The 72,089-nt window shown below is 39.6% G+C and overlaps 1 protein-coding gene across 2 annotated transcripts; it reads left to right on the forward strand.

Moving 5' to 3' along the window:
- The first annotated feature begins 11,557 nt into the window (after positions 1–11,557).
- On the forward strand, positions 11,558–46,264 carry IL13RA2 (interleukin 13 receptor subunit alpha 2). Of its 2 annotated transcripts, none has more exons than XM_040999913.1 (10): positions 11,558–11,742; positions 29,996–30,115; positions 34,318–34,469; positions 35,518–35,671; positions 36,190–36,310; positions 39,168–39,352; positions 40,014–40,159; positions 41,711–41,855; positions 45,335–45,450; positions 46,144–46,264. In XM_040999913.1, exons 2-10 carry the CDS (start codon positions 30,025–30,027, stop codon positions 46,192–46,194), a joined length of 1,161 nt encoding a protein of 386 aa, XP_040855847.1. In that variant the 5' UTR covers positions 11,558–11,742; positions 29,996–30,024; the 3' UTR covers positions 46,195–46,264. The 2 variants fall into 2 exon arrangements, with proteins under 2 accessions (XP_040855847.1, XP_040855848.1); XM_040999914.1 differs by lacking the exon at positions 11,558–11,742 and adding an exon at positions 28,886–28,960 and having other exon boundaries at positions 46,144–46,258.
- The last annotated feature ends 25,825 nt before the right edge of the window (positions 46,265–72,089 follow it).

Here is a 72,089-nt window from a genome sequence, read left to right on the forward strand (position 1 = left end):
TTGAATTCCTGGTTCCTGGCTTTGGACTGGCCCAGTCTAGTTATTGTTGGCATTTTTAGGAGTAAAATTTTTGGGAGATATCTTGCAGTCTTTCTCTTCTGCTTTTCAAATATATAAAAAATTTGAAAATGATTAAAACCAAGAGTATTACCTTAGATTATCTAGTTAAGTCAGATAATTCTGTTCATCAATAAATACTTCTCTTTCTTTAAGAGTATTTATTTTTTTTATAACCCAACATTTCTAACTTTAAATCTACTCATGTCTATACCTCTACACAGTCCAAACAAACAAGTGATCACTAGGCAATCTCACTCATTATCAGGGCTTTAAGTAATACATTTGTGTATTACTGACTTTCAAATTTTTAATCTTTAGTCATGAATTCTTTCCTACTGTCCAGACTCATGTATCCACTTTCTGTTCTGTATCTCTACTGGAAAGTTCATTGAACAGTTTTAAGTTTCTGTTGTTCCAAACTGAAGTAAGTCTTTCTTTCTTTCTTTCTTTCTTTCTTTCTTTCTTTCTTTCTTTCTTTCTTTCTTTCTTTCTTTCTTTCTTTCTGTCTGTCTTTCTCTCCTTCCTTCCTTCCTTCCTTCCTTCCTTCCTTCTTTCCTTCTCTCCTTCCTTCTTTCTCTCCTCCCTTCCTTCCAGATTTATCACGTTTATTTGAAAGGCAGAGTTAAGACAGGGAGAGGCAGAGGTCTTCCATCTGCTGGTTCACTCCCCACATGACTACAACAATCACGACTGGGCTGGGCTCAGGCTGAAGCCAGAAGCCAGGAGCTTCATTTGATCTCTCATGTGGGCACAGGGGGCTCAAACACTTGGGCAATCCTCCACCACTTTTCCAAGTCATTAACAGGAGGCAGAGTTGGACATAGAACAGCCAGGACACAAACCAGTGCCCAAATGGAAGCCTGGTATTGCAGGTGGTAGTATCACTCATTACACCATAATGTTGGACCCTAAAACTGAACTCTTCATTCCCACACCAGGCTTGCTTCTCTCTTGGTGTTCCAATAAATGTCATCACTGTTTACCTAGCTACTTAGGTTAGACTTCTTGATAATTTGGAGGCGGAAGTCAGGGGTCTCTCTTATATAACCTATATCTCATCCTTTAGAAAATTGTATCAGTCCTGCCTTCATAATGTATTCAGGAATAGGCATTTGGCTTAGTGATTACAATACTGGTTAGGACACCTGCATCCCAGATATGAGTACCTGGTTCAAGTCCTGGTTCCAATTCTGATTCCAGTTTCTTCGTAATGGACGCCTTCGGAGATAGTGATGGCTCAGCTACTTGGGTCCCTGCCCCTCCCTGCGCCCTGAAGACCCTGATTGAGTTCTGGTCTCCTGACTTTGGCCTGGCCTGTTGTAGGCATTTAGGGGAAGAGAGTGGTGCACTAGCGGATGGGAATCTTTGTCTCTTTATTTTTCTTTCAATTGTAAAATAAAATAAATATATTCAGCACATGGTACTTCTCACCATTATACCAAATCTACAATCATCCCTAGCGTAGACAGCTTCAGGAGCTTATGTCATTCCTCTCATTACATTGGTGCAGCCATCCAGTTTACTGTGTGTTCTGCAAACAATAAAGTATGACTAATATTCACTTCCCTGATCAACCCTTTCTAATTGCTCCCCATTTCACACAAAGCTAAAGTCAAATCTTCTTTTAAAAAGGGTTATCTTAAATACAAGAGACAGGGAGAGACAGAGATTTTCTGTGTGCTGATTCATTCTTCAAATTGCCAATATGACTATTTGGGCCAATCTAAAATCAAGGACCTGGAACTCTGTTCAGGCTTCCACATGCATGGCAGGGCTCCCAGTACCTGGATTATCTCTGCTGCTTTCCTAAGCACATTAAGAGGGGGCTGGATCATGAGTAGGACAGCTGGAATGCAGACAGGCACCCAAATGTGGGATGCTGGTAGATGTCACAAGTCGTGGCTAAGCCTCCTGAGCCACAACACTGGCCCCAAAGCCGTCTTTTCATTGGTCTATGACACACCTTAAAAATTGCCTGCTCTACCTATCTTTGTTCTTCCTGTTCTCCTCCTTACCTGCTGTGCCTTGACAGTAGAGGCTTTGACTACCACAAAGCACTAGTTGTAGTTCCTTTTCAGGGCCATTGTGCTTATCCTTGCTTCTCCCTGGAGCATTCCATACTCAGCTATCATCTTGAACCCTTCCTCAAGATGGCATCCTTGATCCTCCATTCTAAAAGGGTCTCTTTCTCACACTGCACTACCAACATTCTAGCATCTTATCTAGATTTTTAAAATGCCATTATATGATCAAACATAATTTTACGTCTTTGTTTATGGTCTGTGCAGTTATTGGAGTGTACACCCAATGAGTCTAGGAATTTGTCGGTTCGTTCTTATATCCCAGTCACCCAATACAGAACTGATCAATGCTTATTGAGTAGGTGAATGACTGAATAAATGAATCCCTAAATGACATTAATGTAGAGATAAAATTTAGTCTTAGTCTGAGTAAAGAACAGAAACTTGTTTCAAAGGTATACTGCTCACAAGATAATCAAGATAATCACAATATTACTGTTTAATACTGTTTAATTAGAGTTTAAATTGTTCTCTTTCTTGGTAACACTGTTACTTAAATTCAAGGTGAATATGATCTGTAAAATCTGTAGGGTTTTTCTCAATTAAATGAAGAGGTTCGTGGATGTACTCAGTGACTTTGAATAACAAGCCATTGACAAAACAACTTCAAAAAACTTAATATGCACCTGTTAAGAATTTTCTGCTAAAAAAATGGAAAAAGAAAAAAAAGTAAAAAAATAAAAACTAAAAAAAAAAAAAAAGAATTTTCTGCCTGCCGGTTGGCCTCCAGCTGAGATTTAACTTCCTAATTTTATTAAGACTTAATCCAAACACTCCTAAGTGTACACTCTTGGATTCTGTTAATAATTCATCTTTAATGACTTCTTTATGCATCTATTCCTTTCTGAATGTTATCAAGGATGAACTGAGAAAAAAAATCACAATGCTATGGAAAAATTTGAATTGTTTACTTCTCTGAATGCTTTTAATGTTTCATTTAATAACACACTTTAGAAAGTAAAGGGACTAAATGAGAGTCATTTTGTAGTTTCTATTTTGGAAAAATACTTAGAAAAGTGTCATATTCAATAAAATTGAATAATGAGCTGGTTTATTTTACTGATTTTATGGAGAGAAGGTTTTTGCCATACCCCACAAATATTTTCAAAGAATTCAAACAAAGAGTATTTAATACTAAATGACAGTGTGGTATTGTAAATTGGCTCTTTTGTAAACTTTGTTACTAGTTAACTAAACAAGTTTGATTAAGATCTCTCCTTTTGGGACCTTGCTTTCTTGGTATGCGGAAGAGGGAGTTAGACTGGAGACTCGAGATTTATTACAGTTTTACCTTCCAATATTATCAGTTTTAGAGTCTGTGAATGTGACACTTCCTAACTTTTGAGAATAAGAATATCAATTCTCATGATGCATATTAATGTCTTTTGTTTTCTTGATAACTATTAAATCTAAATAATAGATAAAATGATTTTATTGTACTAATTCTAACTTTTCATGTGTTTAAATATTCTTACAACACCAAATTTGGAAATACAATTGATCAATTGCTTGATAGATGATTGATTACTTTCAATTGTATTTGTTGCTGTAAAGTCTATTTTATGTCTTTAATACTTTCATGAAAAATTATGCAAATAGCAGTCTGTCTTATGATCATTCCAGTGAGGTTTTCATCAGTTTTTTTTTTTTAATTCTGCTAAGGTTGAATCTAGTTTTAGATTTTTTCCTTGTTTGTAAATTTTTAAGTTGAAAGTATTCATTGACCAGGAGAGTATATCAAAGCTTTTTGATAGCATTATATAATTTGCATTGGCTTCATAACTCAAATGTGAAGTTTAGATGGACTTAATTATTTGAAGCTAATTCCTAAATTATTCTTGCCACCCTACGTGTTGACAGGCTGTTTCTGGAAGTTAATGTGCCACACCATATGCTAGCTAAGAAAATGTTTTTTGATGTTAAGCTGGTCTCGTTCAAATCCCATTTTGATTTTGTTTCCTAAATGTGAGAACTTGAAAAACATATCCAGCTTATCTGCATTGCAGTTTCAGGCATCCATCAAGTGTCTTGCAATGGTTGTCTCATGGATGAGGGAGGATGAGGGATACTGACTGCTGCAGTGACGTTTACCTCCCACATCTATCTAGGACTGAGGGACATGAATAATCATTGAACGTGTGCTTGACATACAGGTTAAATTAACGGAGCCAACCTCCTATCATGATTAATCTTATTGTTTAGTTGTTTGTCTAATCAGAAGAGAAGCCATGTGTGGATTTTTTCCAAGTGTGGAAGTATGTCTGAATTTGATGTTTCTTGAAGATATGCTATATTCTAGGAAGTGAATTCGTAGAGCCAAATAATGCCCAGTTCCTGTAACAAAGGAAATGACATGCTAAGAAACTCAAAATGACATGTGAAAGCTTAGTTAGGCCAAACTTAAAGGAATAGCAGAGTTGGCAACTGCTGTTGTTAGGGTTTAATACGAGGTAAAAACAAACATGAAAACCCAGAAATCTCTGGGTTTTGACACTAAGTTACCGTAGTTTCCCTTTGGCTTTAATGCATTTCTTGTATTTCTTATTATTTGTATCTCACCTGCAAATATTTTTTAGAAGAACAACACTTTAAAGTAATAGCAATTAATACTTTAATGAAGATTTGTTTATATGCTGGTGAGGGCACAGGGTAACGTGCTATTATCAAGAGACCTTGAAATATGGTGGATCAAGTGGTAGATCAAGAAGTGGGCTGGGGTGGGAGTTTGAAGCAAGAGTTTAGATGCCATTAGGAAAACGTGCTTAGAGTTTCAGGTACTCCACTTCTGATCCAAGTTTGCACAAATTGGCACCCTGGGAAGCAGCTGGAGATTGCTCAATAAAGGTTCCTAACACCCAGTTCCAACCTTCTGGCTTTGGCCTGGCCCAGTCCTGGATGTTGTAGATGTCTGGAGAGCATACTGGAAGGTAGAAGATCTTTCTTTTTTTTTTGTTTATGATTTTAAAAAATTTTATTGGAGAGGCAGATATACAGAGAGAAGGAGAGACAGAGAGAAAGATCTTCCATCTCCTGGTTCACTCCCCAAGTGGTTGCAATGGCCGGCGCTCAGCCGATCCGAAGCCAGGAGCCTGGAGCTTCTTCCAGGTTTCCCATGTGGGTGCAGGATCCTAAGGCTTTGGGCTATGCTCTATTGCTTTCCTAGGTTACCAGCAGGGACCTGGAAGGGAAGTGGAGCAGCTAGGACAGGAATCAATGCCTACATGGGATCCTGGCACATGCAAGGTGAGAATTTAGTAACTAGTCTTGTGCTGGGCCCAGATCTTTCTAATTATTGAGTGAAAACAAAAATAAACAAATAAAAGAAACAATTATGGACTGGTAGTGCAGCTACAGGAGTCACACATGGCCCAGTGTCCTCCATTGTGCTTTGCTATAACCTCTGTGTTCCAATCTCCTGGTTGGGTGAAAGGAAGAAGAGAAGAGGACAAGTGATTTTCCTATTAAAACCATTTTCCTATTAAACCATTGCATGCAGCACTTCTTGCAGTACATCAGTTAAATTTCATTCATATCTCCATACTAAGCTGAAAAGGAGTCTGTAAATTATAATCTCTAGCTCAGAGATAGTGAACAAAGCTAAAACTCATGTGTTTTATTACCAAGAAGAAAAATCAGGGAAGGGCTAGCTAACCGTAATTTATCACACAGAGCATGATTAACTTCCTAAAACACCAAGATGTTTGGCAAAATTGTTAGTTACAGGAAGGGTGAAATGTTATAAAGAAGGTTAACTTGACCTAGGTATTTTCTGACATCAAGTAATCCACCAGATGTCAGCTGGGTACCAACTGGACATGCAAGAATTCAGGTTTAATGGTAGCTATCAAATGCAGAGTACGCACATTAGAGGTTTAGTCACAGAAGACTGTTTACACTTTGAATACCAGTACCAAGCCCCAAGAATTTGGACAGACCAATTGAATGTATTTTGGGGGCTCTCTTGACCCTGCTCCAAGTACAATAATCAGAGAAATAAGTCACAGACTGCTTGGCAAAATGTTGCAATTATCCATTCATTATAAAGGATATAACTCAGAAACAGCCAAATGGAAGAGCTGCACGTCCTGGTGCTTCCATGCCCCCTTGGCACATGCTGCCTTCTCATCACCTCCACATCTTCGGCAACCCAGATGCTCACTTATCCATTTTATTTAGGGATTTTTATGGTGGCTTCATGATGTAGGACTATCTGATCAGTTCATTGGCCATTGATTTGAATTCGTGTGTCTATACCCTGGAGTTCAGCAGTGGGGCTAAAAAGTTTCAACGTTTTCAGAGTCAACTATTTTGCATAAATTCTGGAATGGGTGAAAAAGGCTCAATATGGGATTACAAAAAAGACAGACTTATCACTCAAGAAATTTTAGAGGTTTTAGAAGCGCTGTGTATGGAACTGTCCAACCAGTTGTTATTATCAGGAGTAAGGGTGGCCATCTCTGAACCAAACCATCGATGTCTAAGGATGCTAGCTTATTTCACAGCTGAGATAAAATGAATTGAGCCCTCATTGTGCCAGCGGTTCTCCCTATCCTAGTGCACCATTCCCACACTGTCCTGTGAATATCAGTAGGTTTTAGCTCACCTTTTTTCCCCCCAACGTCTAGCACAGTGCTTGATACATCATTACTCTGTCAACTGTTGAATGAGTGTGAGCGACGAGAAAACAGAGTCAGGGGATGATGACGTTGTGATCTGTGCTCAAGCCAGTTTGGTGATAATTCTTAATTCCAACAAATATCTGGGGTCTAACTTCTGTCATTGCCATCTGTATTTCCCAGTCACGAGTGTTTCCTGAGAATCTCAGCTCTGATTTTCTGCTGCTGAATATGTAGTGTTGAGAGGGAAGTCAGAAGTCATAGATCTGTTTCAGTCAAAAAATAAAGTTGTGTTTGGGAAAAAGCAGGCATCTTTAATGCCATCTGCCTCCCAGGAACAAGTCCCAGGACAATGCTGTTTTGTATAATATGCCAACTTGACCAAATAAGTTTTTAAGTCAGTTTTCTGAGTGTGCTATGATTTATAAAGAAGCTTTCAGGACCTTGACATTTGGCATTTGCACAAACATTTTGAAATTGTTAACAAACTCAGAATTTTGTTAAAAACCATGTGTACACATTTATATGTAAGTATATGCTAGATAGTCAATAACTGTGTATTTTTCTTGTTTTCAAGAAATGCCTTTTAATCTTACAAAATAAATAACACATTTGGATATTAAGTACAGATGAGCATATGGCAGTAAATAAATCACTGTTTGGGATGTCAGCATCCCTTATGGGAGTTTTTAGGTTCAAGTCCTGCCTGCTCTGCTTCTGGTGCAGCTTCCTGCTTATATACCTCCTGGGAGGCAGTGGGTAGTGGTTTGAGTACGTGGGTCCCTGTCATCTGTGTGGGAGACTCAAATTGAGTTCTTGACTTCTGGCCTTTGTTTGGACCAGCCCTAGCTATTGTGGTCTTTTGAAGAGTGAACTAATGCAAGGAGGATTGGTGTATTGGGGTGTGTGTGTGTGTGTGTGTGTGTGTGTGTGTGCTTTTCAAATAAATATAAGGGTAAGTAAGTAAATAATTTATTTTTTTGTTTTCATGGGTTCCATATCTAAGCATTTATTTTTTAAAGAACTTTTATTTCTTTTTTATTGGAAAGACACCTTTACAGAGAGAAGAAGAGACAGAGAAAGACCCTCCAGTGGCTGGTTCACTGGCTGTAAACAGCCAGAGCTGAGCTGATCCAAACCCAGGAGCCAGGTGCTTCTTCTGGGTCTCCCACATGGATGCAGGCTTTGGGCCATCCTCTACTGCTTTCCCAGGGCATAACATGGAGCTGAATGGGAAGTGGAGCAGCTGGGACATGAACAGGCACCCATATGGGGTACTGACACCACAGGTGCCATTGCACTGGCCCCATATCCATAAGTTTCTGTGAATTCAGCTAACCACAGATATTTTTCAAAAATTGCTGCTATAATGGACATGGTACATTTTTTCCTTGTTACTGTTCCCTAAAAATACAAAACAGCTAGTACATATAATCTGAAGATGCATTAAGGTATATGGTACTACTTGCCAAACTTGTTCTGTGACTTGATTTGATCCTTTAAAAAAGTATATGGTAGGTTATGTGCAGATTTTATGTAAACACTATGCCATTCGATAAAAGGGACTTAAGCACCTGCAGATATTGCTGTCTGCTGAGGTCCTGGAACCAATCCTCCACGGATACTCATGGATGCTCCATTTGAATTTCAGTTCAGGAAAATTCATTTGCTGGTTTGATGGTTAAGAGAGTACTTTAAGTTACAGATTGACATAACGAAAGGGTTATCATAATCTCTACTAGCCCACCATTTTAGCTCTTGGATATCAAGAAAATCTCTCAGCAGTGGACTGACTACAGGCAAAGCGCAAAACTAGATGCCTAATCTAGGTAACCTAGAGTATATATTTTCCTGAATTTTTGAGTTCTGGGAAGGAGAAATGTGAGTTATATACATTTTTAAAACTGAAGCAATATACACTTGGCTAATTGATGGGTGATGGGTGAGGGTGGTCAGTAAAATGAAGTAGTATAGCTGTTCCTGTTGGAGTGCCCACGGAAATACTTGTTTATCTATCCTTGTCCTAGCTATACTTATCGGTGTCAGCCTAGGGATTCTTGGTTCTGACAGAGACCTGGCCTAATGAGAACCTTTTCTGTTAGCAGGTGCAAGCCTGGAAATCACCTACTGTATGCTATACCTTTGGGATTAATTTGGGCTTATTAGAAAGCTCCATAAGCACAAGTCTTTAGCTCCTATCTCGTTCCCCATCGCTGCTGTTTGTCTCTAATGTAGAAACTCAATTTTTCCTCTGTCTGATAAAAGTGGAAGACGAATCTAAATGTTCTTACCCAGTTTCCACTGGCCCCTTTCCACAGTGGAATCATTTGTGTCAGCTTGCCCTATTCTCACAAAAGAGGAACTTAATCTCAACTGTCCTGAAGAATTTTCCCATCCTGAGGTTTTGATTTAGTTGTCATGCTGTTTCCCTTTTGGTTATGCTGACCCTGATATGCATCAGATTTGAATTTATACTCTGGGTGTTCGAGCTAGCACCACCTGGCCTTGTTTCTCTTCACCATTAAAGTTAACTTCAAAAATTTTTTCTTAGAGTTGCAACATGCCTATACCAAGGGCACAGATTAATGAGTGCTAGGGTACACATATCATCGGTAACTTCCAAAGCTAAAAGTATATTTCTTTTTACTGATGCTATCAGAATGCATTCAATAGGATTTACAGTGGATTAAAGTGAATTGTTTCCTTCCTGTTTTTCTCTTTATACCAAGAAGCAAAGCTTAGTTCAAGAAGCCATTGCTTCAGCTCTCAAATCAAGAAGGAAAGGAATCTCAAATGGTACACTGTTGTTTTCAGCTGTGTTGTATGAACTAACTTAACTTTCAGTTTGTACACCTAAAATAGTGACATATGTCACTCTAAGATATTATGGTTGTATTTATTTTAATTATAGCTCTCCAACTTAAAATTTATCAATGGCATTGAATAATAAGTGATAGGATAATGAGATATTTGTAAGGGTCAGAATACTGTGGGAGTAACAGGAAGATTGAAGGAACTCCCTGGAGGTTTTTCTTCTAAATAGAAGGAGATACGTGAGTTAATTGAAATTGCAATCTCAGAAAAAGAGAAAAATGTATCTAGGGCTCCTTTTTCTTTATATTTATGTCAGAAAATTATGATTATAAAATTCCTCCAAAAGACCTGATAAATAATTTTAAGCAAAAAAAAAAAAGGAAAGAAAAAGAAAATTGTGAAAGAGCCAAACCAGCTGGTATCACAAAACAAAACAAAACAAAACAAAACAAAACAAAACAAAACAAAACCCAAATAAATGCTGAACTTCCAAACAATTTTCAGTTTCTTGCCAGCTTCACAAATTTAATTTAAGGAGAATCATTGACTATGGATATGAATTTTTTAAAAAGGCTTTTAGGGATAGAATCTGTCTTGACGTAGTAAAGACTGTATATATGGTGCACTCTTCATTCATACTTATTGACTTTTATTTGTTTATTCAAAATTTAGTGTAAAATTTACTTTAAGAACCTGAGAGATGTTGTTGAATCTGAATTTATGGAGGTCCATATGGTGGCTCAACAGACTAATCCTCTGCTTTGCTGCACCCACATCCTATATGAAGTCCCCTTCTTGTCCTGGCTGCTCTACTTCTGATCCAACTGCCTGCTAAGTGCTTGGCAGAGCAGCAGAGGAGGTCCAGGTCCTTAGGCCCTTTGTAGTCACATGGGAAACCCAGGAGAAGCTCCTAGCTCCTGGCTTCAGAACAATTCTGCACTGGCCATTGCAGCCATTTGGGGAGTGAACCAGGAGATGGAAGTTTTTTCTGTGTCTCACCTTCTTTCTATAAGTTTGCCTTTGAAATAAGAATAAATAAATCTTTTTTTTAATCTGAATTTTTGTTGCAAAACAAAGAAGATAATTTTTATCCATTGTAATTTACTTGCTGTAAAGACTGAGTTGAACCTCAGTTCATTCCCATTTTGGAATAAATCATCCACTACATCCCATCTAGTCTAGGAAAACATTCTGCTTCTAATGACTGTGCGGTTTCTGGATGTGAAAATTAAGTCAGGAGTGGATAAGAACTGCAGACATGAATGTGGGACAATTTAATGGTGGCCTGAGTTTCTTTAATTTTATCTGGAAAGAAATGCAGTCACGTTTGGTTATAGAAAGGAAGAGTTGTTTAAACTTCAATGAGCTGGAAAGTGTATACATGACATGGAATTTTAGTTAAAACATCAGAGATTTCAGAAGTCAGAGCAACACCAGGCACTATCTAGTTCTAGTAGCCCATTTTTACATATGAAAAACTGGCCGTATTTCATAGGGAAAGTGCAATGGGTATATTTTTGCTTGTTTGTTTAAGAGCAGTTTATATTAGATGACTTTGTGATCCCACCCATTCCTTTGGTTTTGTTATGGTTTTTGTTTTTTTGCAACTGACGCCTCTTTAGGTTAAGAAAAGTGTCCAAGGAAACAGCTGGCTGCTGAATTGAGAGCCTCCAGTAGAATCCAGGTTTTAGGAATCCTTGTCTATTTATAACTCTTTTTGTACTTAGAGGTACTTAAAATAATGATGCCTTTCAGAAGTATCTTATACACTCTGAAGAAACAACTGTAAACCTGGCAATCGCATACTTACCTTTGGCTTATTTTTTTTTAAATTCCCAGTGTGGTGAGTCACATAGTAAAATAACATTGGCATACTAAGATGCCATATCAGGAACTAATTAAAAAGGAAAGAAAAGGCACTCAGTTGAACTTTGTAATTTCCTCTGAAGCTTTTAACAAATGTAACCTTGAATGCTGACCTGCTTTGAATGCAGATTTTCTCATGACAGTTGGTACTTTTCGGGGATCAAGTAGAGCTCCTCCTACAGAAAATAAAGGCTTTAGCTGTAAGGTCATCTAAAATTCATTAAACGGAGAAGCTGCTCTTTGAGGCAAACTTCAGTGCTATTGCAGAAGAATTTGATTACAACTGGACATATTATTCACATAGAGTAAGTCTGCAACTTTCACTTGGCGGGGGAGTGGAGTGTGAGGGTAAGAGATTGTTTTTGAAATAATTGCTTCACTTTCTCCATATTTTTTAATTAGAGTGGCATTTTTTTTGGAAAAAAGTTTGATTTTGTATAAAATTAATTTGGGGAAATACTGTAATGTTTTGTATGAAGTTCATTAAAATCACTGGATTATCTGTGTGGCTAGCACTATTGCTTTAGCACTTAAAAGTTTTAATGCTATTTTTTGCTTAAACTTTGTTTCCTATACAGTCATGCCACTTTTAAATAAACCTGGTCCTTTGGAGATGGCAAGCACATTTGTGCTTTAGTTAGGACATTCTCTGAGATTATTTCTGTGTGGTGTTTTTCTGTAAAGGATCACCTTCCACTTCGCAGCAACTTCTTTTATATTAAACTCAGAGCTCGCCATAGAATTTTCTGAAATGAACGGTTTGATTTGATGGTTTGATTTGATGTGTAGAACATTATGGCTACTTGCATATAGTATTATTAAATGAACATTCCAATTTCCCCCTGCTTTTGCTCTGAACTAAACTAAGATGTTATATTCGTTCTGTTTGCATATAGTTAACTCTTAAGTTCTAACCTCACTTTGACCAATTGCACTCATGTTGAATGCTTCCAGGTTAGTTTTCTTCTTTTATTATATAAATGTGTGCATTAAAGTAGGTCACTGACAAAGTGTCCCAGCTACTTTTGAGTGAAATTTCATGAAATTATAGAATGTTCCAGGCGTATGCAAATTGCATGCATTTATAATTTATTTCTTATTACTTTTCATGTTGGGAGATCACCAAACGAAGGACTGAGTTTTCAGTTCTACATCTCTGCTGTATGGTCTGTGACCTAGGGATGCACATGCCACCTCCTCTTCTCTTACATACTTCATCTGAAAAAATGGGCCAGATGTCCTGACTCTGCCTAAAGTGATGCCAGGCAATAAAATGTTAGAAGTGATGAGTTAAATAGAAGGATACAAGAAAGGAAAGGCGAAGTATCTACCATACTGATATTAGTTTTTTCAATACTAAGATCTTACCTGTGAATGAAAAGCTACTTTCAGGGTGTTTTCTCAGAAATGATCAAATATATCCTCTGTATTTGCTACAAATTGGGAGAATTGAACTAAGGTGTTTTGTTTGGGTCTATAACATGTATTTTTCAGTGTCATTAAGGAATTCATAGGAGGTAGCTCCTGATTATGGGAGAAGAAGAAGGTGGATAAAAATTGAGTTATTATGCCCACTATGCAAAAATGTTTTAAGCATTCTATCCTTTTTAATCATTTACTAAACCCTGTGGTGGCAAGCATCACTGCCTTTACTATAGAGAAGAAAATTCACGCAGAGCTGGAGCGTCTTGCTCAGGTGTTTCTGTACCAGTTTTACATTCATTCTAAAGCAGTGTTGAGAAGAGAAGCTCTGTGGAATCATGTCTTCCATTCTGTCTGTAGAATCAAGACTAAAGTTGTGGAGATGGATGACATACAGGGTCACATGGAGTAGTTCATCAGACGCCAACACCTGTTAACAGATGCCTGCACACAACTATTTATCATCTTGTCAGAGACTCTTGCCTGAGATTTCATTAATAACCATAAATCGGGAACAGCATTTTGGGGAATTTGGAGTGGGTGGGGTTTATTTGGTTTTGCAGTGGTGACGTTGGGGGAGTGATTTCTACTGCAGATGTTTCTAGGAAAGTTCATGCAAAATTTTTTTTTTTTAGTTTCCAATGCCTTCACAGGAAATTTGGATTAGGAGGAAGAGCTCAGATTTTGGAATGAGACAGACTTGGGAGTGAATTATGATTTCATCTTTTACTAGCAGTTGAACCTTATGCATTATCTCACAGAACTTCACTTTCCTCTTGAATAAGAGGTAATAGTATCGTTTCTCGGCCTTTTGGCTAAGATCAAGTGAAGAGGTAATAGTGCACATGCTTAGGCCCTTGGTACAGTAACCACAATGTATTAGAATAGCTGCTGACAGTTGCCATGGTAGTGTGAGGACAACACTGGAATCAAACCAGGACTTGCTGTCCAGATGTATTTGTTACCTTCCTTAAGGTAATTATTGATTGAATCTGTGTTATGTGCCATGCACTGTGCCAGGCACTGGACTTACTACAATGAGCAATCTGAAGTCCTTGCTCACTTGCATAGTAAGCTCTAGTTTAGTGTGAATCTAACTGTATCCATATCATTGTCATGTAGAGAAAGATTAATGTTTTTAACATTTTAGAGATAGGGAATGAAAGCTGAATGACACAGCTGTTACCAAAATAAAGTTGATCCTTGACATCTCTGAGTTTACAGTGTATAAGAACAGAAATTATTCAGACAGGGACGGGTTCAGTGGTGTAGTGGGTAAAGATGCCAGCATCCCAGAGACATGAGTTCAAGTCCCAGCTGATCCACCTCCCTAATAATGTGCCTGGGAAAGCAGTGGAAGATGACCCAAGTGTCTGGGTCCCCTATACCCACATGAAAAACCCGTATGAAGCTCCTGGCTTCTGACTGGCTTGGCTGCAGCCATTACAACCATTTGGGGAGTCAACCAGCAGATTTAAGATCTCTATCTCTCCCTTGCTCTCTCCGTCATTCACCCTCTCTGTAACTCTGCCTTTCAAATAAATAAGTTTTTAAAAATAATCAAATAAGTTCAGAAAGTAATGTAAGATTAACACCATGTAGTAGGAACCTTACCTCAGCCTCAGCAGATGCTGTTTGCTCTGAGATCTGAATCAATGCTAAACATATCTTTACTCATTCTTCTGGGTTTTTCTTGGATCTTCTGCGTTCTCTTTGGTGACTATTGCAAACATTATATTCTCCTTTAAAGCATCTTAAATGTTTATGCTATTACATGTTTATGCTCAGGAGATGGGCTTGCCTCCTGCTTTGCATGCAAAATCATAGATATTTTCTATGCTTGAATTTTTACCTATTCACCTGCTCATGTTTTACACATGCATTTACTTTAATTTTTACCCATAGTTTGTTCTGTCTCAGAGAAAAAAGTAGTCCTACATCAGTCCAAATTCAATCTTTGTACCTGTGTTTTAGATTTTGCGTCATCCTCTTGCATTCTCTGGGATGCCTTTACATGATTCGTTCTTTCCCTTTGTATTTTTGACTTTTTCTTATTTTTGAATTGTTGCTCAAAAACAATAAACACCGCACCATTTAAAAGCCCTTTCCTATACAACTAAGTCCCATACAGTCCTTGCAACTTAAGCTTCACATACAGCTGCCTTTACAAAGGCCACTAATTATTTCCTATTTCCAAATACAATGTACATATTTCCATTTGTTTCTCCTTTGCACCTTTAGCAATGTGAAGTATTTAGCTTTCCAATATTCTTTCTTTGATATCTTCTTTTTGCTTTTTTAAGTTTTTTTTTTTGTGTGACACCACGTTCTCCTATCCTTCCTGTTTTCCTGTTCATTCTTTAGTCTTATTTATGAGCTGTTTGATGGCAAATTTATCTGTCACAATCTGCCTTTTCTAGTGTTAACTGTTCACTAAGGTTGTCTATCTTCTAGCTAATAAATTTTGTGTGTCTTTTTTCAGGGTAATAGTATCATCACAGTAGTTACTCTTGTCACATCTATACTGAATTATTGCTTCTATCTCTTCGACAGTTCCCAGATCAGTTCTAATGATGGCGAAGCCAAATCCCTGGGTTGTATATATTAACCTGAGCTGCCTACTACAGTAACCATTAGGTTTAAAAGTTTCTCCATGCCTACTTTATAACTCCCAAAAATCTTTAAAAATGGCTCCAGGTTTGAACATAGCTCAGAAGGCATGATTACCTATGTACCATCTGCACTGAAGCCTAAACAAACCATCTGTAGATCCCTAAGTTTGCTAAGCTGTAGTCAAGTCCCTGTATTTGGTTAATCAAGCCTTGTTGAGGAGAAATTCTTTTTGTAAATTTCCCCTCACCTCCTTGTCAAACATTTCTTTAGCCATGATAAAATTTAACTACTATTTTCTTTAGAGACTCTTACTAGACCACCACTTCCATGACCATGATTAAAATATCTCCTCTTTGTCTCTCAAGTGCTTGTCTCCTTTCTAGAACTTACCAGATCTTTGTATAATTAACGTTGGTATGAATCTAGCTCACAAACTTGTATTTTCAGGAAATTTCACATTTCTAAAACTTTTTAAAGCTTTCTGTATTCAGGGAAGTATGATACACAATTTTAGTCCATAAGTGAGCCTTCCGATGGGTTATGCAAATATTCTGAGGCCTTGGGCATTATGAAACTACTGGAAAGCCTTTTTGGTCACTGATCATGTCTCTGATGAACTCTATGACACATCATTTGGTTCTAACCTGGAAGGATCCTTTCATGTTCATGACTGCTTCTTCTGTACTTGGCTTCAGCCACTGGATTACTGAGAATGACTCCTCTATGTCTAGGTCGCAGAGCCCTTGGTGAAATTCCTCTGAGCTTTTGTTCCTTTCCTAAGACTCAATCACCAAGTGTTGAGCAGTTGTTTGCTTTCCCTGTAATGTCTAATCTATTTCACATCCCTTATAAGAAGGATTGACTTTTGAAAAAGATGTAATTTATATGTTTGAAAGGGAGAATTAGAGAGAAAACAAACATGGGACAGAGAGGGAGAGAAGGAGAGAACACTTGTACCTGGTGGTTGACTCCCCAAGTGGCTGTAATGGCTAGGGCTGGCTCCACCAAAAACAGGAGCTTCTTCCAAGTCTTCCACATGGATACAGGGACCCAAGCACTTGAGCCATCTTCTGCTGGTTTTTTTTCAGGCCATTAGCAGGAAGTTGGATAATAACTGGAATAGCCAGAACTCAAACAAGTGCCAATATGGAATACTGGCATCACAGCCAGCAGATTTACCCACTGTGCCAAGACATTAGCTTCGGGCTCATATTTTGAGTATTGGTAATCCGCAAGTATTCCACATTCTTTGAAAGAGAGAAAACACTTTTTTTGGGGCCCGGCGCGGTGGCGCAGTGGTTAAGGTCCTCGCCTTGCATGCCTGGGATCCCATATGGGCGCCGGTTCTATCCTGGCAGCCCCGCTTCCCTTCCAGCTCCCTGCCTGTGGCCTGGGAAAGCAGTCCAGGACTGCCCAAAGCTTTGGGACCCTGCACCCGCGTGGGAGACCCGGAAGAGGCTCCTGGCTTCGGATTGGCGTGCTCACTTGGGGAGTGAATCATCGGACGGAATATCTTCCTCTCTGTCTATCCTCTCTGTATATCCGCCTTTCCAATAAAAAAAAAATAATAAAAATAAATCTTTAAAAAAAAATTTAAAAAAAAGAAAACACTTTTTTTTTCCTCCATGAATTTCCTTACTAAACTTGGTGTTTGGCATTTTGCATCTGAGGCATGTTTGAGACTTCTGAGCCATGATGTTGAAAAATCAATTGTATGTGCCTTTCTAGAGTTCAGAATAATAAATCAAGTGGATGACACACATTTGAAACTCATTGGCATATAGAAGGTAATAACAGCTATGAGGGAGGACACAATTAAGAAACTATAAAATGAGGAGGGATTGGACTAAATTGCGAAGAACTCTAACATTTGCTGTTAAGATAATTACAGGATGAGTTTGGAAATAAAATACAAAGAGTGGCCTTTGTTCTCTCTCTTTCTTTCTCTGCCTTTCAAATAAATAAATAAGGCCTTTTTTCTTTTTCTACTAGAAAGACAGATTTACAGAGAAAAGGAGAGACAGAGAGAAAGATCCTCCATCCACTGGATCACTCTCCAAGTGACTGCAATGTCCAGAGCTGAATTGATCCAAAGCCAGGATGCAGGAGCTGCCTCTAGGTCTCCCACATGGGTGCAGGGTCCTCAAGACTTTGGGGTCTTCACAAACAGGAAGCTGGATGGGAAGTGGAGCAGCTGAAACATGAACCTGCACCCATGTGGGATCCTGCCACTTGCAAGAGGAGGATTAGCCAATTGGAGAGATAGTAATTTGAATCAGTAACATAGATGTTACTCCCATAAGACTTGGTTCAGTTGAGTCACGTATTGGTGGTGAGGTTAAGGAGCAACCCCCAAGGTTAAGGATGTGATAAAGAATGATGTGGGGGGGGGGGATGGGAAGGAGTGATGAAAATAATGTTAGTCAACTCTGTTTGGAAATCTTCCTCTGAAGAAATATTAGTGAGTACTGGGGCAATAGATGTAGACAAATAGGTGGGCAAAAGAGTTTGTTTTTATTTGTGAGTTTGGAGGTAAATTAGTATGTTTAAATGCTTGGGGATTTAGCCATACACACAATTTTAAGGAATAATGAAGATCCTTTTTTAAATTAATGAACCAGAGAAACAGAGAAATATGTGGATTGGTAAAACTCCCACAATGGCAAGAGGCCAAACCCCAAAGTTGGAAACTCAATCTAGATCTCCAGTGTGAGTGGCAGGAATTACTTTAGCCATCACCCTGCCTCCCAGAGTCTGCGTTAACAGGAAGCTGGTGTTAGGAGCTACAGCCAGGAATCAAACTCTGGCACTCTGCTACCTACAAGTTAGCTGGTGTTCTAACAGCCAGGCTAAATGTCCGCCCCATATTTACACATAGTTTTAAAGATTTATTCATTTGGAAGGCAGTGCCAGAGGAGGGAGAAGGAAAAGATGGGAAGGAGGGAAGGAGAGAGAAGAAAAAAGAGGTACAAATGGCTGCAATTGCCAGTGTTGGGCCAGGCCAAAATGAAGTGTCTTAATTTTCATCTGAGTCTTCTCCCTGAGAGGCAGGAGCCCAAGTTCCACGATTTGGATAAAAAGTGGAACAAGCAGGACTCAGACCTGTATTCATATGGGATGCTGGTATTGCAGCCAACAGCTTAATTTACTGTGCAAACAGTACCAGACATAATTGGATCCCATGTATCAATTCTATATTTGCTGAAAATATATAAGAGAGAATGAAATGCTCAAGTATATGATTATTCCTGAAAATATGGGCATGGTTGGAATTTAAAACACATGGTGAGTTTTACCTGATAATAGGAGGAAGTATACTTCCTCCTTTAATAGAAGAAGAGAATGAAGAAAGCATGTGGAAATCTTGTTTCAAATCAGGAAGATGAGGGAAATTCCATTTGATAGTTTCAGTTTTATTCACAAATAAGTCTTATGCTGAGATTGGGAGACAAGGGATGTGAGGATTAAAAAGAATGGAAAAGATTTTTAATTGCCACAGATGAGATTAAATGGAGTCATATTATACAGTTTCCAAATAATTCTATAGCCTTATTTAAAATGGTATGTTATGAATTTAACATGGAACTTGAGTATTGTGTAATTTCTCTCATCAGCACTCATCTGTTCTGCTTCAGTCGAGTTGAATTCATCCAGAACTGGAATTTTGGTAGGAATTTATAATAAAAAAGCAAAGAAGCATGTTTAGTTTGGGGAAAGGAAGCTGATCTGAATTAAATAAAGGGAAGAAAGTAAAATGCAGATGGTAGATTTATCTATAAATTGGAAATTATGCAAAAGCTCAAAAATGATGGCAGTGACAATAACACCATAAGCTAGAGTGAAAGGAGGCTGGGTCAGCTCCAAGCCTCTTTCGGCATCTGTATGTAAGCCATTGTAAGAGATGTTGGAAATGAAGAATACATTTGTGTGTGTAAATTTATAAACTCCTTGTCTTTTAGTGGGAAGTATCAAGAAAATCAGAACAGCTTAGAAGTTCATGAAGTATCTCACTCTTCAAAGGAGTACAGTGGGGTTGGTGAGTAGAAGTTGATAATCCTTCTAACCATTCCATGAATGCTTAGTCAAATGAAGGCAAAGCCCTTTTCCCCTGCCAGGCTTATCTGACTTTGTTCATCCAGTGGTGATTAATCTGTAATTATGCTACCAGTTACCTTCTCTCTCTAGCACTTTTGCTAAAAGAACAGTGTACATTGTTAACATAATTATTACTGCGTCTTTAAGAGGAACATGAACTCCAGGACATTTTGATAATAAACAAAGCATGTGGAATGAGTTACCAACTATGGGAATCTGTGAAGATCGCAAAGGATTAAATCTTTGTGTGAATCATCAGAACATCACTCAAAACTGCAGAATTCGGTCGGGATTGTAGAAGAAGTATTTTAGCCCCTGTATTGTAGCCTCCCGTGAGCAGAAGCACTACAGGACCTTATAAGCTCCTTTAGCACGTATAGCCACATGTTTACAACAGTAAAGATTCCGAAGGCCTCAAAGGGAGACAATGAAGTATTGTCACATTGTACTCTGTGACTGTGAGAATTTTCCACTTCATGTTATGGTTATAACATTGGCAAACAAGACACGTTATTGTGGTTTATTTTCCAGGTATGTAGTCGGAGGTCTTAGCCAAGTGAAGTATTGCGCATGTAGAAACTTGTATAAATGTGGCTCTCTAGTTATGCTTTGGACCCAAAGGTTATGTAGAAAAGGAGGGGTCAGACTGCCTAAATGCATACTTCCTTGAAAATTATACTGTGTAAAATAGCAGAACTTTTAAAGGGTTTTGTTACACATTGCTAATTGCCTCTCCAATTAGTTTTAGATGACAGCTTTTGCCTCAATAAGGAAGTTGTTAATTTTGCTATTACATTGCTGTGGCGGGCTGGGGAGTGGGGGGGGGGCAGCAAAGCTAGGGTTTCTTGAAAGTCAGCAGGATTTTGAGATACTTTCATCCTGCCATGACTTGATTGTCCTATCATTTGCTTGAACAAATGTAGCTCATTAGCTGGGAGGATGGGTGAACAGCTTCCTCCTCTTTAAGGGCCTGATCCAAAGACAGGCGACAACACCTCAGGGATCAGAACATAATTAAAATGCCATATATGGTTGAAAGTATTCTAAGAATCATAGTCATTAATGTGTTTAGCTATGTGCATAGTTACAAGACTTGGGGTATCCCCTTATTCCTGAAAAAAAAAAAGTATCAGGAGACAACTGGTAATCTCAGCCATACCGCCTCCACAAAAGATGGTACCAATTCACATTGTTCCAGACGCCTGGGAGAAAAAGGCCACACTTCATAATAGTTGTTTTTGTCTGTCCTGGCAGCAGACACAAGGGCAGGGAACATTGTGTATTTTTGTCTGGATAGCAGTGAGTGTAAGATGGATGATCAGGAAATGCATGTGAAAAGTTTTGGATGGGTGCCTCTGGCCATGGCAGCACCAATATAGCAAACGAGGGCAGAAGTTAGGCATGGGTTATAAAAATAGAGACTCTGCAGTTCTGTTTTGATAAAAAGATTCTTGATAAAAACTCGCTTGAGGAAGCATTATCTAGCCTAGGCTCAAAAGCAGCTATCAAAAACAGTAAGACAGCAAGGGAGCGGACATGCCTATTAAAGAGATAGATTTAGAGTCTTTAAAGAGACTGTTAAAAGGAACCAGTCACCTTAAAGCAGGCAATGAATTTATCATGTGGTGCAACCAGTTCACTGAAAAAATAAAGCTCTGCCCACATGGAAGTAAAAATATCATTGGTTCCTAAGCACTTGAAAAGGGGACACTTAAAAGGTTTTAAGATGAGTTGAATCCTCAAGTGTTACATACACACACACACAAACATTATTATGAAGCCAAGGAACTGATTACAAATGGAACCTTTAGGAGTATATCTGCATATACCTTGTTTTTTACTTTAGTTGATTAAAGATAACAAATTTCATGTATTCCATAGGTACAATTCTAGGAAAATAACGTTTTTTTCCTGCCTTCCCTACCCCCAATTCCCTCCTTCCTTCCTTCCTCCTATTTTTTGTTAATTTCTGCATAAGCATAATTTTAATCCACTCCATGATCACAGACTTAATGCACCATTAACCATAATAGTCAACATGTACAAAGTAGAAAGATCAAAGACCCATAGGAGTACAAAATGTGCTAAAAATAGCAATCAAATCATGAGATGTTCATTTCATCCCTATACCTGAAAAGATATTTCAAGAGGAAAGATTGACAAATATTTAAAGACAGCTCATGATACAAAATATCTTAATAGCAACTTGATGGAAAAGAGAAACATCAGTCAAAGTAGAAAGAAGAGAAAGGGGGAAGGGTTCCAGCTAAGAGTGCAATAAGGAAGAAGCTGACAGTAAGTGACTGAAATGATGCAACAGCCATTCTTCACAGTCTGCATTCCAAATAAACCTCCTATCTTGGCCAAGAAAAATTATCTTGCCTACAGTGAGGCACTTATTGGAACTCTTCAGGAGTATGCATGGCTATATTGTTTGACCTGCTCAGATTAAACTTTAAATAATATAATAAAGTTTGTTCTTCCCAATCGACATTTGGAATTGGAAAATTGAACTGCATTCATTCAGATCTTCAGTCTTGTGTCCAGATAAATGATGATATTTTTCAACTGCCTTGTAAAAAATATAGCTAAAGTTCTTTGCAATGACTTCTGCTATAAAAAGCAAATGTTGAAGAGAAGTGAAGTCTCAAACTGCACACCGAAAGCAGCCATTCTGAAGAAATAGGGTTTCTAAAAACTGTTTCTTTGGAAGTGGAAGAAGTTGGAGTTAAATGTGCAGCAATGATTTGAGCAGATATAAAATCCTTGTTAAAATAATCAGAAGTGAAACTAAACAATGGTTGTTCCTAATTGCTTCAGAAGAATGTTCTTTATATGGTACTCTCATCAGCACCATCTCAAAGAACTCTGGCCTACATCCCTTAAGTTGAAAGCATTGCCATTAAGACATTGCATGATAATGGTCTAAGAAAGAACAGGAACTTTCATGTAAAATGGTCTCCATTCTTGTTTTAAAGATCGAAAAAAAATGAGAAATATCCTCTTAGCTAGAATTTCTTATGCTCCTTTATAGCAAACTTCTCAAATGAGTAACTGTGAGATTTGGAAGCCTGCAAATCTGAATGTTTTGCTTGGAAGCTATATTCATATGATGTGATAGACCGGGTGAATTCTTAGTGACTGAATATTGATCTAGCAATGTGTCATGACTGAATATTGATCTAGCAATGTGTCAGTGTCTTTTGACTTATATGATCATTTTGCTGTATGGAATATGTATTCAAAGAAGGAGATGATTTATACTGAAATATATGTGTATATATATGAATATAAATTTTAGTATAAACTTAACTATGAATATATATGTTCCTGATTTTATACTTACATATTCCTGTTTTAATACATATGTATGCATATATTATATATATTCTTAGTCAAATTTTCTAGCACATAACTTATTAAACTCTTGGAATCTTTTAAATGAGAAGGGTCTGTAATAATGATCTTTTTGTAACCTGACCAGATGGGCTAGCAGGCTCCTGGATAGCCTCAGAATGGAAACTCCTTGCCAGGGAAACCGATTAAGTGATTAGAAGTTTGGTACTTTTAGCCTCACCCACATTCACTACATCATTTTTCTCCAACCCTCAGTGAGGGGTGAGGAGCTTAAACCCGTGTTGCTCACCAATGGCGGATTTCTAATCAACCATACCTACATAATGAAACTTCCATAGAAGCCAAAAAGGACTGGATAATAAGTTTTTTAGAGATTGTCGCAGTTGTTCAGTAGCTAAAGTGTATAGCTACGTGGAGAAAGCTTGGAAATTCTACAGCCTTTCCCCTAAGCCTTATTCTATGCATCTCTTCCATCTGACTGTTCATCTGTATTCCTTATAACATCACTTACTATAAACTGGTAAACTTGAGCAGGTGTTTCTGTATGTCCTTTGAACAGCTCTAGCAAGTTAACTGAAATTAAGTAGGAGGCCACAGGAATTTCTAGCCAGGCAGTGAGAAGTATGAGTGAGAATCTACTCTTTGTGACTGGCAACCTAAATGGAGAGCAGTCTTGTCACGTCACCCTGTTTTATTTTTCATTATACACCTATGATAATCTGATGTTTCTTGTCTGTCTCTCACACCAAGAGTGTAAGTAAATACTTTGGCTTCTTCACTGTCATATACCCAGTACTTATAGCAGTGCTGGTGATGTAGTAGGCTTCCCCAAATGATTGTTGAATTCTGAATATATATTAATAGAAGTATGTTGATCTTTGCTAACATGATTAATGGCATTTTATATAATACTGTTAGCTTCGCGTGCTTACCTTATGCACATGAAAGAAGATGTTGATACAATCAGCTTGAGGTACCATAGAACTTTCTATTTTACACTTTCTATTCTATTTTTACTATATAATAAGAGGATAGGGCATACTCTATTGATTTTGAAGTGGTAGCAAAATGTGAACATTCTGGATGGATAGTTTGCAAGCATGTGGGTGGGTAGAACAGTGTTAAGACTGTATCACTAGTTCAAAAAAAATTGTCTTTTAAGACGGTGTGTTTGCTTTTCAGCTTAATACAATATAAGGTATATTTATCAATAGTCATTTGAATTGTTCTAAGAAATATTTCCTAGTTGGTGACTTATGGATTTTTTTAAAGTTGCAAAAACAATTTTCAATGGGCTATAGTTTAAAGGCTTATTACTGCTTTTATTATTATTTGGAATATAAACTGACAAATATCTGATCAGCCGAGATTAGGGACAGAGTCTGAAATGCATAAACTGCTTCACAAATTAACTCTGTAAACTTGGATTTTACTATGGTAGTTCAAAACTGAAATTTCTTGTTCTGACAGTGCTTCAAGAAACTTACTAGCAAGGTGAGCTTTAGAATGCCATGCAGGAAACTATCCAATAAATGTGGAAGAGGGTAGCTACTTAAGATTTCTCTTTGAAGATTTATTTACTTTTATTGGAAAGGCAGTTTAGATTTACAGACAGAAGGAGAGACGGAATGATCTTCTACCCACTGATTCACTATCCAAGTGGCCACAAAATGGATGGAGCTGAGCCAATCTGAAGCTAGTAGCTAGGAACTGCTAGGTCTCCCACACAGGTGCTAGGTCTCGAGAATTTGGGCCATCCTATACTGCTTTCTCAGGCTATAATCATAGATGGCTACCTAAGATTTTACACATATATCTCATAAATTTCCATGCTGGTATGAAATCTTTGCAGGGATGTAAATATAAGCATATGGAATTGGATGTTAAAGTGGTATTTGTTGAAAAGAAATCATGCCTTACTTCAATCTGGCAGGTTCCAGACTTTCTGAGTATGATGCTGAGTCACAGCTGTGTTCCAGAAACTATGACTAGACATTTATCCATGTTTGATGGTCTTCTTAAGGAAAGATTAGTTGTCCAGGAAGTCAGTGCTCTTGAGTCACATCCTGAAATTCTGCATGGATATGCAGCCAATTAACTGATGCAATTTAGAATACTGTCCTAGGGATAACTTGTAGGAAAGGAAACTGAGCTCTGCAGATTGAGATTCATTGATTATTATTGTGTTAAATGGAGCATATTCCTTGAAATCAGATGTACATGTCTTTTCTTGCTTAGGTGGTATGGGGGAATTTTTTTTTTGAAACTCCAGATGCATAATTTTTAACATTGGAATAATAATACTATCAGTGCGGCTGAGAATTACACGGGATAATCCTATCTAATATCTGGCACAGAGTTTGATATCTAGTAAGGGTTAAATAAACTGTACTCCCTGCTAATATTGTTTTCAAAGATCACCCTGGCAAATCTGGTGCAAGAAGCTGGGACTCTCCATTGATGCCTTTCCTAGGTGACACCGTGTCAGTTTATCATATCACTCCTAGATAACATCTAAATCTGTAATCAGCTTGCTTTTCTTCAACTTCTACATTTCTATTTTCTTATTTTATTTTTCTCTAAACACTGTTATCTGTAATTTTGCCAATATTTTAATTTTTAATTTTTGTTACAATTTATGTATTTATTTGAACAGTAGAGCTTCAAGGAGACAGAGAAATCTTCCTGCTGCTGGGTTCCCTTCCCAGATAGCTGCAGCAGCATGAGCTGGGTCAGGCTGAAGCCAGGAGTGTGAAACTCCATCTGGATTTGCCAGCTGTGTGGCAGGGGCCCAAGCACTATCTTGCCCTGCTTCCTCAGTTGGATTAGTAGAGTGCTGTACTGGAAGCATGATAGCCAGGATTTGAATCCAAATTCATGGGGGATGCTGTTTTTCAGGCAGTGGCTTAACGCTGTGCCACAACACTAGCCCTTGGCAATATTTTTAGGTATTTTAATAGAAAGTATCGTAACACTGATTTTTTTTAACCCAATGGTAGCATAAATAACATACTCATATTGTTATAGGCATGTTATGTGGATTCTTAAATTTATTTATTTATTGAAAAGCAGAGTTACATAGAGAGAGAAAGAGAGGAGAGAGAGAAATCTTCCATCTGCTGGTTCATTCCCCAAATGGTCACTATGCCTGGAACTGGGCCTATCTGAAGTCAGGAACCAGGAGCTTCTTCCTCTTCCTGGTCTCCCACACTTGGTTGCAGGATCCCAGAGCTTTGTACCAATCTCCACTGGTTTCCCAGGTACATTAGTAGGTTGCTGGATTTGGTGTAAAGCATCAAGTACTTGAACTGTTGTCCATGTGGGATGCAGGCATTACAGGTGCGCCTGCTTTACTCATAACACCACAGTCCCAAACCCAATGCGGATTTTCTTAGTAGCTATCTCAGTGACATTGCAAAATTCCACTTGTAATTTTTAATAATTTTTTAAATCTCTGCAATTTGATCACTCACTGTATTTACAATTGAATAAATCTTAATCCTGATAGTTATTTCAGATAGTTTGAAAGATTCTTTTATTTTTATCAATATTAAGAAGGAATGATTCTTATATATTAAAAAAAATTCTACAGTTTTGTGTCTCTTGCTTCTTTTTTCTTTCCTTTTTGTCTTGGTTTTATCAGCTGTGCCTGGTTACACCACATCTTTAAACTCCAGTTTCCCTGCATGTAGCATGTGATACTAACATTATACACCTACAGATGTTACAAGAATTGAAGTAATTCTTTAGAAACTACGAAAAGCTAAACAAAGTGTAAGTAATTGGTTTTAGTGACACAAAAAGCGCTTAAAGAGAGTATAATGAATCATCACAGGAGATAGAAATTGGAAATTAGTATTTCTAGGTATGAAGTATAAACAGGTCTGTTTTGCTACACTAACAGGAATAAAAGCATAGAGTGAACGAAGTTATTTTAAAGCTTTGTGTAGTGGCTAGGTTGTCAGAAAGGAACCCTTCTTAAATATAGAGCATCTCTATTGTTACAGTACTTTCAAGTATGTTGTCTCAATCATCAAAACATCCCTACCATGCATGTATTCTTGTGGGACAATAAGGGCAATCCCTGTTCATGTCTTATGTCAATTTCCACATAGACAAGGATCGTGAGAAAAGCATGGTTATTGAAAGTGAGAAAACTCCTGTTGCAACATTCAAGATGGGGTCTTCAATGAAAGAGTTGCCAAAACAGCTAGCCAGTGGTGGCTCTTTTTTATACAATCTGGCTTGCTCTGGTTGGCTCCTTTCTGAAAACCAGATTCAGATATAAACAATCAGGGGAGTAGAATAACAGGAATAATAGCCAATTAGAAGGTAGAGATAATACCCAAACAGAAGGCAGGGATTGCAATCAATCGGAAGACAGGGATAACAGCTAATTGGAACTGAAAATGTATGCTAATGAGTCATGTTACACGAACCAACTAGGGAACCGAAAGTGTATGCTAATAAGACAAGCTGTATGAGCCAATCAGGTTCCTTATATTGGAGTATTCTGTTTTGAACGGAAATGTGCACAGTGCTCAGTCACGTCTGAGGTAACTCATGTGGGCTAATCCAGGACATGACTCCTAGAAATCCATTTCCTACTTTTGGTAAATGCATTGGGTTTATCCAAGATGGTCTGAGCTAAATTTTATGAAGGACACTGCAGGTGGAATAGAATAACTTTTTTCTTTAAAGGTTTATTTGTATTATTTTTATTTTTAAAAAGATTTATTTATTTTCATTGTAAAGTCAGATATACAGAGAGGAGGAGAGACAGAGAGGAAGATTTTCCATCTGATGATTCACTCCCCAAGTGACTGCAGTGGCCGGTGCTGTGTCATTCCAAAGCCAGGAGCCAGGGACTTCTTCCAGGTCTCCCACATGTATGCCGGAACCCAAGGCTTTGGCTGTCCTCAACTGCTTTCCCAGGCCACAAGCAGGGAGCTGGATGGGAAGCGGGGCCGCTGGGATTAGAACCAGCACCCATATGGAATCCCAGAGCACTCAAGGTGAGGACTTAAGCCGCTAGGCCACCAGGACAGGCCCTAAAGATTTATTTTTAAGGCAGAGTCAGAAAGATATCTTTCATCCACTGGTTTGCTCCATGGATAACTGCTGTGGCTGGGACTGGACCAGGCCAAAGCCAGGAGCTTGTAACTCTTTGGGTTTCCCACATGGATGGCAAGGACCAAGTGCTTAGGTCATCTGTCACGTTCTCAGGTGCATTAGCAAGGAACTGGATCCTAAGTGGAATAGCCTGGACTTAAACTGGCATCTGTATGGCATGTCAGCATGGCAGGTGGATGCTTAACAAGCTATGTCACAACACTGGCCTCTATACATAATATGAAAGATTATATCTTTGTTAGATCTTTTTCTTTGTACCAGATAGTAAGTTCATTTTAATCTATGAGAGCAGATCCATGGAAGATATGTATTCTTCCTTAAACCAAATCTACTTAACATTTATGGTGCCTTAGTTAGCAGCCATGATCTGGTGGATAGAGAAAAAGAATTTGTCGAGAGGAATTTGTTGAAAGAGAAATGGCATCCTTTTATGGTTTTATGAGGTGTAGGTTTTTGAAAAATAACGTGGTGTAGACTTAGTCTGGTTAGATAACTGAAGGAAAACAAACAGTGGAATCTCAGAGGGAAAGCTTTCATAATCCTAAATCAAACATATGGGACCCATCATAGCAGGGTGGAGGTAAACGGGGCTGGCCATCATGAGAGCCTTGTCCCACTTCTACTTTTACTAACTTGCTATGTAATAATCTTGGGCAAACGTGAGTTTGACTTTCCAATATATTACAGGAGGAAATGTGACCAACATTACCTTTAACAGTGCCTTTAACATTGCCTTTAATATACCAGATGATTTCAAAGGTGTGGTCTCCATGTACTGTGATGTCATAACTGACGCTTACACATCTCAGAACTTTGCAGATGGACCAGGTAGATGAAGAGGGCAGGGTGGGGAGAGAGGGAGCTCCTGCTGAACTAGTCCAGAAAGTGTAGAAAAGGTAGCCTGTGAGTGTTGGGATAACTTATCTTTAGTCCTTAAATTCCTGTGAGATTACTGGATCAAGGGATATAGATTTAAAGTATAATATGTGATGATTTTTCTTTACAAATACTTTTTTTGATTCAGTGTGTATGTGGTAGGCCCGAATCTTTTAAATGTTTGTCATAAAGCTAATATTCTTCATGAGTAAGATGATTAAATTGAATTCTGTGGCAGTGGAATGCTGCCACTGTTTTACGAGGTGATAACTTCAGATTTGCTCTTTAGAAAGGTTGTTCTCTTTGTAGGTGATATGGAAGACAGCGATTTGAGGCTGGAAAGATTAGACAAGGGGATCCTTGAGGGTGATGTTCTAAATTTAGGAAGTGGCAGTGAAAATGGAGAGACCAGATGTAAAAGGAAGGCTCTAACTACTCTCAAGTTTCATTTGGGCAGTTGGGAGGGTGATGATGTCATTTCCTGTCACAGGAAGTAGGGATAAAAGTGGACTGATTTGACTGTAGAAGATGATTATTTAATATGTTTTGAGAAGTTAAGTAAAGTTCTGAGTTATCTGAGCTTTCTGATGTAGGCTTTGAGCTTCTCAGGAGTCAGATAACTTTCAAATGCCCTTTTCCCCCTCAGAAGAGTATAATGTATCTGTGTGTTGTGATTGTTGCTATGGAAACTAATGATGTCATAATGCCCTTTATGCACCAATAAGGACACCCTGGTGGGTCTGCCTCTAGTGACAGGTTGAAAGTTAGATGAAGTTGCTGTATCCTGTTCCTACTATGTAGAAAAATATATGTGTGCAAGTGAGGAGTTATAGGGTTTTTTCTCTTGCCTAACTTTAGTTCTTGTTAGAGTTAAAATTAGAATCCCTCCCCCCATCTAATTGCGTTGGTTCCAAACTTAATTATTTCTGTTTTCAGGGGGCAGGGCGCAGTTACACTATTTCTGGGTAGAGATGCAGAATTCCTCAAAGTGTCTTAATCACATTTAGTCATTTGATTACTTGAAATAAGATAAATTCACAATGTTATATTTTTCTTTTGTAGGAGATTTCAAGATATTAAATCTTGGAGCAATGTCTTTCCTTTGTTTGGGTAGCAGATACCTAGCTATCTTTCTTATTTGTGCCTCATTTGGCTATACTTCTGCAGAGCTGGAGACAAAAGGTAAACTAACATATGGATTTTAATGGTATACTTTAGCAATGTTTTTATATTGTTCGAAAGAGAGACATGGGGGAGCAGGGAGTAGGAGAGAAGGAGAAATCTCTTATCCATCAACTCACTCCCCAAATGCCCCAATAGCCAAGGTCAGACCAGACCAGACTTGAAGCCACAAGGGTGAGAACTCCGACTAGATCACCCCATGTGAATGGCAGGAGCCCAAGGACTAAGCAACAACATCTGCTGCCTCCCAGGCTTTGCATCAGCAGTAAACTGGGATCCAGAATGTAGCTGGCACTTGAATCCAAGCATTCCATAGTCAGATGAGTTATCCATTGTACCACTGGCCCACCTGTTACCCAGACATTCCAATTTGGAATTGCAGGTGTCAGTAATATCCTTAGTACTGTACCAAAGACATGTTTCATTGGCATAGGTGTTTTGTTTCCTTGTAGTGTTTTTTTTTTGTTATTGTTTTTTTTTCCTCAACCATTATGCTAGTGAAAATGATTATGATTAAAAAACTATGTATGAATTTCAAAGTTTTCTTGCATCAAAATAAATATAGCTTTTTATTTTCCAAGCTTTTTAAGTACTTTCATGTGATCATGTGTTTTCTACATGCATAAAAATATATCCATATATGTTTATAGGCTTACAAAGAATTATATGTATTTATAATATCTATATTTATAAATGTATTTACATTAATTTTGCATTTATCTATATAAGCATTTAAATATATGTGCACACATCAATACACATATACTTAAAAAAACTTAAATTTTAAATTTTCTTTTAATATTTTTTACATAGTTGAGAGTGATACCTACCCATCTGGGCCTCTGATTAGGATGGAGAGGGTCAGGTACAGAGGAAGGTGGGTGGGACAAATATTCCAGTTTATTGTTTTCCTGCTGTGTCTGCAGAGAAAGAGGGAAAGGGGACTGCTCCTTGCTGTCAAATTACATCAGCACCCAGGGATGGGGCCAGTCATTTGATGAGGCCCTGTGGACCCTGATGTTGGGGAAGAGTGTTTCTGAGGGTGTCAATTCAGTGGTTTTGATAGTTCTGAGAAATTATTGATTTCATTGCTCTAGGCTTGAGAAAATCTTTGCAAGGTCTTTTGGTTGACAAAGTCCACCTTAATGCATCCACAAGCCTGAGAACATGCTGCTACCTTGCTAGGAGAATTATACAATCTGCTCTGCTTTCTGTTTTTTGATGAGGTATTCAACAAACTCTGCTGGCATAGATGAGCTGCCCATCATGTCCCTAAGGTGCATCTGGACATGCTGTCCACTGCACAGGCGTCAGCAACTGGGGAGGCCCAGTCCTGACACATGCACACCAAGGTCAAATCACACATCCTGTGCTTCTTTTCTTGTGGCCAGGATCTGAATCCAGTGGTCTAGTTGAGAAGTTCCCCAAGAAACCTTGCCTGAGATTACCTCAGACTTGCCTCGAGTGTGCCAGGTAGTGCAGGATCAAGTTCCATCTGTCACCTGCACTAGCTAACACACTTATTGGGGAATGCAACTGTCTGGACAATTCTGCCTGAGCCCCATATCTGACACAAATCGACGGGTGCTGCAACCCAGTCCAGCCTGCCTGCCACAGGCCTAATCCTCATGTGGTATTCCCTACAAGACCCATCCCCAGCCCTGATTTTGGTGCACACCAGCCTCTGTTGCAGCCTCTGCTTGGCCCAGCCCTTAGGACATGTGTCTCTCATGCATACACATGCATTCAGCTTGACCCATCTACAAATCCTGCTCTCATGTATGCCAACAGGTGCCATCCCCTTGTCCAACCTGGCCTGCTCTCAGACCTGGTTCTTGTGCTCACCAGCTATAATAAGTACAGCCTAGCAGGGAAATGCCTACAGTTCTGTCGAGCATGTTCCCAGACCATGATCTTGCACTTGCCAGAAGGGTCCAACTTAACATGACTTGCACCCAGTCCTTGCACTTGCCTAGCTCGACTAATCCATATACATTCTGGCTTTCATATGAACCAGCTAATTACAGCAGCCCAGCTCAGCCTGGCCTGCCCACAGTCCAAGCTCTCATGTTCAAAAGTGGAAACAACAGCCCAGCAAGGGAGTCCTTGAAGTTCCCCTACCAGTCCTACTCCCAGCAACCCATTTTGCGTATGTCAACGGATGCTGCTACCCAGACTCGGTTGGCCCCTAGTGTTGGCATGCACTAGTGTATACTGTGGCCTAGCTTCACTGGATTGCACCCATTCTGTCTCTCAATGGTGGGTACTACAGCCAAGCCCATCCAGCCCTACCTCCAGATTGGCTCTTATGTAACTGATAGGTGCTGCAGCCTAGCCCAGCTTGTCATGTACCCATTCTGGCTCTTGCAAATGCCAGCAGGTGTTAGAGCCTAGCCCAGTCTGGGCCACACCCATATCCAACCCACATGCATGCCAGTAGTTGCTGCAGCCTTGCCCAGGCTTATCTGCCCACAGCCCCAGCTCTCACACTCACTAATGGGAGTTGTACCCATTAGGGGAGTTCACAGAGTTGTCCTACTAGTCCTGCCCCCAGCCCTGATTCTTGTGTGTTTTGGTGGGTGTTTCAAACCATCCTGGCCTGGCCTACTCACCATCTCAGCTCTTGCTGGAGGGTGTCACAGCCGGGTACAGCCCACACACTGTCATGGCTGTCCTGTGTGCTAGAAGGTGCTGAGGTCTGGCCCAGCCTGGCTTGTTCCTAGACTCAGCCCACACACATTCTGCTGAGTGCTATAGACTTGCCTGGCCTGGCCCAACTCCAGCCCCAACTCTTATGATCCTCCGAGGGAGTTATGACTTAGTAGAAGAATTCCCCAAGTTCCCCTACCAGATGTGCTCCCAGGTCTGGATCTCAGGAGTATCAGTGGGGCAGTGACCCTGCTTGGCACGCACTGCTATCAGTCCCAGCCCTTACATGTGCTCTTGGGTCCTGCAGCCTGGCCCTCCCCGGCCTCCTCTCAGCCCCAGTTCCCGTGAGTGTCAGGTGGGTTTCCTCTCAGTTGAGTCCTATAGTGCACCCTGACTGCCCATCGCCACTCCAATCTCCGTGAATACCAGCTGGTGCTGCAATCCCACAAAGGCAAGCCCACAATTCCCTTCCTGGGATCTGTCCACCCAGATCTGGTTTTCTTGCAGTCTGTGGGTGCTGAGACCCAGCCTCACATGGCTCACCACTGGTATAACACTTGTGGGTGGGTATGGTGGCCTAGCCCAGCCAGGCATGTTCCCCAGCCCCAGCTTTTGCGAATGCCGGTGGGTAGCAGGTGATGTGCTTAGCCAACCCAAGTCGCCCATGTGGGCAGGTGCCTTGACCTGACCCAGAGATGCTCCCTTGCTTCCCCATCTCAGTGAGTATAGTGGCCCAGTCCATGGACAACTTCAGAAGCCATCCCCTCCCTGTCAAACATGTCGTCAGCAGCTCCCACTCCAGTATGTCCCCAGACACTATTCTCCACGCAATCTACAGCTCCCTCTCTGGCTTGGGACCCAGGGTGGTGTGTCCCAGCCTGGAGTTCGTGGCCTTCCCCACATATGTTTAAGGGGGAAAAAAGAGTAAGCAACTATTATTGCCCTTGTATAGATCATACAAATCTGGCATTAATCAGGCCCAGAATGCTCACCAGCTACTAGCTGCTTTTCTTCCAGCAGTGTAACACTTGCCTAGGTACAAGGTAACTTAGACAGCTGCTTGTAGCTGGGGCATATATACATCCTATACAAAAAGTCTACAATGTTTGTGAGAAATGTACATTATCTTTTATTTTCATGTTTCATAAACTTCTTGAAGTGTATATATATATATACCTCTTATATAATAAATATACCTCATATTTATAAACCTCTTGAAGTATATGTATGTATGAGTATATATACAAGATACATACATATGAGATATGTATATATATATATATACAGAAGAGATATATAAAAATATATATGTATTTTGTTTATATGCAAACAGTGCCTTGCTTTGTGACTGGCTTCATTCACTTAGCACTGATTTTTTTTTCTAGAATCTTCCATGTTGTAGAATGAATCAGTACTTCATTCCTTTGTTATGATTTAACAATATTCCATTACTTCAATGTATAACATATTTAATATATTCATCCATTGATGGGCATTTCAGAACAACTTATAACAATGTTTGTCATAAATTATTTTATTGATTTTTGTTTCAGTTAATCCTCCTGAGGATTTTGAGATAATTGATCCTGGATATTTAGGTTTCCTGTATTTGCGTTGGCAACCTCCAGTGTCCCTGGAAAACTTCAAACAATGCACTGTAGAATATGAATTACAGTTCCGAAGCATTGATGGTGGAAAATGGAAAGTAAGTAAAGCATACACTTGCACCTTCAGAGTGATCATTAGGTATTTTCTCGTGAGTCCTGACTTCAGTGCCCCTACTCCAATTTTTGTTTCTCAATAGTTCTAAGTAGTAAATAACAAGCTGTTATGCCTCCTTCTATTTCCTGGACATCCTGTCTCATCTCTTTTCACCCCATCCATTGTGACGATACCATTGGAAGTTCAGGAAGAAAAAACTTGATCCCGTGAAATATGGACTTCAGAAGCTTGTATGCATTTTACCATGTCTTCCAGTTAATTAGACATGAGTCTTCTGGGTGCTATTGGACAGTGAGGTGTGTCTGTATGAATCAAACCTTATTTGTATGCCTTCTTACAGGACACAGCATTGTTCTTGTGCATGTGTATTATATTGTTAATGAAAGTTTACTGAATTATTAGCAATTCACATATTCAACAAGCATGTTCTTTCAGCCATTTCTGTTGCGGAAGGCATCCTTTTACCTCCCTAACTTAATTTCAAGGGAAAATTTGAATCCAGTACAATATGTACTATACACTCTGTGAGGTAGAATACATATAGGGTTGATGATGTGGTGCAGCAGAATTATGATCTTCATCTTCCAGGAGCTCACAATTTGTTCAAATTTCAATGGTTACCTCCTAGAGTTCACTGTATGTGATTCTTGAAAATTTTGTATTACATTTGAAAAGTAGCATCATTGGCCATGTTATATATATGTGATTTGTGAAAATTATCTAGTTCCAAAGTGGTTACTCTGCGTTTTCTACTCCAGAGACTTCTTCCTCTTCCAGGCATTCCTATTTATTTATTTACTTATTTACTTATTTTTGATTTTTTGGCTGACTGACATGTTAAAATTCACATGCTTTCATAGAATGATGTGGTGTACAGGTGAGCTCTGCCAGAAATATAGCTGGGGCATTGTGTCAGGTAATCATCCTCAGGAGTATCTTAGATTGATATTACTTTCCAGGATATTAATGATTTAGTTCATCATACCAGGTATGTTTTGAAGTTTGACTTTTGTTTCTATTTTATCAAACAGACTGTCATCACTAAGAATCTGTATTACAAATATGGGTTCGATCTAAACAAAGGCATTGAAGCCAAAGTCCATACTGTTTTGCCAAAGCAATGCACGAACGGATCAGAAATTCGAAGTTCATGGTCAGAAGCTACATACTGGATGCCAGAGCAAGGTTAAGTCATAGATCTCTTTATAGATTTAATACTCTCAGAACAATATAAATAGGGAACAAATCCCTTAACTCAGTATGCACCTGATTGTACTCATATACACAATAGATTTTGTGACATTGTAACACGAAATAAAGTGTTTAGTAGTGGGTGACTACTAAACAGCAAAATTGCTAAATCAGCAAACGTGTTGGTAAAATTCATGTTTCTCATATTAATACAATTCCCAGGTTTGGAATCATTGTAGTGAACATGTGTTGGTATTTGCTTAACTACTTATAGCATTCCAGAATAGTAAATTTAATCTGTTATATGCTTATACTAATGTCATGAGCCCTCATTTTTTTTTTTCGTTTGGCATGTCCCACTTACACAATAACTTCCTTTTGAAATATTTTTGATTATGTTGATTGCTAAATGAAGCAGAAAGGTCAAATGAAATGAAATAAAATTGCATAGGAATTTCACAAGCGATTCATCAACGTGCTTTTCAAGTATTCACACTTTATTCATTTCTTAGGAAATGTGGACACTAAAATTCAAGATATTGATTGCGTGTATTACAACTGGCAAAATTTGTTCTGTTCTTGGAAACCAGGCAAAGGTATACGTTCTGATGCCAATTACTATCTGTTTTACTGGTAAGTAATTATATAATTAGAATTAAATATTAGAATAATATGTATCAAAATTAACCCACATTATGATTGACTATGTTTCCACTAAATGAATATGAATTATATTTGTGATGATAAATGCTTGTAATTATTTGTAATTTTCAATGGGAATAAGTGGGTTTAAGTTATAGATCCTGGGAAGCATTTAATAAGTAAAATAAGAAATGCCTATATCTGTACTGGATTACTTCTTCTATCCTTTACATGGAGGAATTTATACCCTAAAATTTTTGGCATACTCAAAAACTTTTATTTCCTTTTTATTTATCTGAAAGGTAAAGAGACAGACACATAGAGACCATGTCATATTTTATATCCTTGTCTTTTAAGTTATTTATTAAAATGGATCCTGTGTTTTTACTTTTTACCTGCTTACCTGTCTGAGGCTTTTAAATTTAAAACATTCTTGATTCTTCTGTTTACTTCATTCCTTAGTCATTTCACGATAATATGATCACCATATATTTTGCAAAATTGTACCTCTGTTATGGATTTCTCATCTCTAAGAACTGTTTTGCAGGCTTCACTCATTCCATACCTGGATGATTATCGTAGCCTACCAAATGATGAGCATTCTGCTTCCAGGCTCCACCCTCCTTATTCATTCTTTGCACTGAAGCCGACTTTTATCTTCCTACATTGCCATTTTCATATACCATTTCATATTCAAAACATTCAGTGGCAACTCATTACTCCCAGGATGAAATCTAGGCAGCCATTCAAGTCCCTGCCTTCCTGTATCACTGCACTTCCAACATTGTCATCTACTATCTAGCATGAATGTTCTATTTCAATTAGATTCAAATGTTTCTTCTTCTTCTTCTTCTTCTTCTTCTTTACCCGTGTTGTAATGTTTGATGTCTCTTGTGTGCCGTGCCATTTGGAATGCCCCCTTTCTGTTTCTTTTGTGAATTGTCATTCATTTTTGAAGGTTCATTTAGTATCCAATTTCATTAATACATTACGATCATGTCAGCTTCTGTTCATTTTTTCTCTGAACTGTTACTGTTTGTAACTTTATTGTCCAGATGGCATTTCTTTTTTTAAAAAAATTTTATTTTAAAATTTGAATTTTATGGTACAATTCTGTAGAGTCTGGGATTCCCCGTTTCCCCATTCCCACCCCTGACTGATTTTCTCCATAGTGTTACAACAGTATAGTCCTTCATAAGGAGTTATAATTTCATCACTCTATTTTTTAAGTGTGCCCCGACATTGCTGGTACAGTGTCAGACAGTCCATCATCCCATTGTCTAAACATGTCCAGCAGTTTCCCTTGGAGTTCATCCCCATCTCCAGATGGTATTTAAATGCTCCTCGTATGTATGCACTTCGTTTTTTTTTTCTGAGATTTTAACTTATTGATGGACATGAACTTTTTAAAAGTATTTGTTTTGATTACTTCTACTCTGCTATGTCCATAGTAGATGATCACTAATTAGTCATTGAATGAATGAAACAAATGGTGTTGAAATTTGTAAATTTATAGGTAATTACAAAAATATACACACTAATGAAATAATGAGAAAATAGAGAGGGAGTAACATTACTTTTTATTTCTATAAAATCATAATGTATGAATGATAAAATATAAGCCAACAATAATGCTGAATCTGAGTTCTAATCTCTATATCATTTCATTTGGTGTCTTTAGGATTTCAGCTTGTTAATCTAGAATTTGATGTAAAATTCTAAGTTTAAATTATTCATCAATTTCACAAACATAATTTATTGACTGTTGGGTGCTGTTCTAGAGGAAAAAATGACAAGAATTTGAATATGATAAAATCCCCACCCTCTCGTGTATTATGGTTCATGTTTACCAAAACTTTATCCTCACCTTAGTGTGGACTAAGGAGGAATAAATATTAACATTTAAGAGATTAGAAAATAAGGGAATCATGAATCTCCACCACTGGTACAAAAGGAAATTTATGTAAAATTATGGCTGGAACTCAAACTTTAACTCAGAAGTTTAGCCCTAAAATAAGTCTTGATATAAAATTAAGCAAAGTCTATATATTCGTATCAACACCTCATCATCTGCCACATCCCTCATTCAAAAGAGGCTTTTGACTACTTTTGTAGGTAATGTTATATTTTTCATTTCAAACTGCTCTTTAAGAAAATGCATCACTCATCTGTTGCTTTGGTAGTTGGTAGGGAAAACCCCAGCATTTGCAGTTAGCTCGATAACTGGGATGAACTTTAAATCATATACTAGCATTTCATATTTAGGAGAATCAGAAAATTATAGTTTTAATTAAATAGTTCTTCCTCTTTTTATGCCCACCCTCCCACAGTTGACGTTTCTGAGGTTTAGCTCTTGACATATGTGTTATATGCCTGAAGGTTTTCATTCTTTTTGGTAAACATGACAATATTTGTTAAATCTATTATTAAATAGTTCTTCTATAATAAATCTCCCAGTTATATGTAACAGGTGCTATAATGCTGTACTCTTTATATAAATCCTAGACTTTATTAATAAGGTACTTATTCTTTGATTCTGAACCCCTCTTGGTGACTCAGCATAACATAAGTACATGAGTAGGAATCCTTGTCATATCTTTGTGAAGATTTCCATCAGATGATACTGTCCATGAAATTATTGATTATGTCTGTTTTCCCATTGTTATACCTTAGTGCTTACCACGAGGACTGTCAAATAGTAGGTGCTCAATTGATACTGTATATGTTAAATAATATGTAAATGATATATATAAATGATATATAAAGCTATGTGTTGTCTTAAATGGAACCATGATATCTGAAGATATTGCTAAGTACAATTCTCACAATGCTTTTTTTTTTTTTACAGGTATGACGGTTTGAATCATGCATTACAATGTACTGATTATATCAAGAATAATGGAAAAAATGTTGGATGCAGGTTTCCCCAACTGGAGTCACCAGACTATAAAGATTTCTATGTCTGTGTTAATGGATCATCAAACTCCATGCCTATCAGATCCAGCTATTTCGTTCTGCAACTTCAAAATCTAGGTGATATGTCAACTTTAAATTTGAATATATTATTTCCATTTAGGCAATTTATAATCACCAAAGAAATTAGTTGTATGTAAGATAGATAGACAGATAGATAGAGGAATGCAACACCAGCACGAACAGTTATAAGAGCAACAGGTTCTAGAGTCAACCAGATCTTGGTGTAAATGTTGGATCTATCACTTTCTAGATGTGTGATCTGGGGCAATTACTTAACATAGGTTTGATTTCCTTATTAGTGAAATGAAAGTTTTAGAGGATCACCACACAGGTTTCTTGGGAGACATGAATGAGATTATGGTGAAGCAGTTTTGGCAAAGTGCTGGCATGTAACGGCCATCAAATGAGGTGATAGTAAAAGTAATACTAAGTACTGAGTTTGAACTTCTAGTTTCCAATGATGCAAAGTATAAAAATGATTGTAATGATGTGAGTCTTCTCACTATTGCCTTAGGTTAAAATACTTGTAAATGTGTGACTCATGAAAAATATGGGTTTCCAGAATAATATTTCTGAATGAACTCATCTAGGTTAAATTACAACTTAGATTTTAATTCTTATCAGAGGAAGCCTGGGAGGCTTGTTATCATTTGTCCCAACCATTGAATAAGGGCTGTTGCTGAATTTCCCACTGAAATGGTTTCCTTTTGTTTTTCAGTGAAACCTATACCACCAGACTATCTTGACATTGATGTATCGAATGTACTTGAAGTCAACCTGCAGTGGAACATACCAAGAGGACCCATTCCAGCCAAGTGCTTCATCTATGAGGTTGAGCTCACTGAAGATGATACTCCCTGGATTGTAAGAACATTGCACTTATTTGGGAAAATCATGAACATGACATTTTAAATAGTAAACTTAAGGATAAAGAACAGTTGCTATCCGTATGAGGAATATAATATTAGCTTCCAGAAGGCCAGATAATCTTGTTGACAAAAGAATGTGGTTTAGAATTTGAAAGTACAAATAATCATACAAGGTTTTTTTTTTTTTTTCAAAATGTTATTTGGGAGACAGAGAGAGAGAGAGAGTCAATCAGTGAGCCTGTATTTATTGATTCTCTCATCAAATGCCTTCACTGGTTGAAGTTAGAGTGAGGCCAAAGCAGGAAGCTGGAACTCAATCTAAGTGTCCCATGTGTGCAGCCAGAACTTAATCACTTGAGCCATCACTGTTACCTCTCAGGAAGTACATTAACAGGAAGTTGAAGATAGGAGCTAGAGCCGGGAAACCTAACTTCTAGGCCACAAGCGTACTCTAAGCGATTTGAAGGCTAAATAGAACTATGGAGATAATCTGGTTCATTGTTTCCAATATTGTGTCAATAAACCAAAATTCCTAAGGACCTAAAATGGCTTGTACAGAGAACTCAGGTAAAGACAAAGCAAATCAAAACACCACTTGAGTAAGAATTGTCATGTCAAAATTAGAGTAAGACAGGGCTGCAAGAGGATTGCATGTGCCAGGGAAAAGGACTAGCTAACAGGAGCGTTCAATGGTTGTAAAACTAGCACCAACAAAATGGTGATGTCTTTAACTTTGCACCTTGATCATTGGTTTCCAATTAAAGATTATGATGATGCATAGGTGGGCCACCGGTACTGATTAATTCATTTCACATGCAGATAACAAAGCTGATGTTAAATTGGCTTATTCGGAGATGAACTGACTAAAAATTACACAGGTCTAATTCCCAGTTCACCAAAGTCTAAACTGCATTGTACTGTTTCCAAGAGAAGTTACAACAAAATTAAACTGTTATTTGGATGAAAAAACTGTTCAACTCTTTGAAATTCAAAATTGAAGTAATTACCGCAGTGAATTTTTTTTCCCCTGTGAGATCACTGAGACTTGTATTGTTGTTATAGCTGAAGCAGTAGTTTCACAACAACTACAAGTTTACACAGATCTTGATGCAGGCTAACCAAAATAATATGGAAAAAAGGGCTACATGTACACGAACTCCACAGTTTCCATAGAGACAACATTTATGTGACGGTGTTGTCTTAGAGTAATTCAGTGTATTTAATATTCTGAAGTTTATGAAATCTGAGAAATTGATTCTAGTACAAATCCAGGTCATTACAGCATTCAAAGTTGCTGAAGAATTCGGCCCCCTCTTACAAGTGATCCATTATTACTATAGAAAAATGTTCAAGTGTAGATTAGAAAAAGAACAGTTTTTAAGTCCTCCATGCAAAGCACAAAGAGATAATTACTGATGGATTACATTTTTCTAGTTTTTGATACATTTGTTTTATGTAACAAAACTTACTTTGAAACTAACAGATGGAATCTGTATAGTTGTATTAGAGCAAAACATTAAATCTTAATGCTTTCCTTGATTTTCAGACCACCACATTTGACAATGAATTGTACGTCATTAGAACATCAAACGAAAGTCAAGAATTATGCTTTTCAGTAAGAAGCCGAGTGAACATCTATTGTGCAGATGATGGAATTTGGAGTGAATGGAGTGATGAAGAATGTTGGAGAAGTATGTACTGAAAGAACAGTAACTTAATAATAGAAAGAAATTGTTTTCCTAGGAATGCTAATTTTCTCTCAATGTGTTTTGTAATTGTGGAAATTGATAGCTTTTGCACTATCACTGTCAGGAAAGGGTAAGTTAGCTACTAGCTCAAACAGGTTTATTGACTAATATTCACTTAGAACTAGGTGTCTTGTTATACTTCTATTTACCAGTATTCTTACTTTTACAAGTGTCAGTAAAGAAAACCTGCTAGTTCTGTTGGGGGCAGAGCAAGAGCATCTTTTAAAAGATTTATTTATTTGAAAGGCAAAGTAATAAAGGTTGGGGAGGGAAGGAGATAGATAGGGAGAGAAAGAGAGCAATCTTCCATCTATGGACTACTCTGCAGATGGTCATAATGGCTGGGCCTGGATTGAGCCAGAAGCCAGGAGCCAGAAACTCCATCTCACTCTCCCCCACGGGTGGTACATCTCCAAATATTTGGACAATCCTCCACTGCTTTGTTATTATCAGGGACGTGGGTCAGGAGCAGAACAAGTAGGACTTAAAGAGGCACTTTTGATAGAATACTGGTGTTGCAGCTGGAGGTTTAACTTACTTATACCATCACAACACTGTGCTCAGAAGCCTTAAAATAAATGATTTATTTATTTATTTGAATGGCGGGGTGACACACACACACAGAGGCATCTACTAGCTGGCTTACTTCCTACATGTCTACAATGATAGGTAGGTTAAAGCCAGGAACCAGGAATTCCATCTGGGTGTTCCAGGGACCCAAACATTTAGGTCATCTTCTCCTGAGTCCCCAGGCTATTTCAGGGAGCTATGTTGGAAGTACAGAGTATCCTAAACCAAACACTTTAGTAAGTGATATAGTAGCTATATCCACTGTACCACGACACCCAAGCTAGACACATATTTTAATCAACATATTCTTATGTTTTCGGTTTGAAGATAATAAAAATCTTAAAGCAAGATTAGGTCAGCATATATTGTTTGAATGTCTAGTTCTATGTCCAACTAATGGTTTTCTAATTAAGCTGTCATGGTTAGTAAAATTCATATCCCACTGGCTCCCAACACAGACTTAAAGTGACTTATTGTAAAAGACATTTAAATTATATAGCAGCATAAAATATCTGTAAAGGAAAAATATAATTGTGCTTCACAATGTACTAGCTTTATCTGTAGAAATTACTAATAATTGTTCAAAACTGAAGAAAAACAGCATTGCTGTTTCAAGTATATATGGATGCTCCATAAATACATATGCAGATATAAAGAGAGATAATATTTGTATCAGTGATTCATCTCCTTTCATGTGATATTTTTGCTATAGTGAAATCTTCATTATCTCCCTATGAATGTAATACTATCATCATTTTTCCCATATTTATTAACCACCTAGGCTGAAACTCTTGAATATTGGAGTTATAGCAGTAAATAAATGTTTACCCTCATGAAACTTATCTTTTACTTCCAGGTTATGCAATAAACAAAGTTAAATACATTATACAATCACCAATGCTATGGAGAAAAACAAAATAGGTCAAGGGAGAACTCAACTGTAGCCAGAGGATATATGAAATTAGAACATTTAGTGGTTTCACACATTTCATGTTTGTCACCACTATAAGAAATCAGGAAATTATAGAGAATTATGTTCTGAATTGCATCTTTTATGAAGCAGTATTTGTGTATAAAGTATATAAGCTTTTTAGCTGCATCTTCAAAATATACGTCCTTTTATGTGTTTTACACTCTTGTCAGTGATATTGACAATAGGTTTCTTGTGTCCTGATGAATATATCTTGGCAGATTTTTAAAAAATATATTATTTATTTATTTGGAAGAAGAGGAGAGGCACACACACACACACAGAGGGGGAGTTGGGCTGGAAAGAGAAGGAGAAGAACTGAGAGCTCTCCAACCCAGTGTTTCACTCCCCAAATGCCATTAAAGCCAGGAACCGGGACCCCACTTCAGGTTTCTCATATGGGTGGCAGGAATCACTTGAGTCACCACTGCTGTCTCCCAAGATCTGAAATAGTGGGAACCTTGAGTCAGGAGACAGAACATTGCTCGAACCCAGGCACTCTGATTTATGATATGGGCCATGTAACTGCTAGGCTGAACGCCCGTGACTTTGAAACTGAAAACAAAGCATGTTTGTCTTTTTTTTTTTTTAATCACACGTCTAAATTCTTGAGCCTATTTCTTACTGGATGTTCCAAGTTATATAAAAATAGGAAATAACATTTCAGAAATAAAAATATAAACCCCTTTCAGGACTAATTCTGTATAGGAAGAGCAAGTGGAAACGAAGTGAAGAAACTCCCCGCTTTCCACTGTTAATTTTGCTTTTGAAACAACTTGCATTCTTTATTTATGGATCATATCCTTACAAATCTTGACTGAACCGAGCATGGGAATTTGGTATAAAAATAAGATCTTAAGGGAATGAAACAAAGAAAATGTTCAAATTCAGGGACGTTTGTAGATCTGGATCTAAGATTCAAGGTGTTCTAAGTTACTCCCAAACAAGCAGATTTGGGAAAGACAAACTTAGTGTAGTTTTTCTTTATTGTTCATTTTTTTTGCTTCACAGAAGAACCATTACACGTTCAGCTCTATAATAACAAATCAAAACAGAACAAAACAAAACAAAATGTATCCCTCCCTTTAGTTTCTAAAGTGTCAGCTAACTTTAAAAATGTGACCTTGGGTGTCTTAGGAGCTGGCACTCCAGAAGCTCACAAACCAAATTGGAGTGCTGGTTTTAGTCCTACTTCCAATCCAGCTTCCTGATGATGCTCCCATAAGGCAGAAGGTGATGGCACAAGTACTTAGGTTCCTGCTGCATATGTAGGAGTCTCTGATGGAGCTCCTGGCTCTTGGCTTTGTCTTGACTCAGCCCTGGCTGTGGACATTTGGGGAGTAAACCAGAAGATACAACTCTGTCTATCTCTATCACTCTGCCTTTCAAAAAATATATTGTTTTCAAGAATCCTTAAAAGATTAGTTCCATACTCACGCAGGTATTTCAATAAAAACCTACTCATGCTCGCTGCAGCATAATATAAGTAAACACACGCTCTACTGAGTGTTGTGAGATACATAGCAGATGTTTATTTAATCACATGGCTAATATTTTTGTCATTTTAATGAAAAGTTTATGAAGTCAAATCTTAAATTGATATTAGGAAATATTTTGCTTTGAGGAGTTGTCTTTCATAGTGAAGTTAAAAGCTGCCACAGTTTAGTAGTGTAGTAATTTTCTAAAAAAAAAAAATGCACAAATAAGTGAAATGTTATCCTCAAATGCAACTGTGGTTATCTATGCACTGATAAACATGTTAGGTGGTTGCCATGTTTAACTTAGTTCTTTACTGGTTACTAGGAAGTTATAAAGTAATTCGTTTTCATAGATAGTAAATAAAATTTTGAACACTTCCCTCTTCTGTGATTTTTAATCCCAGGTGATACATGGGAAGAGACTCTGTTTTTTTTTGTGATACCATTTATCCTTGTGGCATTTTCTATTTTGATGACAACTTGTCTGCTTCTGTTTAAACAAAAATATTTACTGAAAATGGTAAGTTGCATAATATAAAGTTTGGTCTGAGACATATAACAAGGAGATGTTCTGCTGACAGGCATGTATCTTATCATGTTTGCTCATTGAGTGTGGATTTAGAATTGAACCTGTGTGCTGATGTCTTCAGAAGATACAGTGCTTAAAATATTAACACCACAGGCTACATTTTGTAGGGAATTTACTTTGTCACAGAAAATGCTACTGGCATCTCAATTAGAGAAAAATTTAAGGAGAGAGTCATGGAGTAAACAGAATTGGAAGAAATGAGAGAATGGCTTAAAATGGTCGCAGACCTACACATATCACCAGTGTGCCACGGGCTCTGATCATACACAGTGGTAAAACATGGGGCCTTTCCTTGGTCAGGCTCATTGTTTAGGTCAGGGAGACTGCATCCATACAAGCAATGTAAGCTGAGATATTGTGATTTGGGTCGTATTGATAATGCTAGGGAATTGGAGAAAGTGTGGCAGGAATCACTATAAATTGATGGGCCTTAAGGAGGTGTTGTGACACGAATAAAGATATCTTAATATCATGTCTTTAAAGGTAGCATTGTGGATGAATGTGGAATGCTTGAATTTATGTCCCTGTGGGATGCATTTTTTGCTGGTTTCTCTGAGTTATTAATTCTCAATACAGTTGTTTGTATTATAACTTGTTAATTATTTTGCTCTTTCGAAATTTCAGATCTTTCGTAAGGAAAAGGAGGCTTTTCCTCATCGAACATCACTCTGTTGACTTACCAACTTTCACTAATGTGGTAAAGTGTTAAACATGAGTGTCATTAAACATTTTTTTTTGCTTCAAATTGTGGATGCATCTTATTTTAAAGCATTGTTGTATTTAATTGGGTTTCAGAGTATTCAAGCCCTCAGCTAGACTTAAACTGGCTGAATACTCTGCACAAGTTAGAGTGCCACATGCAAACCAAGAGATGGGTCAGATGTTAGCCAATGACATATTAGTAAGATGGTATGTTTTCACAACTGCCACTGGGCTTCAGTGACACTGCCAAATGCTAGAAAATGACATTCTAGTTTGTTCTAGGTGTTACTGTTCGAAGTTTCATACATTTTGCCATGGATGGCATTATTTGGCTTTAAAGATGATGTGTGGAGAAGATTAATAAGAAACAAGAAGTTTTCAATATATTCATAATCCTAAATGCATGTTATATATTTCATTAGAAAAAAGAAAGTACAGGACTGCAGAGCTTAAAAGGCTGAAAATAAGGGCTGGCATTTGGCCTAGCATGTAAGACACCACTTGGAGTACTCACATCCCATGCTAGAGTGCTGGGGTTTGAGAATCAACTCCACTCCCCCCTTTTAAAAAGATTTTGTTATTTAATTTGAGAGGCAGAGTTACAGAGAGAGGGAGATGCACACACACATTCATTCACCCATACAGATCTTTCATCTGCTGGTGTAGTCCCAAGTGACCACAGCGGCTGGAGCTGGGCCAGCAACTCCATCTGGGTCTCTTACATGAATGATAGTGGAAGTACAGGGTCATCTTCCACTGCCTTTCCAGGTGACCTGGATCAAAAGCAGAGGACTAGTACTCATATGGGATGATGATGCTGCAGGCAGCATTCTGACTCCAGTTTCCTGCACTCTTGGAAGCAACAGATGGTGGTGGTTTGAGTACCTGGATGCCTACCACTTACGTGAGACCTGCATACAGTTCCCAGGGTTCCAGATTCTGCCTGACCCAGTTCCAAATTTTTCCAGCATTTGAAGGGCGAACCAGCAAAATGGTGGGGGGAGGTTTTTGTCATTCTCTCTCTGTATGACTTTCTTTCTTTAATATAAAATAAATAAAATTTTGGGAAAAAAAACGCTGCAAGTCTTTTTAAAAAAGTGAACAGTAATGAACTGACTAAGAATTATCTATGAAAAACTCAGAAGTCACAAGCTACATAGTAAAAGCTTAAGAGCTTCCTATACTAGTTAACAGGCAGTTTTTCTGATGGTGTGAAATTTTGTTTATTTTCATTTGAGGACTAAAAGATGCAAACCTCTAAATTAGTAAAAAAAAAAAAAAAAAGTCCATCAGACTTTCAGTGAATGTGGCTACTTAAGAATAGAAAATTGTTAAAATTTAGGGAATCATAGCCTACAGACTAAAATAAAAAAACATGTTTCAGTTTAGTCTAATTTTGAATTAATTATGAGATCACCTGTGAGCATCTTAGACCTACTGACCCAGACCTACTCGGTAGCCATCAGCAACTCAATAGCATCCCCATGTGATTCAATTGCTTATTCAGTCACAAACACACTGATATTCGGCAGTATTTTAGAGTGAAAAATGCTAAAATACTCAAGGGAACCTCACAAAGCTCACAGAACATGGGATTAAAAAGTAACTCAGTACAGATGTTTGGCCTAGTGGTTAAGTCCTCCACATCCCATACTGGATGTGATTGGGATCTAGTCCCAGCTCCACTCCTGACTCCAGCTTTCTGCTGAATCAGACCCTAGGAGGCAGTCAGAATGGCTCAAGCAGTTGGGTCCCTGCCACCACGGGTAAGCTGGCTTGTGTTTCTGGCTGTTGACTTGATCAGTGTGGCATTTGAGGAGTGTACCAGCATTCTCTCTCAATCTCTTGCTGCCTCTCAAATAATTTTCAAAAGATTTTTTAAATTTATTTGAAAGGCAGAGTTAGAGAGAGGGAGACAGTTTCCTATCTGCCCATCTTCTGGTTCACTTGCAAGTAGCCACAACGGCCACGACTGGGCCAGGCCAAATCCAGAAGTCAAGAGCTTCCTCTGGCTTCCCGTGTGAGTGGCAGAGACTCAAGCCCTTGGACCATCACCTGCTGTTCTTTTTCCAGGCTGAACCAAAAGTAGAACAGCTATAACTTGAAGTGATGCCCAGATAACATGCTGGCACTGTAGACTGTGGCTTTTCCCACTTTGTCACAGTGCCAGCCCCTCAAATATTATTTAAAGATTTAAGGGCCTGGCGCAGTGGCCTAGCGGCTAAAGTCCTCACCTTGAACATGCCGGGATTCCATATGGGTGCCGGTTTTATTCCCAGTGGCCCTGCTTCCCATCTAGCTCCCTGCTTGTGGCCTGGGAAAGCAGTGGAGGACAGCCCAAAGCTTTGGGACCCTGCAACCATGTTGGAGAGCTGGAAGAAGTTCCTGGCTCCTGGTTTCGGATTGGCACAGCACTGGCTGTTGTGGTCACTTGGAGAGTAAATCATCAGATGGAAGATCTTCCTCTCTATCTCTCCTCCTCTCTGTATATCTGACTTTGTAGTAAAAATAAGTAAATCTTAAAAAAAGATTTATTAGTTATATTTAAAATTCAGATTTACAGTTTGCCACAGTGCCAGAGTTGGGATGATCTGAAGCCAGGAGCCAGGATATTCTGGTTCTTCCACATGGGTACAGGGACTAAAGGCTTTGGGCCATTCTCTGCTGCTTTCCAAGGCAAAAAGCAGGAATTGGATAGGAAGAGGAGCAGCATCCATATGGCATGTCAACATTTGAAGGTGGAGGATTAGCCTGTTGTGAGCCATGGTGCTGGCCCCCTGAAATATTTTTTAAAATTTATTTTGATGCAGTTAAAAATTGAAATCCATATGTATCCGAGGTCTTCAAAATGGGCAAAATGAGTACTATAAAACAAAACCAAACCAAAAACAAGGCCCCAGCTGTAGGCAGCTGTCTACCTTGCTTTATATCTTGACAAGTGATACACTGCTTAGAGAAAAAGCAGCCTATAGCTGGCAGGTACTCTGGGCTTGCCTAATGCCAAATGTGTGTTAACTGTATCAGCGTGCTGCCATAATTGCCTATTCTTTAGTGTTGGATCTGCTCGAGCTTGGCATTTATGGAAAGAGATCTAAACGTCCAGACTTTGATTCCTAAGACAGGCCAGATTGGGAAAAGACAGGTGGCAGGCCCCATGCAAGGGTGCTGAGGCAGAACACTCACAGTGATGTCATGCCTTGATGCTAGGCAATGGGCTGGGGACAGGCAGTCCATGGGTCCTACACCAGGATCCAAGGAAGCCCCTCCTGTGGTGTACCATGGCTTTAGGCCACGGACATGAGGCTAGGAATGGGGGAGGGGTAAATGCGCTCCACTGCTGCCCTTTGGCAGACCAGGGCTGGACAGGTCCCAGACAGGAGCAGCAAGCTATTGTGACCTGAGACTGGGGATTTAGGGAGGCCACACTCATGGCACGCCATGGCCCTAGACCAGGGACATGAGGCTAGGATCCTTGGAGTGCAGGGCACTAATGGCCTTTGGCATATCAAGGGAATGATTCCAGTGTCCTAGGCAGGCTACACATCTGTAACACACTGCTGTGTCAAGACACGGGCCTGAGACCAGCATCCTGGCTGGGGAGGGCGTACCAAAGTTATTACCACATTATTGGTGGATGGCTTTTGGCAGGTCAGGTGCCTGACAAGCTGTAAGCAGGTCAGGTCCATGGGTGTCATTACACCAGTTTGGGTGTGGGCAGTCTGGAGCCTTCATGGATTGTAGGCAAGGCCACACCCCCAGCAAGACATTATGCTAGGCAAGGGGCCTAAGGCCAGGGTCCCTTGGATAGACCACTGTCCCGAGCCCCACCCCCGGCCCTGAGTGCCTTAGGCATCACCAGGAATCCAGGACTTTCTTGTTCACTTGGCATCAGGCGTGGCAGTATCTCCAACCTCAGGGATCACAGCCTTGACAGGGGGTTGGCAGAGGGGAGGGTGTGACCTGATATTGGGATAGACAGTACATGTTATGCCACACCCTATGCTGTCATTTAATGTCAGTTTAAGCTCATAGACTATATAGCTGTGACTATCATTGCAACTGCTTATTTCCTAAACAGGATAAAGCACTATTGCTGAATACCAGAATAGCACTGTTTACTCTCGCTTGTGATCAACGAAGCGTGCACCTTCTCTACGCAGGCCTGCACTTCTTCAGTATTTAAAATATCATAGTTATGTGAATTACTATGCAATTGATTCACAATTGTTATCAAACCAGAACTTACTAAGTTTGTTCTTCGTGTATTGATGCGTGTTGGAGAGGAAGGAGGAATTTTGAGAAGCGTAGTCAATGAGGCAGGGGAGTGGTAGGCACATTTATTTTGGGAAAGTGAATGGGTCTTAAAATTTCTGTTCAGAACATGCATAGAAAGCCCTACTAATCAAGAATTCTAAAACTGCTGCCATAAACCCCCAAACCCCACTCAGAATGGATCCCAATAAAGCAGATGGGAGAATCGATCAAGTGTCACCAAATCTGAACAGAGCTAGAAGAACCCTTGGAGCTCTTCACCAGTTAGCTGTGCAATGATGTGATCCCAAATTTTATGAAATCTGCTTTTTCACTTTATTGGTTTTTTATTTTCATTGTGATGGAAAAAGCATTTGTCAGATAATATAAGGCTAATCTTTGCTCATTTCCCTGCTGTAACCTTTGGAAGGAAGTCACTATGTATAGTGAATAGGCAGAATAGGGAATTATACTTCATATCTGTAGAAGAATATATAAGTTATTTGGAATTCTTCTGCATGAGAAATTGATATATTCTCTCACATGATTTTTTTTTGTTCAATCATTTATTCATGCCAGTATAGACTCTTTTATTTTTATACTTTGGGGGATAATTTCATTCGGTAGACTTGACTTTCTTACTCATGTCATTCCATTTTGACCAGACCCAGACCCCTTCAGACCCCCCACTCCCAGGGCTCACAGATCTGGTACCCACTGTGCAGGCAGACCCAAGGATCTGGACCAGGCAACCAGACCCCCAACCCCTGGAGCTCATGGACCTGGCATCCACAACACAGGCAGGCCCGGGGACTTAGGTCAGGAGACCCAGGCCCCTCCGGACTTCCTATCCCTGGGGCTCATGAACCTGGCACCTACTGCCCCCAGAATGGTATAACTCATCTCATTTCTGCATCTACCAGTGGGAGCTTCAGCCTAGGTTGATCCAACCTGCTCCCGGTTCCAGCTTATGTTGCTTGGTGCTGCAGCCTAGCCTTATCCAGTCAGCCCCCTGTCCTAATTCCACTGTGAACTGGCTGGTGTTGCATCTGACCCAGCCCTTCCTGCACTCCATCCTGGCTCTTGGCTCTGACAGTAGATGTTATGAACTGATCTTGCCCGGCCCACACCCATACCCAATCGATCCGCATGTATGCCAGCAAGTACTGTAACTTGGCCTGAGCCTGATTTGGGCTGCTCCTTGTCTTGGTCCTTGCACTTAACCTTCAGGGACTGCAACCTGACAAAGGAGTTCACCAAGCTTCTCTATCCGGTCTTATCCCAGTAGCAGATCTTGCACACACTGGTGGGTCCTTGGCCCGGGTTGACTTTGTCTACCTCTTGTCCTGGTAGGAATGGTGTCCCTGCTCAATGGAACAGTAACCTTTCTGGTTCTTACTGTTGGGTATTGCAGCCCAGCCATACCTGGTCCATGCCCAGACCCAACTCTCACATGGTTCAGTGGGAGCTGAGACTTTCTCAGCCCGTTCCACACCAACTCTGACTCTCATGAGTACCAATTGGTGCTGGAGTCTAGCCCAGTCTGCCAGTCCTGAGATCCAGTGGACACACATGTGGAGGGAGCTTGCAGCACAATTGACAATCATCAGTAGGAACTTCAGCCCAGTTGGGGCATCCCCTTAGCTCCCCAACCAAGCCTATTCCCAGCTGCATGTCTTGTGCATGCCAACGGAGATTGCTATTTCTTATGGGTGAGCCCACATACTTCCTCAAAGATTCTACTCACAGACCTGATTCTTTCACATATTTGTCGACTTCATGGCCCAGCCTCACAGTACCTGTTTTCTGATGCTCTCTGGTGGGTTCCATGTTGTAGCCCCTCAAGTAGAGTGGCCTTGTCCATGGATGTCCTGGAGAAGTCATTCCTCACCTGGGCATGAACCCACAGGTCCCTGTTCATCCGCACCTGTACCACTCTCCAGACTCCCTGTAACCCCACACCCTCAAGTTCCTAGAATACACCACCAGGCGGCACCATACCAGAGTTCCCCCAGGACGCAGCTGGAGAAGTAAAACACACTGGCCTCCAGCACAGATTGACTTAGAGTCCTTCAGTAGATTTTTGAGCTATGCAATACTTGAAGTTCATTTTTCTACACTTCCCCATCAAGCCCTAGAAACAGCTTATTTGTCCCAAGAGTCTTATCCCTTTTAGTATAAAATTGTGTTGGAAGTCAATATCTGGGTACTAGACATATTTCTTGCTATCTGATTGTTTTTTTCAGGTACTTTGAAATGAAGCTGGATCTTCAAAAATGTTCAGGGAACATGGAATTAAAACATATCTGTTTCAGTGTGAAACACTTGCACCAAATCCTTGCATAACTCTTTTTAGTAGTATACATTTTCATTAACTTTTTGAAGAGCCCCCATGTACATGGATTTCAAAAGGCTTTTGTGTGGTCCTGGTGCGATAGCCTAATGGCGAAAGTCTTCATCTTGCGTGCGCTAGGATCCCATATGGGCGCTGGTTTGTATCCCAGCTGCTCCTTTTCCCATCCAGCTCCCTGCTTGTGGCCTGTGAAAGCAGCAGAGGATGACCCAAAGCCTTGGGACCCTGCACGCATGTAGCAGGTGGGAAAGAAGCTCTTGGTGACTGGATCGGCTCAGCTCCAGCCATTGTGGAGATGGAAGATCTTGCTCTCTGTCTCCTCTTCTCCTGTAAATCTGACTTTCCAATAATTAAAAAAAAAGTTTTTGTGCTAAAACATTTACCTTTTAATTCCTTTCTCCATAAACATTTGAGTATTATATATAAAGATAGATACTCGGTGTATATGCAACTGAAGAATAGTGATTTTTCCACTTGCTACTTGATTAATTCCCTATTTAGCAGAGGAAATGTGATTATAAAATAAACATATGATCACAAAGTAACTTAAAAGGACATAAGTGTAAAAATTTTAAAAAAATAAGAGAAGGAATAATGAGAATAAGGGAGGGTAATAAGAGAAGTACCATTATACTCTTGAGACTGTGTATATATGTCGCGCCCACGTGTCTTACCGCCCAGCAATAAGACGCAGACGCGAGTGAAGCCTCCTGCGGTAAAATTTATTGTGCACACCAACATGAAGAGGAGGGACGCCGAACCCCGGCAGGCTTTCTGCTCTTATGTGCTGTCTGGCCCCGCCTCCGCCGATGATAGGTCGGTGTCATGATTACGCAGGGTTCTGGGCGACTGGATTCGTCAGTCCCAGTGTTTACGTGCCTGCCACGCCACAGCTCACTGCGCATGCGCTAGGCGCCTGCGCAGTACAGTGAATGCTACGTGACTCTGCACCAAACACCAAGATGTGGCTTTTCTGGCCGGCGCCATTTTGGGTACGGCATGTAGCCAGTACATACAGATATGGCTGGCAACATATATAAAATAATGAAATTTGGTCCCCTTATGTAAATAAAAAGGTAAAAAGTTAAAAATAAAAAATCAGTTTAAAATGCTATGGGCTTTAAGAAGATTGGATAAGAAAGCTTTGGTTCATCTACTCCATGGAATACTACTCAGCTATTAAAAAAAACAAAATGCAGTTCTTTGTGGCTAAATGGGCCCAACTGGAAACTATAATGCTAAGGGAAATGAGCGAATCCCAAAAGGTTAGATACCACATGTTTGCCTTGATTTAACCTGTAAATTTTGTTTGTTTGTTAGTTATTTTTTGAACCTGTCATTGATACTGTCTCAACCCATGTGTTTTGAAGAATTGAACTTGCATTATTTTTAACATATTGTTTACTAAATACTATGTCAATTAATTCCATAACATTGTGTATTGTTGCTGATGTTTTGTTGGGGCTTTTAACTGACTGGAACTTTACTCTGTTAGCTCTACCTTCAGACCAGAGAAGGTCTCCCCAAGAAGCCACTGAACTTATTTGGACAATAAGATGCTGGACTTTATGCTAGGTATATGCTTGCAATGAAGGAATCTCAACTGAACTTGAACTGTGGTTATGCAGCAAGGTGGAGGAATCCACCATTGGGGGAAGGTTGTGGGAGGGGTGGGGGGAATCCCAGTGCCTATAAAACTGTATCACATTATACAATGTTAACAACAATTAAAAAGAAGTAATAAAACAATTAAAAAAAAGAATTGCAAAAAAAATGCTATGGGCTTTAACACATGAATAGTGTGGCGTGCATTCACCATCAGATTCCTACTGAATAGGTTCACTGCCTTAAAAACCACCTGTGCACCACCTTTTCAGTCCTCGCCACCTCCCTCCGAAGCCATGGCAAATGCCGGTTTTAGTCACTGTAGTTTTACCTTTTCAGAATGCCACATGAGTGAACTCATAGTGTATAGCATTTTCCAGACTGGCTTGTTTCACTTAGTAACATGAATTTATTTTTTTTCCCATAGCTTTTCATGGCTTAGTAACTCATTTCTTTTTTTATTGATGGATAATACTTTATGTTCTTGATTTATCAAATTTATTTATTCATTCAGGTGTTGCTTCCAAATTTTTAATTTTTTTTGCAAGTGTAGGAAATCTATATAAAGTTCACATGCAGCTTTTTGCTTTAGAATAAGTAATTCACAGCAGTGCTGTAAATGGCTGGAGTATGACTGCCAGAACATCGTCAGACTGCTTTGGACTCCGTAAGAAATCACTAAACCGACTCCCAAAGTGGCTGTGCCGTTTTGTATTTAGTGGTATTTTGTTATTTTAATATTAATATACTTTAAAAACTTTGCCTTATCAGTTATCTTTCACCATGTTAGCAGATATAGTGCTCTTTAATACAATAGTACACATGATGGGTATTTTATTGTAATTTTCTGTTCAAATAGATTCAGTGCTAATACTTTCCTGTTGTTCGTGCAGCAGTTTTTGGTTAACTAAGTTCATTCTCTAATACTTTTTTCCTCAGGAAGGATTCATTCCCTGATTTCATGTAATGCTTGAGAGTATTTGTCCTTTTTCATTGAGAAATATCTTCCACATTTCCTTTCCTGCATATTACTTTATCTGCTGCATGACAGTTTAAGGTCAGCATGACCTCCCCCTCTTGTTTCCATTTGTTTTCCCTGAGTCTCCAAAGAAGTCATTCTATCTGTGAAATCTAGGAATTTTACTAGGAGAGTTTTATTGTCTGTTGTTCCTGGTACATCGTATATCTTTAAACTATGACTAGAAATATCTCATTGAATATCAGGAATGTTTTATATTATTCTTTGAATAAGTATTCTCTATTCTAGTTTGTTCTGGCCTTTTTTTCTGGGAACTCAATAGGGCAAGTGTTGGATCCCCTATTTATGTCTTTCAAAGTCAAGAGTTTCTAACTTTTATACTCCTTTTCATTTCTTTGATAACTTTTTCAATGTCTCTTTTTATTGCTGTTAGTATGTCTTTCATTTCTGCAGTAGTTTAATTTTTCTTTCACTCCTTTCCTGAGCTCTTCCAATTCATTGCAATCTTCCGTCTTATCTTTTCCTTCTGAAGCACTTTTCTTTGAGTTCACTTCTTGTTTATGGTGTTCTGTTTTGTTGTTGTCTAAAAATATTTTATGTATTTGTAAAACAAAGGTAGTTATGGTGGGGGGAGAGATCTTCCCTGTGTTGCTTGACTCCCCAAATAGCATGATGACCAGGGGTGGGCAAGGCTGAAAAGGGGAGTCCCGGATCTCCATCCTCATCTCCCACATGGGTGTGGTGATCCAAGCACTTGTGTCATTCTTGCCTGTGTTTCTGGACTGTAAGCAGGAAGCTGGATCATAATTGGAACTGCTGGGACTTGAATTGGCACCCATTTGAGATGATATTGTTGCAAGAAGTGGCTTAACCAGCATGATGCCAGCCTTGTTTTTGTTTGTTTTATTTTATTTATAAGGCAAAGCATTTCCCCCCATTGATTTTTTGGAATTCTTTCCCAGATTTTTTTTTTTTTTTACGTTTTTCTTCTCTCATTTTTTCCTCTGTAACTTACTTGCATTTGTGCCGGTTCCTTTTAAATATTTCTTCAAAAAAGGTAATTTGTCTTATACAGGCTGTTTCTGGGAAAACACAATAGAGGGTGGGTCAGGGAAGAATTCCAAGGCAGCAGTAGCATCCTGATTCACATGAAGGCCTGTAAGGTACAGGATTTTGAGTCAGTGAGTGTTTTACTGCCTCCTAACACTCAATACCATTTTTGGTCCCTTTTGTAATTTCTCCTATGATGCAGGAACTGGAAGTTTGGGAGCAGCATTTCTTACTGAGATTTTGCTTCTAAGAGATACTCATGCAAGACATATCACATGAAAAGGAAGAAGTAGTTACTCCTTTTTGGGTGTTGGTGTTGAGCTTGTGATGTGGGAGGGATGATGTTTCAATTCTTGCACACATCACGCACCTCAGGGCTGCAGCCAACTGCGACCACTGGTATTGTCTTCTGTAGTTTCTCATCTGGATGACATTAGCAGCATTCTGATTTCCTGGGAACTAGTGATAATACTGGGAGCTAGCTGTTTCCTTCCTTGACCTTTGCTTCTCCATTCTTTCCAATTGTTTTATAAGCCCCCGATTATTCTAGAAATCCCAGTGTGCTGCCTCTTTTCCTAATCAAGCTCTACTTGGCACATAGTCATTTAGTGCAAGGCGTTTTCCCCTTCAACAGGTAAAGATCACCAGCTGAAATGCTGCCTTTCACACACAGGATTTTCTCCATCCTGAATCATAGTTGCAAATATGATATGCATCCACATTGTGTTATTTAGTCTTGTCTTCCTGCTACTCTGACATTGGTAGAATTTTGGGAAGTCTTTACTGCCTGGAAATCCTACATGACCCAGACTAGACACAAGCAAATTGAAGCTGACCTTACCTTTGCATGCCATTGAGTTTGGAGATACATAAATATGCTCTCCATGGTCCCTACATGTGATTTGTAGCTACAGATATGCTTGTTTCATGTCCTCTGTCACCCTGTTCAATTTTTCAGTGCTCAGGAAAACACTGTCATATTCATTTACTACTTCAACAAACATGTAGAGAGAGTGTTTTGAATGTGTCCTACACTTTTTAATGTTGTTTAAGTCTTAATAGCTAAAGGATTCTATGCTTTTCTTTATGTACATACGTTTAGATATCTTTTTATTCCATTAAGCTACATCAGCCAATAGTGTTTCATATTTTATAGCTGATGATTGCGTTGTGTTATTTTCTTTGACACATTTTCACACAGCAAAGAGAAGGACCATAAAAGAGTCAAACATATAACAAACTGTTTCAAGACTCAAAACACACACATAAGAGCTTATAAACTCTTAAAAGCTTCGCTTTTCAGTCCAATTACAATGTATTACATACAGAAAAACAGGTTTTGGCATTGAAATCAATCAATCCAAGTTCACTTAGTCAGTGAAAATATTTGAACTAGACCCAGATCTTTGGATTCCTACTCCATTGTCCTTAACATGACTTCACACTACTTTTTTTGTTCCACTTGTAAGTATAGAGAACGCCTGGCTAGCTGAGACACAGTGGGACATCACTTGGGATCTCAGACAGTCAGAATGCAGAATGAGGGCATTTTTGAAGGGCTGTAGTTGGAGGAGAAAGGCACATAAAAATGAGAAATGAAAGGCCACACAAATCATAGATCAGGTTTCCAACTTCAGGACAATCCTGTCTAGAGGAGGGTTATATAGGAATGTGCCTGCCTGGCTTTATGAAGATCAAATAACATAGTACATAGTATCTTTCCTGTGGTCTTCAAGCAATTACTGTTTTCCTCATGAGTGTAGTGTTCAGTTATGCAGCTCCCTTTGGTTCAGAGAACCAAGATTGCAGGCCTGTTTGTTCACTGGGAAGATGTTTTCTGAAGGACAGGGATCCTTCTAATATGCAACACTGATTGAATTGGGAACATATCCAGCAGAGTAGTTCAGAGTCCTGTAAACTATCTCGGGATATTTTGTGTCACCCAATCAGCCCTCTGTAACAATAATGGTGTTTAGTTGTATTTTCTTTTATAAACACGAAGTAGTTTATTGACACAATGAAATACTACACAACCCACTGAGAATGAATCATGTACAAACACATGCAACAACAACAAATCCTACATAGTGTTGAGCAAAAGAAGCCAGATAACAATGAAGCATACTGTTGAATTCTATTCATATAACACCCAAAGGAGACAAAACTAATCTATGCTTTCAGGACTCGGGATAGTGGTTACCCTCAGGGAGGTAGTGACTGAAAGGGAGCCTGATGGTGTGGCTTCTAGGCGATGACTGCTTCCAATGGGTTTGGTAAACATCACTGCCAAGGCGTTATATTGCAATAGGAAGCTATGAAAGCACTTGGCTTCTGCCTGGACACTCAGCTCCTCCTCTCATTCTCTCCCATTGCTACCTATGCTTGTGATCTCAAGTCAACACATTAAACTCAATGTGCTGCTGAAGACACAGTCTCCCAACTGTGAAACCAGTCTATCTGTGCCTTTCTGCCAGTGTATTTTGAATAGACGGCTCAGGATATGCTTCTCAAAGGGAACTTGATGAATGTAAAGGAGTGAGCCATGGAGAAAATGACAGCAAAATGTCCTATGGGGAGGACAAAGTGAGGTGGGAAATGCCAATATTTCAAAATTAAGAATACCTCAATATTCTTGGAGTGTCACTCATGGCAGAGTGTTGGGACATGATGTCAAAGATGTAGGAGAGAGATGCTATACAGCCCTTTATTCCATGATGAAGTGTTCTGGCTTCATTCTCAGAAAGACTATCTTGAAATAATTAGACTCACAAAAATCTGCATGCTGATAGAGGTACCTTTCATCTAGTTCCCTACAATGGAGTGACACCTAGAATAACAATAGGACAATATTAAAACCAGAAAACCAAAGTTGGTATAAGCTACACAGGTTATTGAGATTTCACCAGTATTAAATACACTTGTCTTTGTATATGTGTGTAGTTGTATGCAACTCCATCACCCTCATCTACCACCTGTCCCCATTTCTCCTTTTCCATTCTTCCTCGCTCTCCCCTTGTCTCTGCCCTTCCTTCTCCTCTCTCCCCTCCTCTTCTGACCTTTCTCCTTCCTCCCATCCTCGCTCCTCTTCTCTCAATTCCTCTACCTTTGTTTCCCCTCTCTTCACCTCCCCTTTCTTCTCTCCCCTCCCTCCCTCCTTCCTTCTCCATCTCCCCTCCTCTCTTGTCCTCTCTTCTCTTAACCCCTTGTCTCCACTCTCCTCTATATTCTCCCTCATTTCCCCCTCTCCTCTTCCTCACCTCTCTTTCCCATTTCCCCTCCCATTCCCTCTCCCTTTCCTTCTCCTCCCCTTTCCGTTCTTCCTCCCTCTTTCTCACCTCCCCATTCTGAAGGAGCTGAGTGCATCAGTGGACAAGGGAGCTATTCACAAGCTAGGAACACCCGGGCTTGTGTCTAACCTTGGAACATCAAGTGATAGACCGAAATCCACAAGTTCATCTCTCCTTTGTGGCTCCCTCTGGTTAAAAATAACAGAAGAGAGCATCCCTGTCCTCAGTACTATCTCTTCTTATGTTGTCCTTGAATTGTAAATAGCAGACCAAGCATACCAAGATGCTGTGTTAGTTTCTTCTCTCTTACTTTTTTCTAGTTTTGCTACCATAAGAAAAATTATTCTAAGAATTGCTAGCTTCACATAAGATAAGAATTAATGAAAGCCTTTGTGTGATATCTGCATTCTTTTGGGGGTACACAACTCTCTGTATTCTGAAATAAAGTGTGTTATCCGGAAAATGTGGATGATGGCCACAGTGTAGAATAATACAATCATTTCTCCATTAAGCTTTTTCTTGTCTGTTTGATTAATCCTGACACCATTCCTTCTCACCTTCCTCCTCTGCTCTCCACTCTACTTCCTCTCTCCTCCCCCTGCTCTCCTGTCTTCCCCATCTTCTCTTCCTTCTCATTTCTTTCTCATCTTCTCCCTTCTTCTTCTCCCCTTGCTACTGTTTTTCATTCTCCCATCCTCTGCCCTCTCAGATCTGACCTGATCTCCTCCGTGAAGGCCTTATCTATTAACCTCCTCACATTGGGGTTTATTTATTTGAGAGAGACAGAGAGAGAGAGAGAGAGAGAGAGAGAGAGAGAAACAAACTGACTGTCTGAGAGAAACCAGGATTCAAATAGTGCCCTTATGGGATTCCAGCATTGCAGGCAATAACTTTATCCACAATGCCAGCCTCCAGATCTGTTTCAGCATACAAATTTAAGGGGACAGAAATAACCACACAGTAGTGAGCTAAGAAAGATGAAATGAGTGCACATTTATGCTATTGAAGGGGCTGAATTGAAAGATGTCTCTAAACTCTTCTAAAGCAGGCACTATCAGTTTGGAAAATGACTTTTCAGAAAAAGATTGCTCTACTAAGTAATAGTAAATGTATGTTCAAAGAGCAGGGAATGGATGGGTTTTTGATGTAATGATTAAGGTTCTGTTTGGAATGCCCACATCCCCTACCAGCGTGATTGTGTGCAAGTCCCAGCTCTACTTCTAATCCAGCTACATGTTAATGTACATTGTGGAGGTGACAGGTGATGAAGTATTTGGGCCCTTGCACTCTATATGGAAGACATGGGTGGGATTCTGTACTGCTGGCATTGGTCTGGCACAATTCTGGTTGCTACAGGCATTTGGGAAGTGAACCTGAGGGTGGAAATTCTCTCAGGTAAAAATAAAATAAATAGATAAAAAAGATAAAATTACAAAGAAACAGATCACAGAAGGCTTGCATATTGCTGAGGTATGTATTATTCTTTTTTTAATTTAAAAAAGTTTTTTTTAAAGATTTATTTTATTTTTATTGGAGAGGCGGATATACAGAGAGGAGAGACAGAGAGGAAAGTCTTCCGTCCGATGATTCACTCCCCAAGCGGCCACAACGGCTGGGGCTGAGCCAATCCGAAGCCAGGAGCCTCTTCTGGGTCTCCCACACAGGTGCAGGATCCCAAAGCTTGGGCCATCCTCAACTGCTTTCCAAGGCCACAGGCAGGGAGCTGGATGGGAAGTGGGGCTGCCGGGATTAGAACCGGCGCTCATATGGGATCCCAGGCGTGCAAGGTGAGGACCTTAACCACTATACCATCGCGCTGGGCCCGGGATGTATTATTCTGTCTGAGGTAGGTTTGTTCAGCTGTTGAGAATACAATGTTAATAAGGCCAGAGGCAAAAGCCAACTCCAACATGGGCCAAGGAACTTCACTCTTCACACTATAGACCTTCCTCCAACACTCTTCGACTGATCAGTATGTGCCACTGACCATTCCAAATAGCTGAATACATTATCTATAATCTTCATGAAAATGAAACAGTTTGAAGTAACAATCTTAAGTACATTTTAAGTACAGAAGTATAAGATGGATTTTGTGGAGCCCGGTGCAATGGCTCAGTGACTAAATCTTTGCCTTGCACATGCTGGTATTCCATATGTGTGACAGGTCTTGTTCTGGCTGCTCCACTTTCCATCCAGCTACCTGCTTTTGGCCTTGAAAAGCAGTTGAGAATGCCTCAGAGCTTAGGGACCTTGCACCTACATGGGAGACCTGGAAGAAGCTCCTGGTTCCTGGCTTTGGATTAGCTCAGTTCTAGCCATTGCGGACATTTGGGGAGCAAACCACTGGATGGAAAATCTTTCTCTGTGTTTCCCCTTTCTGTAAATCCGACTTTTCCAACAAAAATAAGAATAAAAAAAAATCTTTTGAAAGTTGAATTTTGTGGTCCATGTTAGAAAAGAGTCTTAGATTAATAAAACACCTATATGTGGTCTGTGGAAATGAGTTCCTCTGATATTAGTAAGTATTCTATGGAAAAATGATTCTGGGATTAAATAATTGCGTAAATTCTGAGTTAAAGGAAGCCATAGCATTTGTCAGGGACTTTATTGCACTAAAAATGTTCCATGCCTTGCACATTGTAATTTTTAGCATTTTTCTAATTTATTTGACTGGGGAGCCACTTTTTAAAGACCACAGCTATTTTACATTTCGCAAGAGACTATTTGGGACATAAGCCAGTTTGAGACATATCAACCTTGATTAACCTTGATATGGGCCTTGATAAGAGTCTTGATTAACCTGAAGCATGAGGCAATGCTAACTTGAGGACTGGACAATCATTTAAGAGAAGATGGTCATAGAGGGATGATGTCTATTGAACTCATGTGGGTTACATTAGCTTTCTGCCTACTTAGTAAAAAAAAAAAAAATCTGTGATTCATTCTGATACTGAATGAAAACCAAACTGTCTTTCAGGGTTCTCAAATATAAAATAAAGTTACAGATGAGATGATAACTAGTTCAATTGATAATAAAAGATTGGTGGCAGCAGAGTTAATATGTCTACTTCTTACAATAGCTGATTGGACTGTAGACAGAACTAAAAAGAAATATGGGTGATTCACTACTTCCCTAACAAATATTCTGCCTTCCTATGGTTTAAATGCGCTGATAAAACTTTGATGAGAATGCTGGCATTAGACAGGGGCATTGCCCTCCAGAAGGTTAATGCTGGTCACATGGAGTGAGGGAATTAACATGCGAGTGGTTGATTATAGAAAGAGTAAGGCTGAACCCTCCCTCTCTCTTGGCTTTCTTGACCCTTCATGTGATCTCACCCTTTCACACATGCTTCTGCAAGGGTCGCATCTATCATGTTGTGACACAGGCCACTGGCTCTCATCAGAACCTAGAAGATACTGCTACCATGTTATTAAATCTGCAGAAACTCATAACTAAATAGAGCTCTTTCGCTTTTTGAGGTTTATTTTTTATTTACTTGAAAAGCAGGGAGATACCTTTGATCCACTGGCTTACTCCAAATCCAGAGCTTAGAATTCCAACTGGGTCTCCCATATATTCCCCAAATACTTGGCTCCTCTTCTGCTGTTTTTCTAAGTGCATTAGCAGAGAACTGAATCAGAAGCAGAGCAGGGGACTTGAACTGATTCTCCAATATGGGATGCTGGCATCTCAGGCAGCAGCTCGACATGTTGTGGTAAAACACTGGTCCCAGAACGTTCTCCTTGATAAAGTAGCCAACCTCAGTCACTTTATTATAGCAATAGAAAACAAACACTACTCCTTTGTGCCTGGTGCGACCATGCAGTCAGGTCCCCAGCCTGTGTTCTGAGCATCTTCCCTTCTTTCTTCCTTCCTTTTTCCTTGCATTCTTTCTTGTGTCACCCCAACCATTGCCTTGACCTTGGGTACCACTTCACATTCTTGTGTCTTTGACCCAAAGCTCTGTCCCGAGTCTCAGACTTGCATCTATAGTCAGATGTCTCACTGGTACTCCAAATTCATTCTTTCCCAACTCAGACCCACTATTGCTTTGTACTTCCAACCTGTGCTCCTAGTTGTGCTTGGAACTGTGTGACAGGGATGTTTCTCAACACAAAGTGGTTGGACTGGTGTTGAGGATGTATTCTGAGTGAGAGTTTGAAAACAAATAATTTCCAGGCCATTTCAATTGACAATTAGAAGTCCATGAACAGGGACAGCATAAGATCAGAGAACTTATAACCCTGCCTGGTGGGGTAGTTGCTGAGAAAATAAGAAAATCTGATAGAGAAGGGTGATATTTGATCTAGTGGTTAAAGCATCAATCAAAACATTCACCCTTGGCTAGTATTGTGGCATAACAAGCAAAGCCACTGCTTGGGACACTGTCATTCCATATGGTTCCTAGTTTATGTCCTAGCTCCACTTCTGGGTCCACTCCCTGTTAATGTGCCTGAGAAAAACAGCAGAGGACAGCCCAAGTGCTTGGGACCCTGCATCCATGTGGGAAATATGGTTGAAGCTCCTGGCTTCTGCTTGGACCAACCTTGCCCATTGCAGCCATCTGCAGTGTAAACCAATGGAGGGAAGTGTGCTCTCTCTCTCTCTCTCTCTCTCTCTCTCTCTCTCTCTCTGTAGCTGTGAGTTTGTGTGTGTGTGTGTGTGCATGCAATTCACTTTCCATATTGCAGTGCCTGGGTTCGAGCTGTGCTCTGCTCTTGACTCCAATTTCTTGCTAATGCAGACACTGGGATACAGCAAGCAATGACTCCAGTACCTAGCATCATGCCACCCAAACTGGAAACCTGGCAGCTTGGGTTCATGGTCTGAGGCCATTGAGGAGTGAACTAGCTTTAGGATATCTCTCTCATGCGATCTCTCCCTTTCGGTATGTGAGTGCTTATGTATATGTGTCTCATAGCTTTCTCTCTATTTTGTCTCTCTCTGCCTTGCAAATATATAAGTAATTTTTTCAAAAGAAATCAGTCTGAGATACAGACCCCATTTTTGTATGCGAATGTTCACTTCTGACAGTAAGGATGTCACAAGCCCAGCCCCTCAGTTCTTAGATATAAAAACAAAAATGAGGATCAGGAAAGGCAAAGAGACTGGCAATGTTGCTATTTTATTTGCTTTTGATAGTCCAATTGTTGGGACATGATGTCTATGATAAAAGCCATTGACAAATTAGAAAATTTGCTTTATAAAATCTTTAAATTTTAAGATGTCTTGATACAATGTCCATAACCTTGAAAAGTCTTTGCTTTTTCCACCACTTTAAGAGATTGGTCATGGCCTGTGGTTTTTAGCTGTATGGGGTGGGCTGTGTTATATTCAAACCAGGTTAGGATCATGTCACATTCCTGAGTCCAGAGTTCCAAGTGGGGAAATAATACCACTGTAGAATTTTCTTGAGGATTAAACAACTATAGTTTTTAAGTACCTCATTGTATTACTACATAGTGAATGGGGTTTAGTACTTCATGAAGTAGGAACTCAGTAACTCTTTTGTTTCACTTTATTTCTCTCAGAAAATGTATCATGATGTCCTTTCTCTCAGCGCACTGGATAGAGAATCCTGTTTGGGCAACATTGATGATCACTGCACTGCAACCACTCAGAGGAGAAAGAAAACACAAACGCTTAGACAAAGCATCTTTCTTACAGACACAGGATTTGAGTTTGGGAGTCTTTTTCAGAAAAATATTGTTATGCTTATATGTTAAGTGCATTCCTTTCTCCACATTGTGATTTTTTTCTTTTTTTAGTCTCACCTTGAAGTCTTCCTAATGTGAGTGACTGCAAGGCAAGACCACAATTCTCTAGGAGAACTCGGCTGGTAGGGCAAGAGGGGGCAGATTTGCAGTTCACTTCAATGTCAGAGGAGAAAAAGTGAGGCAGTGAAGCGAAACTGCATGGTCCATCAGAAATTCATTACCCTCAGGTCAGGTCATGTTAGCAGGAAATTCAGATCAACTTGTGGGTGATGAGAAAGATAAGACCTGTGGGACTATGCCTTCATTAAGGTCAGTGCGGACAATCATTCAGAATTTCCCCAGGATGTTTTGGATTGGTTGAGTCAAAGAAAACATTTGTGGAAAAGGGAGTTTCTTCAGATGTCTTTGATAAAGATCATTGGATTTTATCATAGTCGACAGCTGTGGAGTGTGTTGGCTGTTAGGTTTTGGATTAGTAAGATGAGGAGCCAACCATATAACATTTGGGGAAGTAAGGTTTAACAAGACCAAAAATGATGGGCCGGCACTATGGCTGAACAGACTAATCCTTTACCTTCAAGCACTGGGATCCCATCTAAGTGCTGGACCTTGTCCCAGCTGCTCCACTTTCATTCAAGCTCCTTGCTAATGGCCTGGGAAAACATCAGAGTATGGTCCAAAACCTTAGGCCCCTGCACACATGTGGGAGACCCAGAAGAGGCTCTTGGATTTGCAATGGTTCAGCTCTGTCTGTTAAGGCCATTTGGAGAGTAAACCAGTAAATGGAAGATCTCTCCCTGTCTCTCTTTCTTCCTGGAAATCCGTCTTTCAAAAAAAAAAAAAAAAAGACAAAGGTGATTGGGTTCTACTGTGCTTCAAACAACTTACATTTACCTAAAAGTGAATGCTAAGGCAGCACCTATGCTAATCTAATTTGCAAAACCTGTCGTTTGAATTGACACAGGAGACATGTACTCAGTAAAAGAGTCCATAAGCTAAGCAGTAATCATCAGTGCAACAGTAACTACAGTTATCATTTGGTTGACACTTTTGTGCTGGTGTGAAAATCACTTTAGATCTTCTATCCCATTTAATCACTCAACTGTAGCTGGAAGCAAATGTAATTGCACACAGGACAGCAAATTGTTATTGAGCAGACTAGTAACTGATGTGCCTTTTCTTTTGTTTGCTCAGTAGGTTGTTGAATGTAGGTGTTTGCTGTTGGTAAATCCTAGACAGAGATCATTCATTCTGCTGATGAAAGAATAGAAAGAGAAGGAGAATCATAACAGAAGACAGAAATGCAGAACTGGGAAGGCTAAGCATGAATGCAATGGGAGTAGAAAAGAAGCTTAAAAGCTTTAAAAGATTTATTTAGCTGGGACTTTGGGAGAAAAATGTCATATCTTGTCATATATTGTAAACCTACTTTATCTTGCCTCTTAAATTCCCAATATGGTAAATGCATGATGCAAAGGGCTTCTTTATACAGTATGCAAAGAATTCCTGACTGGATGGTGCCAGGGTCAAATGAAATATGTGTAGGTACTGCCAACACAGGGATAACACGGGACATGGAGCCCTGTTCATACTCTGGCTTTAATGGAAAAGCTGAGGACCCCTCATCTCAGCAGCTCCTTGTCAAGCCAAGAGAAGGCATCATGGAGCAGCCACAGGCACAGGGGCTGAGGGGCCAGTGAGGGAAGGTTCCGGGTAGAAAACTGTGAGGGTCCCCCTCAGGTTCGATGAGGTGTACCCGGTCCTGCAGATACAGTCCTGTGGCCTCCACTCAAGAATGACATTGTCTCCACTTAAAAGTTCCTATCTGGTCAAGTGCATGGAAAATTCTAGAAATAAGTATGTCAGGAGGGTGCTATGGTCCTTTCTTGATGATAAAAAAAAAAAAAATCCTGACAACAACACAAGCTGTGGCTTAGAGATATTAAGCAGGTCACTTGTAAGGAACTAAAGGAGCCCAAGTATGTGCCTGGTTCTATACTTATGCTATTAGCCAGTAACTTCTACCTCTAGTAATATGTTGGTTTTAAATATTTGTATCAGTGATAACTTTAGAGTGTAAGCTTGAGTAAGCCCATCATGTTCTTACTGGTGCTTTACCTATGCTCTCTGGTCAATGCTTAGGGGGTTTCTTTTGCACTTCCTCCTTCTGTAGCACCTTTGAGAAAGATCACACGCATAACTGTGATCATTTCTGGGAATACCTTCAGAGACTTCTCTGTCAAGTGTATGGCTCCAAGTGCAGGCATTTGGTTCAGTGACTAGGATGCCTACGTCCCATATTGGAGTAACTTGGTTTGAATCCTGGTTTGTGTGCAAATCTAGTTTTCTAACATACAGCCCAAAGATACCAAATGACAGCCCAAAAGATGGAACCATTTAGAGAGGGCAGTCAACTTCAGAACAAGCAAAGGAATTCAGACTCCTTTGTTGTGGCATTTGACAAATCACATTCACCAAGATGGAATGGGTGACAATTGGCCATTTGTAATTGGATTTAGCTGAAGAAAGTGCCAGAAAGTTGAGTGCCATGTTTCTCATGTACAGACATTTCATATTGTTCTCTGAGTCGTGCTGCCCTGACCTAGTACTGGGCCTTCTGACATATGGAGATGCGTGACCAGGCAGCACAGCCCTACCGCCTTTCCAGCTTGTCAGTTTGAAGCTTAGCTTTCCCATGTTCCAGAGAGTCCAATTGCCCCTGTACTCACGCTCCTGGCAAATGTGCCTTGAAACATTGCTTTGGAAATCATGGTACTCTGTCAAGATTCATGATGTTTTTCTGAAAACTCTAAAGCTGGAATTTCATGATTTAATTACAGGAAGGAAAATTTCATGGTCAAATACTAGTGATTTTGAGGTCAGACAAATGATCCTCTGTGCTTTTCTCTCCTTTCTGTTCCCTCCGCATCTCCTGAGCTTGGAGAAATAAATATTGGAGCGGCTGTGATCCTTACCTACCTCTCTTCCTCTGCTACCCTGCAATTCTACAGTCCTTGTGATGGTGAGCCCGGGATCTGCAGCTCGCATTGGATCCTTGCTCTTTGTTTGGCGCTGGACCAAAGAGGAAACTGGAGAAAAGCAGAGTAATAGGATAAGGCAGATAATGGGCTAAGACACTTGCTCCTCCAAGGTTGTCTTGCCGCTCCTGGATGGCCGGCTATGGCCCTTCACTGCGGCAGTGGAAGCTGGTTCCACTCTCCATCTTCTTTAGCACTTTCACAACCAATCCCAGGGTACCCCGCAGCCATACCAGGACTGTGTGAGTGTGTTCCCCTTTGCAGAATCCATGGCCTTCTGTCAGGATTTACAGTTTTCCACTGCCAGTTTAGCCATTTCCCACATTTGACTCTATGTTGCAATACTTAATATGGTCACTGTTTTTTTCCATGGGAGATTTTTTTTTTAATATCTTGATGTCAGAAATTATCTGAATCAATTATGAGAAAGGTTGCATTTCTCATCGATTTTCGGGATTTGGGGCACTGGTCCAAATTTTTGGAAACAAAAGGGGCCAAGAGAATGCTAAAAGGACAAAAATAGCTTTTGGTTGGTCCCTCATTGCTTTCATTTAATTACTTGCAGTTGGTTTTCAAGAAAGAGAAATGTATGCAGGTCATCTGTGGGTGTGTTTTGCCCTATTCTCAGATTTCTTTCTTTTCGTTAGTTTTTTTTTTTAAGATTTATTTATTTTTATTTGTAAAGTCGGATTTACAGAGAGAAGGAGAAACAGAAACAAAAATCTTCCATTTGCTATTTTACTTCCTAGATGGCCTCAAGGGCTGGAATTGACCTGATCCAAAGCCAGTAGTCAGGAGCTTCTTCTGGGTCTCCTATGCGCATGCAGCGTCTCAAATCTTTGGGCTGTCCTTGACTGCTTTTCCAAGACACAAACAGGGAACTGGATGAGAAGTGAAACAGCCGGACATGAACTGACACTCATATGGGATCCCAAAACTTCAAAGTTCTGCATAGTGAGCTCTCATGATATTAGTAGGCATGACCAGGGGAGGGGAAAGGGGGAGAACTATTGAATGGCCAATATATTTGGAAATTTGTGCGCGAAACAGTAGACTAACCAAAGGTCTCAAATTGCCAAGGGCATTTCCAGTATGTACTTTTGTCTCAGTGTATTTGCTAATACCATTCCTTTTACATTCAAAAAGTGGTCCAGTTTGCAACAAAACCCTGTATTTGAGACACAAACTATGCTGCATTTGCAAGATTTACCTCTGGAAAACTTAATTTTTTTAAAAAAAATTATTAATGTGAAGAGAACAGATTCCACAATTTTTCCAGGAGGGTCTTATAAGTTTTATTTATTTCTATTTGAAAGGCCAAGTCACAAAGAAAGGAAGGAAGAAAGGAAGGAAGGAAGGAAGGAAGGAAAGAAGGAAGAAAGAAAGGAAAGAAAGGAAAGAAGGAAAGGAAGGAAGGAAGGAAGGAAGGAAAGAAGGAAGGAAGAAAGAAAGAAAAAAGAAAGCGAGCTATCTGCTAGTTCACTTCCCAAATGGCAGCAGCAGCCACAGCTGAACTGACCTAAGGCTAGGAGCTTCTTCTGGGTCTCCTACATGCATGCAAGGTCCTGTGGACTTGGGCCATCCTCCACTACTTTTCCAGTCCGTACACAGAAAGCTGGATCAGAAGTGGAGCATCAGGGATATGAACTGGCACCCATTTGGGATGCTGACTCTAGCAGGTGGAGGATTAGACAGCTGAGTCACCATGCTGGTCCCTCCAGGAGAGTCTTATATTCTCTGTGGACTATATTTAGAATTATTTTTTTTTGTTATATTTGATTTTTGATAATAGCAAGCTGCATCAGCACAGTTCTGAAGAACAAGAAAAAATGTGAAAGCATCATCCACATGATTAGCCAGGGAAAGGCTTTCACACCTTTGAGTCTGAAGCTGACTGAGGTATTAGGAGGCTGGAAAGTGGGCACGGTAGTTAGGAAATTCGGGAGGCTTCTCTTTTCTTTCTATATTTGTGGGATCAAAGGCTGAAATCACCATGGGAGAAGAGAAAGGTTGAGGGGTGGGAGCAAATCTCTGTGCTTCATAGAAGATTCTCATTCCCTCCATTTCCCTGCCAAAGTCAGTACCAACTGCCTGTGGCTGCGCTGATCTCGGTGCCTTCAGGGACTTCATTCCCTCAGCTCGCAGATGACTGTCAGATGCTTCTGTTAAGGTGTCAGTGGATAAAAATGAATCAATAGATTTATAACTTTAAAGAATTGGGAAGCGATGAGCATTTTGCAGATATTTGATCTAGTAGCCACGATGCCTGTTTGCCACATCAAAATCCTTGGGTGCTCGTCCATCTTCTGGCTCCCAATTTGTTTTCTGTTAATGCAGACCCTGGAAGGTAGGAGGGAAGGGCTCACGTGATTGGGTTGCTGCCATTCATGTGTGACATGGATCAAGTTTCTGAACCCTAGCTTCAGCCTGGCATATTTCTGGTCTTTACAAGCATTGAGGAGTGAAACAGCTGGTAGGATTTCTCTCACACTCCTTGTTTCCTCTCTATTCAACTGAAAAATGGAGAAATAGTTCTTTTCCTAGAAATCTAAAACCCTGAAATATAAAACAGGTAAAAGTTTTGTTTCTTACATATGGGGGAATGAAAAAGAAAGCATATAGCATCTTGGTCTCAGGTTTGACTCCCCTTGTTAATACTTTCCGCTATTTTGGTAACCCTTGGGTCATGTCCTTAAAGCCATGGAAACTACTGGAAATTAAAAACACTGGTTTGGAGACACTTCTCAGAAATGGCCATATTTGGAATTCTAGAGTTTCCTTTCTCCTGTACTGAGGTATTCCAAAAGAGCTGTGTTTACAGGTCAGTACTTGAGGAAGCATGCCAGAGGCAGTAAGGAAGAAGTTGGAAAATAATGGGGCATCTCTTTGGAACATGGTGGGATATCTCTAAAAGGTATATCAGGTTAGACGCAGAAGAATAGGAAGGAAGTAGTGTTGGAGGCCCCAGGACATTCTCTGTTGTAGGGGAGAGAATAGACAGGCACGCACACGGAGAGCACATCCATGGGGACTTCTCTCCCTAGGAGTCCTCCCTGAAGAGGAATCCAGCTGCCAGGGGCCATCAGCTCTGTTAGGAATTGTGCAGCAAGAACGTCAGGGGTGCAACTTTTCAGGGGAAGGGGACTGCCAAGCTCCCGCCCTGATTCTTCACAGCCATGGTGGTGGGGAAGAGCCTCTCCAGAGGGGAGTACTTTCAAAGACCTTGCTTATCTTTTTTTCCAGGCCCCCTTCCCCCAAAGACTTTCCTGCATTTTAGCAGGGCAGACTGAAGTGACAGCTGAGCCCTGCAAGGCAGCAGGAACCTCAGAGCCCAGGCCCGTACAATGTTCCTTGCCATAGCAAATGGGTCAGGGAAATGGCTCAGGCCTCATTGGCATTGAGAGCCATCCTCTTTCCTCCTGCCTCCCCCAGCCTGACCCTGTGCACCTATCCAGTCTGTGGAGGCTCAGAGACACCTGCCCTGGGGATGGGTTTCCCAATGAGGTCAGAACACACATTATATGGTTGACTCACTGCTGGGGATGGTGCCTATGCCTGGGTGGAGAGGCGAATTGATGAAGTGA

The sequence above is a fragment of the Ochotona curzoniae genome, unplaced genomic scaffold (assembly GCF_017591425.1).
Source record: "Ochotona curzoniae isolate NIBS_2020 unplaced genomic scaffold, NIBS_Ocur_1.0 scaffold_1852, whole genome shotgun sequence".
Lineage (NCBI taxonomy): Eukaryota > Metazoa > Chordata > Mammalia > Lagomorpha > Ochotonidae > Ochotona > Ochotona curzoniae.

Excerpts from the sequence above, each read along its gene's own strand:
- IL13RA2 (XM_040999913.1), top strand. The coding sequence starts at position 30,025 with ATGTCTTTCCTTTGTTTGGGTAGCAGATACCTAGCTATCTTTCTTATT. Across the intron at positions 30,116-34,317 it reads TGCAGAGCTGGAGACAAAAG|TTAATCCTCCTGAGGATTTT; the intron begins GTAAACTAACAT and ends TTTTTGTTTCAG. Across the intron at positions 41,856-45,334 it reads TGATGAAGAATGTTGGAGAA|GTGATACATGGGAAGAGACT; the intron begins GTATGTACTGAA and ends TTTTAATCCCAG.